At 37.0% G+C, this 62998-nt stretch overlaps 3 protein-coding genes and 1 long non-coding RNA gene across 5 annotated transcripts in view; 2 read left to right on the forward strand and 2 right to left on the reverse strand.

Annotated features, from left to right (window-relative positions):
* LOC145778107 (alpha-aminoadipic semialdehyde synthase, mitochondrial-like) overlaps positions 1-15752 on the reverse strand; it is an 18285-nt gene extending 2533 nt beyond the window's left edge. Inside the window, exons 1-20 of the mRNA XM_082589522.1 lie at positions 15431-15752; positions 14603-14710; positions 13082-13258; positions 12536-12688; positions 10625-10771; positions 10113-10191; positions 9195-9322; positions 8752-8927; positions 8174-8296; positions 6069-6180; positions 5827-5892; positions 5539-5606; positions 4416-4543; positions 3526-3655; positions 3051-3161; positions 2504-2612; positions 2111-2187; positions 847-1081; positions 411-506; positions 153-268 (exon numbers count right to left, since the gene is read on the reverse strand). Of these exons, the coding sequence (XP_082445648.1) occupies positions 153-268; positions 411-506; positions 847-1081; positions 2111-2187; positions 2504-2612; positions 3051-3161; positions 3526-3655; positions 4416-4543; positions 5539-5606; positions 5827-5892; positions 6069-6180; positions 8174-8296; positions 8752-8927; positions 9195-9322; positions 10113-10191; positions 10625-10771; positions 12536-12688; positions 13082-13258; positions 14603-14710; positions 15431-15559 (2468 nt within the window). The 5' untranslated portion in view covers positions 15560-15752. The remainder of the gene's footprint in view (positions 1-152; positions 269-410; positions 507-846; positions 1082-2110; positions 2188-2503; positions 2613-3050; positions 3162-3525; positions 3656-4415; positions 4544-5538; positions 5607-5826; positions 5893-6068; positions 6181-8173; positions 8297-8751; positions 8928-9194; positions 9323-10112; positions 10192-10624; positions 10772-12535; positions 12689-13081; positions 13259-14602; positions 14711-15430) is intronic.
* A 9294-nt stretch (positions 15753-25046) lies between these two features.
* Positions 25047-31510, forward strand: LOC145778650 (DNA replication complex GINS protein SLD5-like). 2 transcript variants are annotated; one of them, XM_082590186.1, is made up of 6 exons: positions 25047-25079; positions 28717-28832; positions 29461-29586; positions 30029-30201; positions 30725-30813; positions 30966-31510. In XM_082590186.1, exons 2-6 carry the CDS (start codon positions 28743-28745, stop codon positions 31151-31153), a joined length of 666 nt encoding a protein of 221 aa, XP_082446312.1. In that variant the 5' UTR covers positions 25047-25079; positions 28717-28742; the 3' UTR covers positions 31154-31510. The 2 variants fall into 2 exon arrangements, with proteins under 2 accessions (XP_082446312.1, XP_082446310.1); XM_082590184.1 differs by lacking the exon at positions 25047-25079 and adding an exon at positions 27712-27823.
* Positions 31511-31819: 309 nt separating this feature from the next.
* On the reverse strand, positions 31820-38484 carry LOC145778651 (golgin subfamily A member 7-like). The gene is made up of 4 exons (XM_082590187.1): positions 38324-38484; positions 35140-35292; positions 33869-33970; positions 31820-33360 (listed from the first exon to the last, which is right to left on the reverse strand). The coding sequence occupies exons 1-4, from the start codon at positions 38435-38437 to the stop codon at positions 33328-33330; spliced, it is 402 nt and encodes a 133-aa protein (XP_082446313.1). The 5' UTR covers positions 38438-38484; the 3' UTR covers positions 31820-33327.
* An 11101-nt stretch (positions 38485-49585) lies between these two features.
* LOC145778007 (uncharacterized) lies at positions 49586-52425 on the forward strand. The gene is made up of 2 exons (XR_014290403.1): positions 49586-49808; positions 52251-52425. It is a non-coding gene; the product is annotated as an uncharacterized LOC145778007 (long non-coding RNA).
* The last annotated feature ends 10573 nt before the right edge of the window (positions 52426-62998 follow it).

The following is a 62998-nucleotide window of genomic DNA, read 5'->3' on the forward strand; positions in this document are numbered from 1 at the left end:
CTGAATCTTGTTTCTGCTTAACATTCAGCAAATGAAATATATTTAGGATAATAATATACCCGCTGCACCTCCCTACGGTTGCAACGACACTAAGTAAAAGCAATTGGCAATTTCGTAGCTTCAAGCACACTAACATTTAACTTAAAAATTACCCCTCAACGGCTTGTAATCTGCTTTCGCTTCGGCCAACTGCTTCGTAGACTAAAGATTTCAATTCTTGATCGGAGACGTTTTCTTCGGCTCCGAGAAGCTTTGAAATGTATTGTCTCTGTCAAACAAGAGGGAATTAAAACTAAGATACTTTATATGATAATGCATTCTAGAGGTATTTTCGATATTTTTAAGCGTTATATACTATATTCCCTTTGTTGACGAAGTGCAGTTGTTTGACAGATATTTAGCACACTCACCCATGTGAAGCTAGTAGCATCATTACTGAGCAAGGAGCTAGGTTCTTGATCGACCAGACCCAGATTTTGAAGGCCAATAATGACGTCAGCATATCCCTGTGAAACGAATTGTTTGAAATGAAAGATGGTCACAAAAAAAGTAGAACCGAAGCTTGATTTATGCTGTAAATATTACTACCAAATGTCTATCCTCTAAAGTCTAAATATTAATTTTCGTTAAGATGACATTTTTTGAATACATGTATTGTACTATTGCGACTTTGGAAAATGTTTGTACGTAAAAAAAGAGCGCTAGCGTTGATTGCACACAAAACAAAATGCCACACGAGCCATAACGTCATAAACAAGATAAATTTTTCTTACATTTTCGTTTGTGTTACGCACGCATGACATTTTATTGCATTATATAAAAGTAGTCAAGTAGGTGGCACTTTACCTTGTAGCGCAGGGTACCGCGCAATATGCTGTGAGCCTTGTCCAAGCCATAGTCTTCCTTGTATACTGACGAATCCCTGTTGGGTACTCCCTCCATGTTGAAACCCGGCATGAAATTAATTGGGAGAAGCCCCTCTCTGTAATTTGCACCCCCTGCTGGATGTTCAACAACTTCGCCATTTAATAAATATTTGGAAGGGGCAAGGGTTACCATTAATACTCCCATTGGGCTCCAGCTGGAAACAAAAAATAAAACACATTGGTATAAGATTTTTCAAGACTGCATAAAGTAAGCAGACATCTAAGCATCGCAAAAAGGACAGATTCTGTGGGTTGGGAAGTTGCTCTGTAAAGATTTTTTTCCAAACACATTTTATGTCTATCACCAGCTTTATGGTTGGTTGGTTTTGAATCTTTATCCTCTGTGGTATTTCCAGACGTTTAATATAAAATAAACAATAATAATTGTAGCGATAGCCAACCAAGTGAGAAAACCATTTACCTCTTGTTACTTACTAATGTTATGATTTTATTTATTGTCGCTCTACAACAGCTAAGGTCTTTTAGCGACAGGGCTCATTTTTAATTTATATCAGGTTTACGATGTTATCACATTATTACCCGACTTATTCTCACTGCGCTATGCAGGATAGAACACAATCGGTACCGTTTTTAAAGTCTTCGGTTTGACCCGACCTGGAATCGATCTCAGATCTACCAGCACCAGAGCCGAAGGCGAAACCACTCGGCCACTGAGCTGGCTAGTTACTTACTGATTCAGTGTATAAAAGCAACGCAATATATAGTAAGAAAGAAACGCGAAACAATCAACTAAGGAACGTGGTACAGAACGCTCAATTGATTACACGCGCAATGCGGTAGTAATCAATTCCAACGTCTGTACCAGAAAACGCTGAACTGTGATTATGTAGTGACGCTGGTCACGAGTTACATATATTCAACGTAAATAAAATGACGACTATAACATCCTCGGACTGAGAAAGTCTTGATTGGTTATTCCTGGTAGTTTCGCATACTTGTAAAGGCTCTTGACGCAGGGAGGGCTACCGAGATTGACAAAGTGAAGTTTTCCGATTGTTGAAGTGTTGTTACCGGGAAATTATTCCATTTATTAGGTGCCGCTGAATAGAGAGCAGTTCTGAAATGCGTTGCTCAAGCGCACACCCCGAGAGTCGAACCAGCGCCTATCATTGCCTCAATCGTTTAAAAAGCATAACAAGTGCTTCAAATTTTTCTAACATTACCTGAATTTATAACGAAGAGGATTGTTTGCAGCTTCCGGCGCCGGCAACCCCCCGCACCAGGATATGAAAGATTTGATCTGAAAGTCAGTACGAATTTAATCGATGCAAAGTCGAATGTTACCTTTCCTTGTTTAGACTCACTACGTTACGTCGAAAACGTCTTGTAATCGCAATAAAAATACACGAAATCAACGTAAGAAGCCAAACAAAACTTTAATACATTCTTTCTGGAAGCAACGCAGCATGAGCGCCTCGAGTGTTCACGAGTGTTCACGACTGATTCTAATAAAAGATTAACGTTATTTTTTAAAGGAGACATTGAAATTTGAATGGAAAATCACTTCAAGCTTTGCTTAAAAACTAAATCAAGGATTAGTGACAGAAAGAAGATACCTCTCCATTCCTGTCGCGTATATCTTGGAAGCACTCCATAGCCAACATGTGGTCAATGCCCGGGTCCACACCACATTCCATCATCACCGTTATGCCAGCATCTAATGCGCTGAAGAACGTTTTTATTGCTTCACAAATGTTATGAAAGAATTAAGTCATGTTTAAATGTAAAGTTATCCAAGCTTTAAACTTAAAATATAACGGTTGCGTTCGGATATCGAGACAACAGTTTTGAGATCTTGAAACAGATATTGTAACGTTTGATTGCTGATTGTCTTTGGCTGCTTTGGCAGAGATAAACAATTAAACATACACCCACTAATCTACAGTTATTAATTTCAAGGGTATTATCTATTTTAGAAATGAATACTTCGGATAAATCAATCATACGACTGCATTGCATTACTCATCGGTTAATTATACTAGCATAGCTGAAAGGATGGAGTCGAGGTTTTTTTAGTTTTTTTTTTAATTGCCAGAAACGTACTGATTGCATTCTGAAGTGAGTGCCACATCATTCTTGAAGGTTTTCACTTGTTCCACTCACCTGTGATGAAACTCCCTCATAGCCGGGGAAACGTAACTGGCTGTGACCAGATTTTTCTTGTTTGCGATGCAAAGTTTTGTGACGTCAGGATGAAGAGTATACGGCAAAAGACTAAACAAGAAACATCCGCTGATATCACACAACTGCCAAATGACGTGAAAAAAATTCAAAGGAAATACTACACCTGCTGTGTTGCACAACATTTTGTGAAAAAAAAAACAATAAGAAGACTGGACTCGGGCAAATTGATACATTATTTAAGTGTTGATTGGGAATTGTTAAATGTTTTAAAGTTGGACTATCTGATGTAAATTTTTTTTTTGTTTTTTCTAAACACATCAGCACCTGAAACGAAAGCCACAAAAAGATTTGGAGACATATGAATAGTTTTTGAATCCTCCAACACAAGAAACAGAACTATGGTTTTTGCAACAACATTATTTTGACGTTGACATGCGTTAAAAATGAGATGCACCTGACAACGAGGTCATGACCTTTGACGAGCTCCTCCAAACGGTCAACTTCACGGATAACATCGAGCACGATTGGACTTGTGTGTTTGTACTTCCCGGTGAGCTTCTCAGCTTCTTCACTCACAGCTGTCACTGAAATGTAATCGAAACCTTCCTTAGCAAGATCTTTCAGTTTGTTATAAGACAAATAAACCTTATGAATGTAATGGTATGATATCTTATGTATGGTTAAAACAGTAACTTGTTTAACAACCTTTTCTAAAGGAAAAGAGGTAAACAAAAACGTAAACTGCTTCATCTCTTGAAGTGGTTAGTGGGTCCGCCTTGGAATCCGGGAGACATGGGTTCGATGCCTTGTCGGGTCATACCAAAGACTTTTTTTAAAAGTTGAGCTTAATCTTGTTTCTGCTTGGCATTCAGCATGAAATATATTTAGGATAATAATGTACCCGGCTGTAACTCTATGCGGCTCATTGTCTGCTTTGTAAAGCGCCGAGGAGCAACATATATCTGCGATGGATACAGCGCTATATAAAGCACAAACACATTAATATTACACAATCGCTCGATGGAGAAGTTTGAAGTTGGCTGCTGCTTTGCAATGAAATGCACACGACAAGATTTGAACCTTTGACGTTTGATCATGCCCTAACTTTGTTCACACAGGCCTGTGGTTCATTGAATGAATCGACAGGTCGGACAAGCTTTTACAGCAACAATGATAGCAATTTTACACTCACTACCCAAACAGCAAAATCCGTTATTTTTACATTAATTCAACTTCTAGAGACGTCGACCACCTCTGGAGACGTTGAAACAATGTAAAAATGACGAATTTTGCTGTCTGGGTACAATATCACCGAGTCAGAACTTCTTCTTCGTCCACACCCACCTACAGACACAGCAGTGTCGTTGTGTTTCGTCATGTAATCGATGACGGGATACGACACAAATCCTGCTCCAAGGACCAGAACCTTGTGATTTTCTGAAGAAGTTTGTGACATAGCGCCCTCTTGCGCTCTGCGAACACAATATGAAAAATCTTCTTGAAGAAAAGTGTCTATTTGACGAAAAGTAAGAGTCGATGTTGATTTATATCGATTGTAATATCTTGCGACAATTTACTGAACACTGCACTCATCAAAATAACATTTACAGTGCGCAGCTTGCACTGCGATCAAACAAAAACAGTTACGCAGGTGTTGCTTACAACATTTTTTTTACAATTTAACTGGTTTTTGGATTGTCTTGTTTTATACGGAATGGTCCGTTTCGGCGAGTTCCCTATTCGGTGAGAGCCCTATTCGGTGATTTTTTTTTTTAATTATTGGGTACCGTAGCCTAATTATCATTGCCGTTATAGGGTTAGGGGTAGGGGGTAGAGGTTAAGGTTAGGGTAGGGGTTAAGGTCTTATTTCAACGTTTAGCGACGTTAAAACGATGTAAAAGCGGCAATGATAATTAGGCTACAATACCCGATAATTTTCAAAAAAAAATTCAAAAAAATCACCGAATAGGGCTCTCACCGAAAAAGGCTCTCACCGAATCGGACTCACCGAATAGCAGCAGACCCTGTTTTATACAGCACGTTCGAGAACGTATTTTAACCCCATAAGGCCCATTGTATCATATATGCAACATGAAGTTTGGGCCCTTGCAGCGCCCCTTTGATACCGCAAAACTTATTTACACTCGAGAACGTATTTTAAAGTTTGACGGACAAAATCGGTTATTTGCATAACGCATAATTTGTTTTATCGCATAAAAATAATCTCAAACCATCAATCATCTTTTGATAATAGACTTCGGTTAAACGCATATCGGTTTATTGTAAAATCCGCTTAAATAAAAAGAAATAAAAGCAATTATTATAAACTTTTCAGCCTCATTCGCGTGATAATGCACACGGCAGGTGTCGATTATTGAAGTATAAAGGTTAACGACTTTAAACAATTGCGAATTTTAACAGCTATTGCTTGAAACCTACCCAATATCAAAAGAAAACGTCAACTTACCGTTTCCTGCGCATCTGTTCAATGTAACGAAAGTTGGGCGTCAATTCTCCACCTGATGTGATGATAGCCTGGCACACAATAAGGACGTCATACGGACATTTTGTTTACCAATATCAATAGCATCTCAGCAAAACAACTGAAAGCTACTTTTGAACGAGACTGGTTACGTTTTTATGGCAGAAATACGTCTTTTTTCAGCTGATACCCAATTAGAAAATCATGTTGTATTGTAACAAGCATTTGCTGTCACAAACAAATCGAGTTATCTTTTAGTTTTCTCAAACTCACGTTTTTCACCACTGGAGATACTGTCGAACTGATCTCTTCAAATGAAGCTGAAGAATCACATTGCGTCTGAAAAATTCACAAGTTTGAGCTTTCCACAAAAACAAAAGCCATTATGGAGTGTCCGTTATCCGAAATTGATACAAAGATAATTATAAAATTCGAGTAGTTTAGAATAACCAGTCATCGTACTGTTAAATATTGGTTCAAATAAAAATTATATAGTTCATGTTCACACGACTTACAATGTCCTTTATGTGAGGCAACAGCTGATCACCGAAAAATTGCGTTGCTTCTCTTGGCAGCTGGGCAGGCAGGTTGTCCACGGAACAGACGAGGATACCGGCGCCTTTCACGCTTCAAAGTGACGAAATCACATCAAAAAGTATTCTACCATAAGGTAAGCAAACACCAGGTAACTTATTGCAAACGTTTTGAATTTAGGATTATTTCAAATAAAGTTGAAGTTTCCGTCCCATAGAGCAGGGGTGTCCAAACTTTTTCCCAGGCTGGCCAGATTTGATAACGCGGAAGTGCCCCTGGGCCAACAACAGGGTCTGGCAACCTTATTTTGCATAAAGAAAGATGTATACATAGCAATATTGTTATTGTTATTATTGTTATTAATATTGTTAGTAAGGGGCAATATTGTTAGATGTATATTGTATATATCATAGCAAAATTAATGTCATCTTTATACAACAAAACAATATGCAGGTTAAAGTAATTTGTTGTATGCATATCACGGGATACGATAAGTTAGGCTAGGAGCGTAGTCAGGGGGGGGGGGGGATTGTCCCCTGAAATATTTTCTATAAACATTTCACTTTCTGTTACAGCATCATTTGACCGAGTTTTACTAATGATTTAAGCTGAAAGTGGTCTTCAAACGCGCAATTTTAAGGTATATTTTCAAAATTTCCTGGAAGAGGTCCCTAGGCCCCCTGTGGGTGATTCGCTTTCGCCAACTCGTTGACGGGCTCATTAACATGTGCAATAATATTTATTTGTCCCTCCCTCCTCAATTTTTTGCTGGCTACGCCCCTGGTTAGGCTGTATAAGTTATCTGCTTTTCCATCAGAAATTAACACATCCAGTAACATTGCAAACACACAGCTTTGTTAATGTGAAGGATGAAACTGACGTCTTAATTTTAATAACCAGGTCGAGTCTCGACCGAGGTTAGTGATAGACCAGTGTAAAATATCACGTAGATGGAAGTCCCTCAGCTTTGATCTCAAGCGGTTCTTGTTCAAGTTTATAACGGAGAAAGTCTGCTCACACAAATATGTCGAGCCGAATAAGCTCAACAATTTCTTTGCAAACTTTCGTATGTATGGAAATTTGTTTTCATCCAGCTGCATGTTAAAAGGCAAGAGTATTATTGCAACGAACTGTTCTCTTCGGTAAAATTAAGAAAGTTCCGATTTTGATGCCAACTGGCTGATGAGGAACCCAAGTTAACGTCAAAGTTATTACCAACAGAATCGTTCGTACGAGATGCTTAACTTGTACGTGATTGCGAGAAGGTGTCAAGCATTTCGAGCGACAATTTAAAAATAAATAAAATTATCGACTTATCGTTATTTACAAACAATCTGGGTGCGTAAAATACAGGCCAGAGGATAAATTTTAAACAATTTGCAAACTATTATTTATCAATTTATATATATACACTTTTTTCGAGTACAGTACACATGAATTTTTCGCCGTTAAAAGCACTAGCTGACGTAAAATTGGAGAGATTGTGAAGTAATTGACAAACTACATCAACCACATTTGCTTACAATAACTATATTCAACGATTGATGAACGACTTCTGGCATGCGATCTGAAGATGTGATAGGTGGTTATCAATTGCCGAGCTATTAATTATGGGAAATATCAGGCGCGACGAATAACGTAAAAATTTAATCTACAAAGTTTATCATTGCACAGTGCACACAGCTTGTCTTCGAAATAACACTAGACTTGGACGATAACTAAAAAACTAAACTTTCATTTTTAGCTTTTCCATTTCGAGTGAAACCATTTCGTGCGAAAAAATTTCATGTGAAATCAGATGCACAAATTTTGCGAAAACGATACATGCTTTTTATAATTTTAAACATAAAAAAACAACATTTGCTTGTTCTTATATACTTTGCCATAAAGAAGCAAATTCTTTACACTTAGACTCGCTGCGATTACAAACAACGCTCTGCCATCAATGCATGCAACAATCAGTCGCTCGGTATTAGCCATACAGCAAAATCTGCCATTTTTAGGTTGATTTAACGTCTGCAGACGTTGAATCACTGCAAAAATGACAGATTTTGCTGTCTGCATTGTTTCAAAATTTTGCACATACCCATGGTTAGTCTCCATTGCAGTCGCATCGTAGACATCAAAAGGTGCGTCTATACTGGTGCAGTCGGTCATAAACTCCAAGGAGCCGCCTGGATCAGCGGACACATCGGATATAGCGATAAGTCTGAAAGAAAGATTTGGTTTAGTAGTTTTTCATCGTATCTGACCTGATCTCCGGTAGTTGAAGATTTAGATTAACTAAGAGGACGGGAAGGCAAAGAAGGCAATCATGGAATCCACCTCCAAGCGTGTCTAAGTGTCTTAGTCTTACCACAGACACATGCTCTCAAGAGTCAGTCATTTATTTTTGTTTGGATGTAAAACAGAACGTACATAAGAAAACGAAAACATACACATGAGACAGTGCAGAAAACCGACGCCTTTCGAACGTCGCAGCTTTGAGGGCAAAAGCGAATAGATCATAAAAGCAACTCTTGATAATTTCATTATCTGCTAAAAGAAGTTGTATTATACATACATATTACAAAAAAAAACTGATAAATCACAAATAAAAATAAAAACTGTTTTAAAAACTTCTGAATTGATTTTATGTTTTTATTGACTTTGACTTTTCATTACCTGTGTGGGAGTCTGGGGCATCCAGGAGAGACGCCACCAGACATTCGCACCAAAGGGGATATTTTGGGTGAATTTGATGATTGCTGAAGGAATTCCATGTCAGAGATGGTGAGCAGCCTTGGGTCATTCGGCCGCCACACTATCCCGTTGATGATGCAAGAAGCATATGGCGCAATCTTTAAAATAAAAAGCAAAGTGAATTTCAAGATGAAAAACTAAAAAAGTTTAATGCAAAGATTGGTCTCTTTTACTCTTGCAATAAAACCATGGGCTGCGTTGCTGATGAGGGTGATATATTGACTCTAAACGTATTCAAAAGCAATACAGATTAATAGTCATTTTTACATTGTACAATGTCTGCGACGTTAATTCAATGTAAAATGACCGATCTTGCTGTCCGGGTAGTTTATATTAGTTGCGAGTGAGTGGTGGATCAAACTAACTTCTTTAGCGAAAACAGATTCGTAGATTTGAGGAAAAGCAAAGTACTCCTGCATGTCGTATCCTCCATCGGATATCCTCCTGAGATGATGATGCAAGTCCACGACGCATCCATACACAACTTTAGGGTCTAATGGAAAAAGAAAACAATGAGATTATTTAAGTAAAGACCATTGGCAAAGAAATTATTCCTTTTAGAAAAATTCGATAAAAATTTCCAAACCCCTGTCCTGCCATATAGACCGGGTCACAGGTTTTGAAAAATATAAAAGTGCATCACAGACACCACGTCCGCGGTTTCAGGCAAGGTGAAGTGACAGGCCGTGGGACTTAATCTGCTTGTAACCACTTGAGTCGAGCTCAATTGACTACAAACAGAAGATACAGAACCATTTCTGTCTCAATATGAGCAAATGGGTTTCTCTTTCTCAACGGCCTGAAAACTGATTCGCGGGGAACAAAGCTACTGATAAATTGATCATACCATCCTCAATCGAACTTTTTCAGTTTATAAGGCACCAAACAGAATGCAGATGTAGCAGTGCAGGACATCGTGATCTGGCTTTGCAACAAATGACCCGACCTTTAAAAAATCAGTCTCACTCTCAAACGAAAAAATAATTACTATTTTTCGGGAAATAATTTTAAAACTTGTAAAATGACGACCTTTCGATTGTTTGTAAGATTTTCAGGCAACTCCACGGAAAGATGAGTTCTATGTTTCAGGTAACCTTAAAAACTCCCCATAAAAATGGATAGGAACTATAATACACAGAGTGGTCTGTGACTACACACTTTTAAAATTTGTTGAATGTTGACATAAGAACGAATCGTAGCGGAGTACATGGCTCGATAACTAGGAAACCAACACTGTAAACAAGCATAGTTAACCTACACAAAAGTTTTCAAGAGAAACTCACCGCCATGTTCGGCAACGTCCTTCAGCTCATGAGGTTCCACATACAAATGGGGAAGCTCTCGAAACACCTCTTGGGCTCCCTGTGATAAGTTACAAACATGTAAAACAAAACTGTTTGGGAGTAAAATGGCTAGAACGCTTGGTCAATGTAATCATAAAATAAAAAACCCAAAATGTAGTTGGTAAGCTCATGTGCAGAAACGTTTCAAAAACTAGACTGTTTTCATCTTCAGTGCTATTGTATAAAAGCAACCCCTGGTGGTCACAGTTTCTGCTCGCGTTCTGTTTATACGTGGAACCAACAGACCAACTGCTCGAAAAGATCCAGCCAGAAAAATCCGTCATTTTTACATTGATTCAACGTCTACAGACGTTGAATCAATGTAAAAGTGACAGATTGACAATTTTTATTTTGTCTGGGCAGAGTACACTGTTGTTGGACAAGATACTGAATGACAAGCTTGAAAGTGAACACCGATACATCATTCAAGATTAAGCATCTATGGTGCTGACCTGGGAAACATTTCCTGTGCCTGTGAAAACAAATGTCAGTGGCCCAATAGACTCCGGCATACGTCCCAACGATATTTCATAACCAGCGTCCCTGACTGCTTGAAATGCTTGGCCCGACGTTCGGTAATTGTGAGCAATTCCTATGTGCTGGAAACAAAAGAAAACTAAGATTATTTGTTGTTTGTTTGATGCAAATAGATCAAAATTATAGTTATCATTACATTAATCCTGCGCTTTTTCAAAAGCTCTTCATTTGTTGAGTGTAGAATAACAAAATACCTTTATTGGCGTTTAAAAGACATGTAAATAATACAATATAGGCATAGCAATTAGTCACTAAAATAAAAGATAGGTTAGCAAACTGGTTTAATACAGGTAGTATAGCTTTAAAAACAAAATTATATTATATACATCAAATATAGTTATTACTATCTGAAGCCTTTACAAATTGTTTCACCTAACGGATCATCAGAAGGTCTGAAAAAACATGCAAACAGTAAAGATCGATAATTCTGAAAAGATATTAAATATTACAACTGTAATATTACAACTGTAACTGTAACTACAACTGTAAAAATATTACAACTGTAATATTTAATATCTTTTCAGAATTATCGATCTTTACTGTTTGCATGTTTTTTCAGACCTTCTGATGATCCGTTAGGTGAAACAATTTGTAAAGGCTTCATATAGTAATAACTATATTTGATTTAATTCGCTCTGCTTTGCCTTTTTGCTTGGCATTGAGCACTTTTTGTAGTATTAATAGTTTTCATTGTTTTTATATTATATACATGTGCTTTGAAATTTCACGCCAAGAGTACAAGGGAAAATTAGCAATTTAATAATAATTGCAGTAGTTAACTACTTGCAATTGGGCAGACATTTTGAATTAGAACTAACAGTGTCTTTGAAATTGGAAAAAATTCAACCAGTTTGCGATGGTTGTTTAGGACGAAGAAGATACAATTTGCCACATGACAGTGACTCCAACATTAGTAAATCCAACTAACACCAAAAATAGCACAAACAAAGAAAAGCTTTACCTAAATTTAAAATATGGTTCCTTTGAACTGTGCCATTGATGTTGTACATACAATGTACATGTGCCGGTTCAACAAATGTACCGGTAAGCTGAAACGTCACAATCAAATCTGGTGTCAAAGGAAGGTACACAGCGCGAGTAATTCAATATTGTAAGTCGATATAACAAACACCCAGCCTTGGTCAACTGACTCAACTGGTAGGCAAGAAAGTCAAAATATTTGTGATGAGCGGGTAAAAACAAAATCATCTATTCTATCCCAAATGATTCTTAGTTGTCACATGAATATAGATAACACATAACTTTTCAACCAAAGTTGCACAAAATTTTCTGGATAGGCTAAAGAATTCCAGAGCACGCCACCTGACAAAACAAAAGATGCCTAACCTGAGCCGCTATTTCATCGAGAAACGAGGCTGTAGCAGACAACGGAAACATACCAAGCAAATTTTCGAAAAATAAAGATCAAACAACCACAAAAATTGCGGGGCACTGCACGACAACAAGAGCGTTGGCAAGAGTTGCAAATCCAGCATCTGGTTATGAAAGGATGCATCGGCTTGTCAGATGCAAAGACTTACAATACGCACGCTATATATTATACACATTGCACGAAGGAAGCATTTGACTACGCATTCGTATTGATAATTTCCAAACCTAGTTTATCATCAATTACCATTCTTTCACTATATTTTAGTGTGATTAGGCTAATTTAAATCTAAATGTATATACCTATCATTCATTTTAACATTTCAAATACAGTCATTGACTGATGATGCAAGGAAGTTAAAACTGAATATTATATACTTTAAACATCTTGCGGAAATTTTAGCAGTTACCAGAAGAGCAATGTTTAGATAACTTACTATGAAAGGGGTATGGTGTCCAATGGCAAGTAACCTCAAACCTATACCATGGAGAATATCGATCATGCCAGCAAAGCCGGCATACTGTCCAAAAGCAACAACTCTCCTATTGTTGGCTTGTTCCATCTTTTCATAATCAATCAAACATATACTCTACAAAGATATGTAAAGTTAAAAATGTGAAGAAAGTTTTACAAAGCAATAAAGCATTTTACAAAGTTGGTCAGTGCAGCAATGTAGTTTTAGTTTCGTTCTATTCACTAAATTATACTATGCACTTGAAGTCCGATACATAAATATTTTACACAATGTTCATTTGTTTGAGCTTCGTTTGTTGCGTTCTGGAGTTGAGGGTAAACAGTGACAAGCACTCAGAACAGAGAAACGAACTTCCAAATTATTATTAACCGAGCAAGTTATTCTGAAATTAAGCAATGGGTTGATGATACTGATAGAGTGTAATTAAATGATGTCGCTACTTAACAATTATGTACCGGTATATGTCATTTATTATTGAAATTTGAAAAATCCTTCTGCTTGAATCACCTTTTTAAGAATTGCATCCAGCATAGGCATGTTTTCAGGCTGAGCTTTAATCGTATGGGAAAAGAAAACGTAAGTTTTATCAGGGATTAAGCTCTCGACGGGAACTTGCTTCACACCAAGAATAATTGAAGCTTCATTCAAATCTTCCTCAATTTCAGCTCCAACAGAGACATATTCCTTAAGCGAAAACAAAAACAGAAACTTGTATAAGGTTTTATAATAACAAATATTATAATACTACAAAAAAGTGCTCAATGCTTAGTGAAACAAGCCAAGCAAAGCAAATTACATCAAATATAAAAATCTAATCTAACACCTCTAAAAGAGGTTTTAGAAAGAATAACTATATTTGAGGTAAGTTTTTATAACAATATTTCAACCTCAGATTTTTAAAGTAATAGCAAAAGCAACACATCCTTACTTCCATTGAGCGAACAACAGTCAAAGTGAGCTACGTTTATCAAGCAATAAATTGCCGGCATAGTGCTTAAAAAGTAGGCTACAATGAGCTACAGCAAAATTGTTGACAAACCAATGCATGTATGCTTTCCAATTGCATTCTCACAAGTCATGGTAAAGTATTGCTACAAACAAGATGTTCAATAGTTCTTGCACAGAAAAGTAGCTTCATATCAGGTCAAAACTATTATTAAAGATTTTATGCAAGTAGAAAAATCATTTAAAGAAAATTCACATTCAAGCATATTATTCTGTCTATTAATTGTCATTCGTCATACAAGACAAGCATTTGAGATACAACTAGTGAATGAACATACCGTATTTATCCGTGTATAAGTTGCAAAATTTTGCACCAAATCTTGCCCAAAAAGGCTGGGGTGCGACTTATACACGAGGGTGCGACTTATACACGAGGGTGCGACTTATACACAAGGTTCTGAACTTCTGACAAACGAATGCTACAGACCGCGCGTTAGCGCTGCTATTAAGCGTTTGTATTTTGCGTGCGAGCATTTCCATCAATCTCGATGGGAGTGAAGATGATTATCTGTGGGATCACCAGGATGATGAAGAGGGTGAAGAAGAAAGTAACGAAAAAGACATCCCACCTTCATGGGATGCAGATGAAGAAATGCCCAAAGAACAATGGGACAAACTATTTGGCATCAGTGAAGATGAAAACGAGTTTGAAGGCTTTTAAAATTTTGATTGTTGTTTTTCAATAAAATTTGCTTAAACAAATTTTGTACCAACATTTGAGCCAAATTTTGGGGTGCGACTTATACGGGTCTGCTACTATTCGGTGAGTCCGATTCGGTGAGTCCGATTCGGTGAGTCTGATTCGGTGAGTTTCTAACTTCTAACCCCTAACCTTAACCCCTAACCCCTAACCCTAAAACGGCAATGATAATTAGACTACGGTACCCAATAATTTAAAAAAAAAATTGAAAAAAAAAAACGTTAAGGGATCGGACTCACCGAATCGGACTAACCGAAACGGGCCATTCCGGACTTATACATGGATAAATACGGTAACTGTGCAGTTATTAAACATCAAGCCACCTGCACAGGAAAGGCTCTTTTATTTGCAGGTTGAACAAGAACTTTAAAACCATCATTGACTAGCTTTCTCACATGGGCAGGAGCAAGAGGTGCTCTTCTTTCCCAAACCTGACAAGAAAAAATAATACTAATAAACTATAAACAAATTTTCTTCTTTCTGTTTTACGTTTCATTTCTTGGATGTCGAAGTAGGATGTGGTCTGGTAAGACACATTCTAAGTTTTCACTCATCACAATCATAAACAACAATAAATTGCGAGTTAATTGAACATACAAACAAAACAGTTGTCAAACCACTCAGCATGTGATTGTGATAATTCAGCAAGTACATTTCAGCTAATGAGATTTGCATGCTCACGTGGGACGTGCTTGGCCATCGCTTGTCAAACTCATCTTGCTGACTTAAAACATGCCATGCTCAGTTTCATCATTTGCCAACTTTAGCCAGTTGCTAAAATGTTGCTAGCTCAGCTGTCACTTGCTCAACTGCCATTTGCTCAGTTCACAACTGCTGATTTGTTGGAGACTCAAACAAAACAACCAAAATATTATAAATGAACACTGAACAGTTAATAAAACATAGCCTACACAACAACTAAAAAGTAAAATAATGTTTCTGATGACTTTAAGATCTACTAACGTTTGTAATTTGCACCAGTAGAACATCTCATATTATTTAATTTAATGCCTGGTGAACAGCCTCATTCAATTTTCAGTATTATTTAGTTTGTAATTGCAGTTGATTTATTAACTAAAGTACAAATTCATGAAGTTAATAAGGTTAACATATGCATAGGCAATTAGAATTACTGATTTCATAAAGCTTACCGCATTATCTTCTCTTCTAATGGCAATCACAGGTTTTGCAGATGAATGTTGTCTTCTCATAGCAAGCCATGGTCTTATATTTTTTAGTTTTGCATTAATTGATATCAAATTATTAATTGAAGAAATCATGTTATGCAAAAAACCTTCTGTAAAATAAACTGAGAAACAGTAATCGTTAGATTGTTTAGACAAGTACGGTAGTTCTTAACCTTTTTGTATTGGCAGACCTCTTTTAGTACCGTACCCTTGAAGCGGTTACGGATCACCTCAAAAGTTTTATCTGAAAGTTTAACAGATCGTGTCTCCTAAAGGAAACAAATTCTTCATAAGTTCTGAAGAGAAACACTTAGAAGAATCTCACAATGCACTTATGACAATTGATGAATATATGTTAGCCAATGATCATTATGTTAGCACACAGAAACAATGTCCTGATTTAAAGTTTTTCTATACGGTAATATTGTTTTTTCTTCCCCCCTTTTTTTTTTTTTATTTGTAATCAATTTTTTGTTGTAATCACAGTGATGGCAAAACTGTGAGATGTGAGTGCTAATAAACTGCTGACTAACATTTGCATTTCAAGCATGGCAATGAGAGTGAAGAGATGTATATATATAAATTAAACACAATCAAAAAAACACTTCAGAAAAAAAAGATTATGTAGATCAAGTTGAATTGTTGCAATTTCCATCTTAAAACTCCTTTACGTCGTTTTTGTACCAGCCTGAAATTTTGAAGAGTATATATACATTTAAATAGTGTACATTTCAAAGTGCCTGTCACATTTTGCTTAAGTGGAGTTAGCCTTGGAAAAAGTGCCTTTGGCAGACATCTAAACGTTGTTGTAAAATTTAAAACAAAAGTGCCAAAATCCACTTCAGAATGTCACAGATTTCATGACACCTAACAATTGTCGTTTTAAAAGTACCAGTATTTAAGTTCTGTTGTAGACATAAGACTTTTGATTTGTAGTCAATATTTGTTTTCCAATGCTTAGATACTGTACCGGTACCTAAAGGCATTTGTGTCACCAAAAGAATAAAATTAGTGCCACTTACACTACAGTACACCAACTCCACAGTAGATTGTCGTTAGGGGTTTGGGTACAAATTATAATTTTGGTATAGTAGCTTTGTGAAATCAAGAACAGAAGAAACAAGCAACAAAAGGGCATTTATCATGATAAAAGCTGACTTTATAATTCAAGTTATCAAAGTTTCATACGTAGTACAGTAGATTTAACTACTTAACTAGATGTGAAAAATTAAAGACTTTGTAGCAGTGGTCATCAACTTAATAACTGTAATTTCAAGGATTTGTTAAAAGTTTAAAATAGAAAAAAAAAAATTGTAGCATTTAACCTACTTTATGGTAACCTAAAATCATAACAGTTTTTACTTTTATCTTGTAAGATAGATTTGATTTTGCACTATAACTGTAACATTAACAACACTTATCGGTCAGTCAGTGGAGACTTGGTACTTTTCAAAGCAATATCACTAAAGAAAAAAGCGATTCACACCTTTGAATCTTTTGACTTTTTCTAAAAATTATAAAGCCTTGGTAGAGAATTTGCATTTTTGAACCATAAACAAGCAAAACAAAGTAACTTTAGCGGGTTTAACATAATGTGGCCCATTACACACAAAACAAAGTATATAATATAATGACTCAAACGTTTTCGATAAGTAGCCTATAGTACCGTGCATGTGTCTTGTGTCCTCATCAGGACTTAAATCAGCAATAGACATACAATGGAAAATCGTTAAGATAAATTAGACTTTGCACTATAACAATACTCTGGACTGAGATTCGTTTGCTCGTTTTTTAAATGACGTATGCATGTGAAACTTTTCACTAACTGCAGACAGTGCACACCGTTTCGGCCTTCCGGCCACCTCAGTGCAGTAGGTACGCTGGTATGGCCATGTAGATACATACCTTCATGTGACATTTTCCCATTTGTGGTACGAAAGCTCCGAAAATGGTACAACTGCCAACCTTGCCAAAGTGCTCAAACTGCAAGCAGTGACTCAGTGAGCTTTGCGCGATGTATCAGCATTTAGCAAGGTGTCTCCAGCAGCAAAGTGCTCAATCGGTAGCCACTTTAACAAGTCGAAATTCTGCCACTGAAATTGATTAGAACGAAACCGCCAACCAATCACAAGCTACGGTTTAAGTGACGTAAAAAATGGCGAAAAGAAGATGATAGAAAGCAAATTAAGTGATGGATTTTCTGTCAGCTGGTTGGCTTAGGGGTTAAGGTTAGGGCTAGAAAGTAGTCATTTCATTGACGCGGGTTCGATTCCCACTACTGCTATTGCTCTTTTTCTTCTGTAATTACCAAATAAAGTTCAAAACAAGCATTAACTCTCTGGATGAGTGCGAGATGGATCACAATTGGACGGTAGCCTCTTATAACATGTTCTGATTGGTTGGCGGTTGCATTCTAATCAATTTCAGTGGCAGAATTTCGACTTGTTAAAGTGGCTTCCTGCTCAATCGGAGTAAGCCAGTGTTGCCAGACTCCAGTTTGCTCACGACACCATTTCAACCACAACTTCAGTTCAGTTGTTTTTATTTCTGACCATCATATCAAAACAATACACGTCAGCATAGCAAAGGTCGAGAAAAGGGTAGAAGCGACAAAACGCGAACGTTAAAACGTGCTTGAGACCGAAGTAAGTTATTGAGTTGAAAGAAATTTGGCACGGTCGCAACACCTTCAGAAAAAGTTAAGATATAATGGGAAAATAAAAAAAGAAAATGTTACAAAACAAAAACAACATATATTTAGGCTATAGCTTTATTAGCCCACATAGCTTTAGCTGATATATTTAAGACTTGTATGGACAGTTGCTATGAAAATCGGCCATGGTGCGTTATCAAGAGTGCTGATGGTCGTAAGGGGAACACGTCTTGATGCGTTTAGCTCATAGCAAAGAAGAGCAAGGCAGGCAAAGAAAACCCCACAAAGAAATCCTACCACGGGCAAAGCCATTTCAAGCGCAACGCACCATAGGCCTTGCACGACTCACAAAATAGATAGGCTATAACTTGACGACATGAAAACAATGACAAAAACAAATAAAACAAACTTGCAAAAACAACATCATCATCTTGCGGAAATGCAATTATACCCAGAGAAGTTATGTCTTGAAGATAGAATTATATAGAATTATACCAACAAACCAAACCAAACCAACCAACCAACCTAGAATTATACCAACGCCCTAAATTTTCTTAGAAATGTTAGAAAAGTATTGGGAAAAACAAAAATTTACATAGCAAAGAACAAAAATCAAACAGTTACATGTAGGCTACAACACGGCCAATAGCCTACAGTATGATAGTTAGGTGGAGAAGCTAAAAGGTTAAAATAGAAATAGTTTTTTAACAAATTAACATTCCATTGTTCTAATAAAAACTGTGCAAGAGCCAACAAGCCATGTCTATGACCTTAACTTTTTGTATAAAGAGTTTTACGATTAATTAATTTGTTGGTTGGTTTTGAGTCTTTATCCTCGATAGGTTAGATAAGTTTGAAAGCCTTATGCCTTGATAGGTTATTCCTGGTAGTTTTGCGTACTTGTAGAGGTTCTTGACACAGTAGCAGATCCAGAGAGTCGAACCAGCGCCACATGATTTTGAAACTTGTTCGTTCAAGCAGTCACACGTTAACCAACTGCTGAGCTATCGGAACGGACTACTCATAGTGTAGCAGTAGCATACACAATTAGCGGATAAACGTAGTTCTTATTAGTTCAGCAATAAACAAACTCTCACAACTCAGCAGACAAGAAAGACTCAAAGCAGCATAGGCGTAGCCAGGGGGGCGAAAGGGGCCATGGCCTTCAATCAATCAATCAATCAATCAATGTTTTATTTGTCAGTAACAGGAACATAGGTACATGTTTGAAATATGCAATATACACAGTACAAAAGTTACACAAGTTCCCATACCGACAGGGAGACAACGAGACGACCATACGGTCTACTAGTCAATTGCCACCCTACGGAAATTACGATTTTGCCATTTAAAATAAGCTTACAAGAGAAAAACAATAATTGAAACGTTCCCGCGCTTCAACAACAGCATACGCACAAAAAAAAAACATATTGATGATAACGTAGGCCAAAACACAAAATTCCATGAAGCAAGCAGAGAATAATAAAGTTTCCGAAGCAACTGACAAGTTGGTTTCCATAACATATCACTTACGATGCACTGTAGCTTTGTAAAATTAACGTTTTGATCTCTTTTTTGAAACAATGAAATGATAAGTTTTTTAGCCTACTTGGAACCTCTGACCAGAGCATTGGTCCCAATACCTGCATGGACTTCTTGCCAAATTCTGTGTTTGATCTGTTTATAAAATAATTGTTGCCTGTTTGATATCTTGTGTTATGCTGATGAATAGATGAAGCATTTGTAAATAAATCACAATACGTAGACGGATACTCATTCATATGAACTTTGTACATATGTTTTTTTATTTCAATGTTATGTATGTCTTTTAGTTTCAAGATGTTCATTTTGAAAAATAAAAAATTAGTGTGAGCATAGTAATTTTGTTTCGTAATTATTCTTATAACCTTTTTTTGTAATTTTATTAATGGATCCAGTGCACTGTCACAGGCCTTTCCCCAGCTTGAAATACAATATTGCAAATGACAGTAAATCAAAGCGTGATACACATCTTTTAAAGTGTCTGTGTTGACATAATTTCTGAGTTTAAGCAACGCCCATGAACCTTTTGCTACTTTTCCGCAAATTTTATCTATGTGATATTTCCATGTTAATTTGTTATCTATGTAAACGCCAAGGTATTTTATTTGATCTTTTTGTTGAATGCTTGTGTTACCAATGTTAATGTTAAAATGTTTTATGTGTTTTTTATTTGTTATTAGCATGTATTCAGTTTTTGAGAAATTTAATGATAATCTATTAAGCTTCAACCAGTTGTAAACTTTTTGCATTTCGGCATTCACATTGTTCTGCAAATTTATTTCACATTTGTCGCTCATCGTAAGATTGGTGTCGTCAGCAAATAGTTTAACATTCATGTTTGTTGAATTTGGTAAGTCATTTATATAGAGCAAGAAAAGAAGGGGTCCCAATGTCGATCCTTGGGGCACACCGCAGGTAACCTGTCTTGAGTTTGAAGAGATTCCATTGACGACCGTGTGCTGTAGACGATTGCTGATATAGCTTTTTAACAATTGTAATGGAAGGCCCCGAAAACCGTATGTTTGCAGTTTCTGTATGAGAATAGTGTGATCAACTGTGTCGAAGGCTTTAGCTAAATCAAGAAATACAGAGCAAGTTGTATCTTTATTATCTAGGTTAGTTAAGATGTTATCACAAACGTTTGACACAGCTAACGAAGTGGAATATTGTGGTCTAAATCCATACTGATGTGGTGTGATCAGGTCTTTTTTTGTTAGATAATTGTACATTTGTTCATACAGGCATTTTTCGAATATTTTGGTGAAGGGGGACAATAGTGATATGGGCCTATAGTTGGAACAATTTTTCCTGGAGCCACTTTTGAAGATTGGGGTAACTTGAGCGACCTTTAGTACATCAGGATATACACCTTTATCGATACACTCATTGAATAAGTTGGTGAGGAAAGGTGCGATTATTGGTGAGGATAGTTTGACAAATCTTATAGGTATTCCATCATGTCCCGTACTTTTAGAGACAGAAAGATTATTAAGATGTTTTAATACTTCTTCTTGATTGACTGGTTTTAGGAAAAAGGAAAATGGGACACTTTGCAATTTCAATAATGAGCCAGGAGACGGTAGAGGGATTTTAGATGCCATAGAAGGACCAATTTCTGTGAAATAATCATTAAAACAGTTACTTATTTGTGCAGGGTCAGATATTTTTTCATTGTCAGTGCTAATTATTTCTTCTGGTATGTGAGCTGTGTGCTTATGTTTGTACTTGATGATGTCATTTATGGTTTTCCATATTTTTCCAGTGTTGTGCTTGCTTTGCGTAATAAGAAAACTGTAATGCATTTTTTTTGCTTGCTCTTTGGTATGAGTAAGTACATTTCTGTACTTTTTGTATGTTGCTTGTGCAGAAGTGTTTGTTGGGTCTTTTATTTTTAAGTGATATAGTCTGTTTTTAGTTTTGATGGAGTTCAAAATTCCTTTTGTTAGCCATGGTTTGGTCTTGAGTTTTCTTTCTCTTCGAGACAACAATCGTAAAGGTGCATGCTTGTTTAAAGTGTCGTTAAAAGTGTCGATGAAATGATTAAATTTGCTATGAACTGAATCATTCCTTTCTGTGTATTGGTTGGTCAAGCTATTTTCCAGATCACAAACGAATTCATCAGCAACAAAGTTTTTCATGTTCCTTACTTTTTGTGTATATTTTTCTTGTTTTGGTTTTACAGAGTTTATCACAACTACAATAGGAAAGTGGTCAGAAACATCGTGAATAAGAACATGGCATTGAATTTTATTTGATTGGTCGTTGCTGTATACATGATCGATTAAAGTTGAACTTGTGGAAGTTACACGGGTTGGGGATTGTACTAATTGATTGCAGCCTAAAGAGAGAAACGCATCACAGTAACTTTTTACAGCAGAATTTTTTGTCTTTGCTAACATATCAATATTAAAATCACCACAAATGTAATATTGTTTTTTGAAATTATTTAACGAATCAATGCACTCACAGAATTTGGTTTGAAACTCAATTAACTTATTTTTGGGATGCCTGTATACTACACCAACTGTGCACTGTCTATTGTTTGATAAAGTAATATCCACCCAGAGATCTTCACATTCCTGTAAGTTTAGACTTAAATTATTAATTTGATTATACTTTATTGAACTGCTTACGTATAGCCCGACACCACCTGCTTGTATTTTAGCATCAGTTTGTTTGTTATTAAAGTGGACAAAATTATAGCCTTGCAAGCTAACAAAATGCAATCGATTTTCATTCAGCCAGGTTTCTGACACAGCAATAAGGTCCGGTGCTTCTTGCATTTCGACAAGCAGTGATTCTAATTTTTCAAAGTTGCCAACTAGGCTTCTCATGTTTACATGTAAAATCGATAGCTGGTTCCTATTAATATTGTTAGTTAAAGAGAAGGAGTTTTTTGAATAAAAATTTTTACAATCCGCAGACATTGCCACAAACAAAGTATGACCAACAGATGAATACAAAACCAATAACGCAGGACACGAAAGATTACAAAATGACTTTACAACAAAACAGATTAAAAGCAAAATCACCAACACCTGCATTTATAACTTGTAGTCAGGATAATCAAAGAATTCACTTATGTGTGACGAAATAGGACGGTGACCAACAAGCACCGAAAAAGAACAAATAACAAGTCTGGTTTAAGTGGTGTAAGAAACACTTTAGAAAATAAACAAAACACTATTATTGCGTTATAAAATATTTAATTTAGCAAGGATTTTGGAAATTGACTAAGTAATAATTTTAATTTGAAACTAAGAACTAAATTAAATTACGGTACTTTAGTTGATGAGAGGTAACTCAGGGCAAAATTCCGTCAAGCAGTGATATAGAATCAAATGAATTGTGTTAAAATGACCTGATTAAAATATGCAGCTTAAAAAGAGAATTAAGACTGGCGAGGATAATGGATATACTTAGTAGGCTACGTAGACGTAGCCTAAGTTAGTCGGTTTATGATATCGATCAATGTCGGAATACGAATTGTAAAATACAGTACGAGAAAAAAAAATACGAGTTTGGAAGGTGAAGATTTCAAAAATATTATTATTACGTCACAAAGGATGAAACTTAGGGGAAAAATATTAGTCAGTCTTGACCTAGCTGAATCTGATTGCTGTACTTCAAAATTGTGTAGAACTACAAATTAATAGAATAACAAACTAAAATTAAACAAAAAATGGAGTGGTAGCGTACAATAAACTGTCCAGATTTGATCTTTTTTTCTTCTGAAATTTGATTTGTTTCCAATAAATTAACCTCTTTGGTGTTGATGGTTGAGCTTGTGCTGAAATTGGTCTTGGTTGGGTTGAAGGTTATTAGTAACGGTTGGGTGAAAAATAATGGCTGGGTTTAGAAAATGTAAGAAAGTCAAAAATGAGTCCTTTTAACTTACTTTGTCTTCTAAACTTGAGGATTTTACTGGCAGCTGTGATTATCTTCGTAAATGCAAAAAAAACAAACAAACAATGACTGCTGACTTCTTAGCTAGCCTAACTGAAGGTCTTTTCAAGTTTAATTATCTCTGCAACTTCCTGGTTGATTTTGATAGTTTTGGTGTTGATATGACTACAATCAAATTTTCTTCTTGCTTTTTCTAGAATTAACTTTTCTCCAGGCCTTAATTATTTTTTTGAGTCCATTTTTTGATTTGGGCCTGGAGAGAGAAATTTTTGCTGCTTGCTTTGAAAAGCGCGGGAACTTTTTTTGCCTTCCCAAATTTTCAAAGTTTGGATTCCGATGTTGAACTCTTTGTTGAAAATATAACAAAATTTGTAGAAATTTATAACGTTTTCCAAGACATCTGGCTATTAACACCCCTAAGGACTTGTTTTAGACACACAGAATGACATCAATAAATTTTGCAACTCGTAAATCGCGCAAAAGTTACGCGATTTACGTTTCTTTTAACTAATTTGTCGAAGCAATTTCAGAATGGCTTACTCTGTTGGGTTTTTGTGTAGTTATTGTGTTTTTGTGTAGCTGAGTTTTTGGTGTTCTCTAATTTTAGCCGCGGTTTTTGTCCGTTCGTGTGTAAGAGCTACCTTTAAGTTAATAGCTGTTTATCTGCTAATAAATTTCATACAAATATTAGCCTACCCAAAAGTGTTTCCAGAAAGCGCTATAATCCATTATTTGAGTTGAGTGTAATTTTGCAAAAATTTTCCAGGGAACCATGCCTCCGGACCCCGTAGAATACGCGTGCCTTTGGCACGCTCTAACTCCCACCACTTTTATTGCTTCCCTTGCTCAACCCACCAGGATACGTCACTGCACACCAGGTGGCGATGGCTTAAATCAAATACTTTGTCGTCCTCTTCAATTCATCAAATATTTGACCCCCCCTCAAATTTTTTTCTGGCTACGCCACTGCAAAGCAGCCGGACAAAAGATCAGCAAAGATAACGGATTAGGATTACGGACATACAGTTTTATAAATGCAACACAACAATAAATATACTTCATTACAACAAAGTAGCAAATATTTTCATAATTACACCAAATCTGTGATGGTGTGGAAGAAAATTTTTTCTTCACCAAGCCGTTTTAAATTACACGTCGGCAGCAGTGGCCGAGTGGTTAGCGCGTTGGGCTCGCAGTCGAGAGCCTGCATGTTCGACTCCAGCCACCCGCACTTGCTGTTGTTTCTCTGGGCAAGAAACTTTACGATAATTGCTTCTACCCATAGTGATCGATTTCGAGTAATGGGTAGTACCAAATTTAAGTCATAAGTAGAGTAGACAACCGGAAATAGACATTTCCGTCGACTGCAACGTGGGTCAGGTGTACGTCGGAAGGTGTACACCACTGCATAGCGCTCAAGTCCGCTTTCCCGCAATGCAGGATAAAGGTATGACAAACAAACACCATTTTTTTCAAAATCGATGTCCTGGAACACCATCTGGCAACGCTGAGGTAAGCCAAGAGCGTCCATAACAGGGTGGCCAGATTGGCTTTTTTAAGGCCAAAGTTCTCGAATTTGGCCCTTTTTAAAGTCTGTTGGCCTTAGAAATTATACGTTTGGCCTTTTTCTAGATTTGGCCTTAAATTTGGCCTTTTTCTAGATTTAGCCTTAAATTTGGCTTTTTTTTAAATTTACTCTTCAAAATGCATTAATAATCAATATTTCTCATATATCGTAACCTTACCAGATGAAACCATATTCACCATTGTTCAATACATGTTCTATGCTTGTTTAATAGTCGTGTTGTGACGCCGGCGCCGAGTCAGACTGCGCTCACCCGCTAAGGCAGCCAGTGGTGCCAGATGTCACCACTGTAGCTGATGAAAACTCATACGCTACAGTCCTTTTATACTTGCTACCTTTTGGGCTAATTTCAGAATTATTTTTGCCACAATTTATTAAAATCTGGTACAATTCATAAAATATCGATAAATATGAATATTATAGATATTATTTTGGAATTATAATGTCAACGTTCAAAAGTAGGCAGCCTAAACAGAAACGTAACGTGTTCACGTTTCGATCGATCGGTAGTCTAACACAGTGGCTCTCAACCGCCGGTCCGCGGACTGGTGCCGGTCCGTGTAATTATTTTGCCGGTCCGCAGAAGATCTTACTTTCTGCAGAGCTTATTTTAATGTGAAGTCATTAGCATATTGTAAAATTGTGATTGCACTGTGAAATATGCACATTGCACAGCTGTAAAACTGACATATCTCCACGTAAAACTGTTTGATAATAAAGGTGAACTTTTTGACGACCTAATTCGGTGCCGTTGATAATGTTTTTGTGACAAATTGCGCGTAGTTTTCAAAAAGTTTTGAAACACAGAAATACATAACCAAATGGGGAATTTTGTCCTTGATTTTGAAAATTTTTAAAGTCGTTGGAGACGAAAATTTGGAATTAGATAAATTTGCAGTTCCGGGATAGTCAGGCCTGCAATGGAAATTTGCCAAAACCGGAGTTTGAGAAAGCAAAGATCTTGTTTTTCAAAGACTATGCGGAAAATTACGCTTCGGAATAGAATGAAGACAAGCCGATTTGCTGTGGAAAATGCTGGTGAAATGGAGTAGTGAAAAAAGTAAAAAGAGGTGCTGAGCATTGTGAGTCAACACTTGAAAGAGTTTGTTAACAATTTTGACGATCATTTTGCGTAACATGAAGATCCTCGACATGGAAACTTTTGGATAAACAATCCATGCATCGATGAATGATGTCAACACATGCGACCTTAGTCTTCATGAAAAAGAAAGTCTGATTGAATTACAATATGTTGTGCTTCTACTTTGCAGTCAAGATTTGAAAAACATCATTGTAACACTTTTGGATAGCTCTTGCAAACGAATTCGTGCCATCGAATTGATGGAAATTGTTTCAACTACGACAATTCTTTTTCATCTCTTGCTTTAATAACAAAGCAAAGAAATCGCCTGGATGCAGAAACAGAGCTACGTGTTTTAGAAACTTCTTTGATATCTCGTCTTCCTCACATAGGCTACTGGCAGCGTAACAGTAGGAAATTTTTCCACTGACATTGATTTTGTATGCAAATGGATTGACATTTTTCTGTTTGAGTTGATTTGATTGCCGTTTTATTCCAATTTTTGTCCTGAATACAAATCATATGCTAAAACCTTGCATTATGGTGCGCAACAACAACTTTAGATAACAAAACGTTTCAAATATTCATTCTATTCACTACGATCTTTGGTTGCCGGTCCGCGAACAGTTTTTTAAAATTTTGTCGGTCCCCCACTGTTAAAAGGTTGAGAACCACTGGTCTAACACAACCGCCGGCTTGCCAGCCGAGTAGGCTACTGTGTAATGTGCAAGCAAGGTGAATATATTGCCAAAGCTAAGCAACATTTCTACACATGAAAAAACCAAAAAACACCTAAATAGAATACCAAACTCCTCTTAAAGTTCTCTCACTAAATTTGTCCATGAAGTCACTGATTCAGAAAAAATAGCAGAAATGGATCTTAGTTTAACCATAGCGTGCTCAATTGATCACATTGGTGATGTGAAGAAGTATCATGGTAACATTTTCACTAGTTACTGCTGTAAAAACAAAGCCTAGAAACAGAACACAAATTCAACTATTGGAAGTTGTCATAAGAATTCGCTCTCACCTGTTGGACGAAAAAATGTGTTGCAAAAACTTCAAGTGCACCCCAAATATGATTGAATTGCACAACAGTGAGAATTTGTATATTTCATCAGAAAATGAATAAACCAACTATTTAAAAGAAATTCTTCAATAATCCAATAAAATATAAGTAAATTTGTTAAATATATGTAATTTTGTATATTTCATTATTTTTAATATAAACAGGCAAATACCGGTATCCATTAGGCCTTTTTATCTAATATTTTCCTTGTTTTGGTCTTTTTTTTTGTATTATTTTGCATTAAGACCTTTTCATAGTCTGAAAACCGTGATTACAATGCTTATTTTATCTTGTTTGAGTTTGGCTTATTTTTGGCCTTTTTTCTACCTATTTGGCCTTAAGTTGGCCTTTTTTCTTGGTGAGTTTGGCCTTTTTTTGCAAATTTCAGTCTGGCAACCCTGGTCCATAACTGCAGACAAAGCAAGACATACTCTTTGAATTTGCAAAGGTTTAATGATTCTATTGTAAAAATTGAATAGCTGAGAATCGGTACAAGTTGGTGAAGTTTAAGTTATCACAAGGTAAAGATAGTACTTCTTTTGGATTTGTAGCCAATTGATTCAGGTAGATGTCTGATCGTGCTTTCCAACAATAGCAAAATTTTAAAAATCCGAGCAGAAATGAGAAAGCTACAGCAAGTTTGGTGGAAGCATTATTCACCGATCACGGCTAACAGGGGGTGGCTTAATACTGAATAATGATCAATTCGCCTTTACAATGCATAAGAAAAAAGTGTGGCTGAACAATTACGTTTGAACAACGATTGGCTGTTTTGTAGATAAGATATAAACGTGAAAGTTTTCAGTTGCATAAAGCTAAACATACTCTTTCCATTTGCATTAGATTGGTATTTTTATTGTAAAAATTAAATTGCTGAAAATCGGTATAAGTTGGTGAAGTTTTAGTCAGTACCAAATGAAGGTAGTGCTTATTTGGTACTTATGGCTAATTTATTATGGTAGATGTACGATCGTGCTTTCGAACGATGGTAAAACTGTTAAAATTCGAGTAAAAATGAGAAAGCTACAGTACATTTAGTGGCAAACGTTTCATAGTTTTTATGTTACACTTTAATTGGGTAAATTTTTAGTTGAATTGATGCAAATTTGAGAAATTTAAGTCATTCTAGGGGCTTATATTGAACACTTGACGTTGGTTTAATGTTTTTATTGTAAAAACATAGTAAAATTGTCAAAATCCATATCCATTCTGCTTTATCACCTCCATTCTGCCGCTTTTTGTTCACCTTCTTTTTTCTTAGTAATAGTTGCAGTCGTTTGATGACGTCATATTGACCAAGGTGGCTAATTCTATAGGAGGGCAGCTCAGGAAATTTTTTAAAGTTGACAAAAGACCAAATTTTTTCTAGTTTGACTTTATGGCCTTGTTATGGTTGATTTCTTTCAATTTTCAGATACTTTGACAGTTTTGTATGCAATTATGGATGATTTATTTGATGAGAGTGGAATATCTCAAGACAGTGAAGAAGAGCATTTAACGTCAGCTCAAGTACTCCTAAAACTTGAAGAGGTACAAGATACATACCGGTAGTCGGAAATTCTGTGATTGCATCAACAATTAATTAACATACTATATATAATACCTATTAAGTGCTTGCAAATATACTGACAAATTGGTTTTCAGTGATTGCTTTTGTATAGGAGTGAATTAAGTTTTTATTTTTAATCAATGGATCAATACTTATCCTACAATAACATTAATATTCCATTTGGGACCAATGGGGAATGGCTTCTTCCTCCTCCTGTGAATGTGGTGCCGAGGAACAGACCGCAGACCACATCATCAATGACTGTACCATCTTCAAGCCACCTAACAGAGTGGAAGGTCTGCGCGTCATGGATGATGAAACTAAAGACTGGCTGCTCTCTAGCAGCCTTCCAGTGTAGTCCGGGAACATCGTGAATCTGGGGTGGTAAAAGGATAGACCCTCGGCCCCAGAAGCTCAGACGACGACGACGACGAATATTTCATTTGATCAGTTCGTAATGTAAAAATAGTTTTAAACATAAGCATTTCAAAAAAATATTAATCATGTCTCCTGCATAACAGGCTCATGAAAGTATTTTATTGCATATGTGCAAACTGCAGTCAAACAATATATACTGTATGTAAAACAATAATGTATTACTTATTCTAGGCATGGATTAATGAAAAGCTTTCTCCAAACTTGATGGAGTGCAAGTCGGAAATTGTTGAGTGCATGATTGAACAGATACAAGAAATGGAAGAAAATATTACAAGGGCAAAAAAAGGTGACATAAAGGTAGGAGGCTTTATCTCTAAATGCTGTTCTGGCATAGTGAGAGCGTCTGGCTACCATTGTGAAGGTTGTTACTTCAACCCTCATCTAAAGCAAGGTGAGCATGTGTTTTGACAACGCACACAGTGTGGCAAAATGCGAGCTGATAACTCAGTGAATGTGAAGTTTTGCTGTGCTGCTTCCATCTGTTGTGTTCCATTTGTTACTGCACATTGTGTTGTGTAGTAACAAGCAACGCTTTACCAAGTGGTACCTTTAATTTTCCAATCATGGTGGCCGAGCTTGCGCCAGTGGTTCAAAGCCTCTACAAGCAGCGAAACTGTGAGGTTAAGCTTCCAAAGAGTCTCCTCAGTCCAAGGGTAAATCTTCCCACAATCAATCATAAAATGCATTGCACCTAATTTTTTTTTAACAACAAATTAAAAAATGTATTATTCCTGAGCAGATCAGTTTACATCGTTTGGAATTGGATCGTATCCGCTACATGCTGAGCAGCTATCTAAGGTGTCGTCTGGAGAAGATAGAGAAGCACGCAGCTGTGCTCCTTGAGAAAGAAAAGACAAGAGGAGAAAACGACGTCTCAAGATTGTCACCAGAAGAGTTTGCATTTGCGAAAGAGTATGTATGAAACGTTTCCATTCATATTTTCTCTTAAACGCGTCATAAGTTTAGTCGCATTTTTTGGAAGTAACCGACTGTAATATACGTTGCACCATACAGTACTTTGCAGCCTATTTGTTTAGTTTTAAAATCGCCATATTTAACCGCCAGTATAGCAATGCTCAATTACCCGACGCTTTTTAATAATTACTTTCAAAAATGCAACAAAACTTACAACTTGACTACCAGAAACTCAACAAACTTATGTTGTTATTGTCGATACAGATCTATTAAACTTTCACGCTTAAGTAAATATTATGGGGCAAACATTTGGAATAGTACACCGGTTCAAATTTTTATTCGCAACTGAAAGAAAATTACAGTAGATACTTTTTAAAGATATTCTGGATTACTAGACATAGGACTTCGTAACTTTGGCTGTTGCAGTGATAGTATCTTACACAGAATTTATTTTAGCTTATTTTTACTGCTGTTAAGTTACCGTACTGTCTCATTCAACTAAATTCCGATATGCTTTTAGATTTTCAAGCAACATTGACACCCATTTAAAGGCATCGGCTTTAAAGCACATGCCAAGAAACTTACAAAACCTGAATTTGCATGAAAGAGGTAATATAATATATTATATATAATACGGTACTGTGATGTAAGAAACTATCACTACATGTTCTGTTTTCACTTTATTAACTAAAACTTGAATACAGAAACCTACGCTACTTTATATCAACATTTTTTATGAATAAGTTTCACTTCTATCACAGTACCTGCACCGAACCTGGATCATTATGTGTTTTTCCGTGTCTACCGCAAAGAAGAAGGTTTGATAGTCGACCCCGAAACAGATGAACATGGTGCTGACCGGGTGGATTTGGAAGTTGGTGCGCAACATCTTATGCGTTACAAGCCCATTGAAGAGTTAGTGGAAAACGGAGCTGTCTCGCTGATGTGACATTGTTCATAAAAATTAAACATCAGCGGGCCTGTAAAGTTGATACCAAGGGATTGTGGTGAAAAAAGTGAGAATAAATTTCAAGGGAGGTTCTCCACAAAAGCAGAGCATGTAGTAACATCTTCTGCACCGCAGTGGACTAATGTACCCTACCTGTGATCCTGACACTCATGCTTGTAATATCTCGATATCATTGGAGCTCATATTCTATTGTGCTGGCATGTTGCAAGTTATCAGTGCTAAATTATACCTTGGTAGATTACTGAAAAATTGACCTACCGGTACTATACAGTATACATCATTAGGATCTTAACCCTTTTGTTAAAGTACTGTATTGCTTGACGCGTTGTTTAATGTGTTGCAAATCATATGAAAGAAAAAGATGCAACAATTCTATTTAGGCCGTGTGAGACGAACGTTCTTATGGATTTAAATTCATCAATGGATTATTTTTTATTGATATTCCTAGAAAATGACCAATCTTTGTTGTATCTGAGCAGCCTATAAATTGTATTAGATGCTTCATTCCAACGAAATTATTATTCAGAATACACCTGTGACTGATAAAAAATAGAACACTATCCACGTACTGCGAGTCTGCATTGTACACACAATTAGGCCTGCATCATTTTCTTTGAACGATTAGTGCAATAGTAATCATGTAAGTTCATTGCACCCCGACAGGTGAGAAACACGTTGTAGTAGCCATTGGGTTTTTTCCTGCTACGTTTGGCCCTCTAAGTTTTCCGGCTTAATATAATCTGATGAGACTCAGTCTCATTTGCCAGAGAAAGTCCATCGCCCATCAAAGACATAGTTGCACAAAAGAGTTATTAAAAGCTGATGCATTGGTACGGTAATTCAAAAAGTCCAAAATACGACGTGTCAGAGTTAACTATCAGCCGATGTCAACATACGTCTTGATCATAAAAGGTTGTGAGAACAAGCGGGGTAGCCTCCAACCGACAGATCTCTGAGAGTTTAAGTTATACTGTTACAAAGCTTTAAACTTAAAATACACATAACCATTCTCCAGTGCAGCAACACAAATGCGTGAGAGTAAACTTAACCAAAAGATGCATGCGGGATTGCGGGGCTTGCATCTAAGATTCACAACACATGCGCAGCAAAAGAACTTTCTGGATTCACCAATCAAAAGTACTTTGTTACCTTGCAGTTCATTGTCACTAATTGATAGCATTCTGTGATGAAACATTTTACTACAAAAAAACAAGGTTAAAATCTCGATGCTGTAAAACACTATTTATTGAAAAGGAGCTGTTCCAGAATCATGTGACGCACTTTAGAACAAGGTAGAAAAGGTCAATATATTTTTACATAGGTTAAAAATCGTCAGTGAAGGGGTCTGCTACTATTCGGTGAGTCCGATTCGGTGAGTTCCTGACCTCTAACCCTAAAACGGCAATGATAATTAGGCTACGGTACTCGATAATTAAAAAAAAAAATTGAAAAAATCACCAAATAGGGATCGGACTCACCGAAACGGGCCATTCCGTCAGTGAAGGGGGAAGGAAACAATAAAATGGTGCCATATGGTATTTGAACAGAACCTGACAGAAGATTAAACGACCTAGCTGACAAAATGCGCATTTTTGCATTGACTCAACGTCTACATGTATTGAATTAATGTACAACGGTCATTTTTTAGGTACAGCGGCTGGAGCGGCACATGCCGATGACGCGGTGCTCGCTGGCGATGCGAATTTTAAATTCACGAAAAATGGGATAAAAGCTTGAGTGGAACAGATAATCTCACAAGACGAAAAATGTGAAGAAGCTTCGTCTGTTCATGTTTCCACAATCAATAAAATGAACACTTTCGACTTCATCATATCAGCAATATTAAAACACATAGTTCTGGCGGTGCGGCCAAGCCTCAATAGTTGTTTTCTTTTTCACGGTTGAGGATGTGCTTAAAATCATTAACATAGCAAAAACTGAAGACGATTTCTTTCATAAAAGTTAAAAGTACCGGCAGCGTGTTTACTACCGCAACAAAAGAGGAATCTTCATCCGGTTTTACTTTGAGAAACATTGTAACTTCGTTATCCCACACGTGTTGGACATGGACAAAAAGAAGGAATGAAAGTAAAAAAGACAAAAATGAAATCTTAATGAATTGACCAATTTGTTAAAATTCTTGACTGTCCTCATCACTCTCCGGTGTCGTATATTATCATTTCGATCTGCAGCAAAAATAAAAGATAGATCAAAACATACAACATTCTCCAGAAGTACATTATCAAACAATCAACAAACTGATACAGTCTGTCTAACCTAGACAAGACTACAACCATCTATGTAAAGACAATTTAACTGGGTGCCCCAGTTAAAATCACCAATAAATAATTGCCAATGAGCCTGAATAATTTACAAACGAACCAACTTGATGTAGCAGAATGATGGGCATCTTGTGACAAAGAAACTGCTCGAACAATGAATTGAAAACAATAATAAACAAGAATGAGGAAGTGAAAGATATCTTGGAGGACCCACCATCAAAATATATATACGTACGACAATTCATCTTCCCAGGAAAAAAAAAAAAGAGAGAGAGAATGAAACAGTTCGAACGACAACACAACAAATCAGTAGACCCAATGAAATTATTATCAGCCGTTTTTTACATTCATTCAACGTCTGCAGACGTGTAAAAAACGGCTTATTTTCTGTCTGGGAAGGACACAAACTTACCGATCTTAAGCCATTCTCGAATGGGTCTTTCATAATAACGCCATGTGGCCAGAATACAGTTTTGTTTTGTTCATGAATATACCTTCCAGCTTTCTCAAATATCTAAAACAAGAAATGGTCAAATGCTTATTCAAGGCAATACAGTTTCTTGGTAAGAAAACATTTAATGGCAATAGCTAACTGTATTGTTGACAAGCGCACTTCAGTGATAATGGTTTGGGTTTGAATCTTTATCCTCGGCTTGATAAGTTATTCCTGGTAGTTTCGCATACTTGTAGAGGCTCTTGACGCAGGGCCAGTTACCGAGGTTGACAGAGTGAAGTTTTCCGATTGTTGAAATGTGGTTGCCGGGGTGTTATTCCATTCACTAGGTGCCGCTGAATGGAGAGCAGTCCTTGGAATGCGTTGCTCAAGCGCACATTCCGAGAGTCAAATCATATTTGATAGTTTTGCATAGCCTACTTGCAAAAGCTTTTGATCTAGGGCCGGTTACTGAGATTGGCAGAGTAAAGTTTCCGCTAGTTGAAGTGTTGCTGAATGGAGAGCAGTCCTTGGAATGCGTTGCTCAAGCGCACACCCTGGGCCTGAGAATCGAACCAGCGTTGCGTGATCTTAAGCCCGGCGCGTAACCACTGAGCTAACGGGACAAGTAAAATGCTTCAGACTCTGCTGAGGTCGAGTGCAACACATGCCGGCCTAAGTCAAGTAAACCCATCTTAATTGACAAGATCTCAGTTGCACCATAATACTTATTAGAAATGGCGGTTACCTCAAAGATCTTATTGGCCACTGTATGAGCGAGCAATGACATTACTGGCCAAGCAAATGTATGTACCACACGTAATTCAAAGTACCTGCAAATTTTGTTTTTCCTTGGACTGAGAAAAATTCTGATTGGGGGGAGCTTTAAACCACTGACACAGGCCCAGTTACCGAAATTGGCAGAGTTCAGTTTCCAATCGTTGAAGTGTTGTTGTCTGTGAAATATTCCATTTCCATCTTCTAGGTGCTTTTAAATGAAAATCTGTCATTGAAATGTCGCTCAAGCGCACACCCCGAGAGCTGACCTAGCGTCGCTTGTGGTTTCTTCGTGCACAAAGATGAGTTATTGGCTTTGAAGGTTGATGATTATGGATCACCATTTTCTTCTACTCTCCTCAGCTAACTGCGTTCTGTGGTTACAATTCAGATAGTACAGGCTTTATAGTCGTTTCTCTTAATTAAATGTACTGTACATTACCGTCTTTGACAAAAACAAAGTAAGTACGTACTTTCTTAGAATGCGTATCCATGCAAAGGTACACAAGATAACCAGTGAGGCATGCCAGACATCCTTCACAGTAAGTTTCGGCACTGACTTTTTCAGCTTGCGCATACATTTGGTTGAGTTGGTCAATCGTGTTCACAAATGCATCATGATCAATCTGGAAAAGAATGTCATGACAATAACGTAACATCTCATTCTCAGGTTTATTTTAATACATATGTTGTAAAATTAAATTGCGAAAAACATATCAACCATCGGGATTTTTGGATATGAACAGACATAGCTCAGTAACATCACGACGTTTAACATTATAACACAAAATTAAAATAAAGCAAACATTTGCTCTATTTCACTTTTGTGTTCTAATCTTAAATGCAGTATTGTTGCTGAGTTATGTATGTAGTGTATATGGTTGAAAAAAAAACCTCTCCATCCAAGTTTTGGATATGAACTAGAAAAAAAGAACCGAGCAAATAAAACTTGTATGTTGTACATATACTAAAGCATCAGTAGCTCTGGGTCCACGTCTATTAGGCGCTGGTCAAATAGGCGCGCACACTGTGGCGTCAGGATATTTAGGTGCGGAGCACTGTGGCGCTATTGAATATGTTGAATTGAAATGTTTGCTCACATAAAATCGACATGTATCCTACGTCACCGTCAGTATGCAAACTTAGAATATATTAGAATCCTCAACTATTACAAAATTCCAAATTCAAGACAATTTTGTATTTTATTCTACAATATCGTCGTTTCTTTTATATAGTGGTTGAAATTATCGAAGCTTCAGATGAGTGGGGTTTAGACCTAACCACTGAGATCTTAAATCATATGTATGACACCGGAAACATCCCTAGTGATATGGTACATTCCATATGATATACATTACTTTACCAAAGAAAACCGGAGCAACAGAATGCTCACTCCACAGAACAATTAGCCTTGTGAATCGTCTAACAAAGATATTACTCCGAATCATAATGATGAGATTGAGACCAAAACTAAAATCGGAAATTTCAACAGCACAGTTTGGATTTGTTCCAGACCAGACAAATTATAACCTCAGAGAGATGTATGCCCGATTCTTCTGTTTATTTAGAAAATTTTGTATTTTATTCCACAATATCGTATCTTTTGCATTCTTGCATTTTATCAAGTGTTTACCTTTGAGTGCCTTCCCAGACGGCAAAATCCGTCATTTTTACATTGATTCAACGTCTGCAGACGTTGAATCAATGTAAAAATGACGAATTAAAAAATAAAAATGACGACAGGCTTAAGAAATACTGGCGTTGTTCTCGACGTGATGAGAAATGCAAGGCTCGCATCCACACTTGTGCGGCAACAAGTGTGGATTGCGAGTTATGATCAGGTAATAATGTGTGTTATGATGACTATATTTTGATCATTTGAGAAAATGTTGTGCCAAGAAATGTCAAGTACTTGAATTGTAATAATCGCAACCATTGTTTACCTGCATTGACGCTGGACCTGGGAATGCACCACGGACTGGCCTACCCTAGTAATTCTAACTGCTTTGATAGTGACGTTGTAGCCGAATAGGGAACTAGCCGAATTGGACTGTAGCCGAATAGGGAACTAGCCGAATAGTAGTAGACCCATGCAGTCCATACATAACGTTTATTTTAAGAATTATATACATTTATTTATAGCTTTATGCGCAATAATTATCTTGAAAAGAAAGGATGACAATGTTAACTAGCCTATGACAAAAAAAATCTTGATTTCTGTTAAAAAACTTAAACAGGTAAAAACAACGCCAAAAATAAGCTACCCACAAACTAAAAAAAAAAAAAAAATTGTAGAAAAACCGAAAGGTTGTCAACTTTGGAAAATTCCACTGCACAAAAAATAACAGAATTATCATCATAAAATCAGGAAGCCATTTTTCTTTTTTTAAAGGGAAGTTTTTCTTAAAAAAATGACTTCAAAAGCGAAAAACAAGTGACATAGTTACCACAAAACGATAAAATTTGCACAAATTGTGAAAACATTATTCTCAAATGCACTGTTCAGTTTTTTTAAAAATCTTTTTCCATCGCAAAGTGTTGGAAATTGCCACCAAAATCGGAAATTTACGCATGGACTATACAATACATATTTCAGAAATAAAATGCAGCAATTGTAAATAAAGTGCAGGATGAAAAAACATTTACAGCAAAAACTGACATGGAAAAGTTCATTATAATTATTATCGAAATTGAGACCTGCGGCAGCACTGCCCTCAAAATCGATACCTATGTATATGCTACATATTATATAAAATATGTATATATGTAATTCATATTTACTTCTATATATATGAATACATCAAATGTAGTTATTACTTTCTAAAACCATTACAGCCTGTTTCACCTTAATAGGGAGATCATCAGAAGGTCCTTAATTTGAATAAGAACCTTCTAATGATCTCCCTTTTAAGGTGACAGTTTTAGAAAGTACAGCAATAACTATATATATTTGATATAATTTGCTCTGCTTAGCTTTTTGGCTTGACATTGAGCAGTGAGCACATCTTGTAGCATTATTGTTTATTTAAATCATAATATATATATTTGTTGCATCTGATGATTTTATCCACCATGAAACCTCAAGAAATGCATGACTTGTCCATGCTAATCTTCACAGTAAATTATTTTAATTAGTTAGTCTATACCAGGGGTGGGGAACCTGCGGCCCGCGGGACTGTTCCATGTGGCCCGCGTCAAAATTTCTTTACCCAAAATATATTGAAACAGCTCAAAAAAAGTAGGCTCTGCATTCTCGGTATATTGCGAATGGCCTTCTATGACTAGGTAATCCATCATAGAAGGCCATTTGTAACAACAATGTGTACGTCACAATGTGACCGTCACAATGTGACCAGTTATTGTTAAATCGGTCAGTTATGGCGGCACCATTTGTGAAAAGTGTTTTGCAGAGTAGCCTACTTCTCAAATTAGCAAAAGTTTACGTTGTATGATGGCTTCTAGAAAGAAAAGAAAGATTGGTGATGAAGGCAAAATGTTCCAGAAAACTTGGACAAAATTTTGAAATTTTTAGTGGCCCGCCTGTGTTATTTCTCATTTTATGTGGCCCGCAATACTAAAAAGGTTCCCCACCCCTGGTCTATACTGTAATATTTTTATATTTATATAATATCTTATAAATATATATATATTACTTACCCGATTGTCTAGTTCAGGAGGAAATCTTGTTTGGAAACGAACTGTCATGCCATGGGAGTAATCTCTTTGTATAAATGTTCGTTTTTTAACAGGCATTGTTTCAGCAGTTTGCATCTTGCAGAGTAATTATATCAATCTAAAATGATAGGATATTCACAAAAACCGACTGAATAAAAGAAACACATCAAAAGTTAAACTGAAAATAAACTTCCTTCAAGTGGAACCAGTCAAGTTGGAAGCAGTAGCTTTTTAACATACAACCACTTTTTTATTTCAATTTCACAAACTGGAATTTAGTACTTTAGACTGAATATTGTCAGAGGTGAGCATGTGCTACTTTAAAAATAGCGTGCACTACCTGCTACCACTACTCGGGCTAAAGTAACGGCACTACTCGATATAAAGTAGCGCACCCTACCTCTACTTCTCCTTTTCTTTCAAAAAGACACAGCACTTTGTGATGTCAAAATTACCTTGGAAACGAATGATATCATTTGTTTACATTGCTATTTCAACATAGTTATAGAAAACACGTTTTAGGGTAAATTTATTGCAATGCATTTTTCAAAAATACAAGCATTTTTAAATTCGAGCCGCTGAGTCCTGCCCGCTGTGGCTTCTGCAAATCTTTTCCAACAAAAAAAAGTTTCTCCACCGCAGCACTGGAAGGAATGGTGGATTGGTGGTATTGCCATTAATGAACAGATGTTTTAAATTGAGTACTGGGAAAGATCAAGGACTTGCTTCTGTCTGATAAAAGGCCTCTATAATTGTTTTTTTTTCATACTAACGTTTCATATGATGACAATAACACACCAAAAAATTCATCCCCGAAGTCGTGACCGGTGTTGGTGTCACTTTTGTCGGTATCAACACGACTTGATTTTTCCTACGATTGTTGAAAGATTTCTGCTTTGATTTTTTTCACTCACTGTTCCTATAAAAATACTTTTTGAAATTTAAATTGGAAAGAAAAGAAATTGTTTATTGTGGGAAATGCAGTAAAGGAAGGAATGAAGTGGAAGGCCATGATGATGAGTTCTGCCATGGCATCGAAACAGTGACAGACTTCTGTTATCTGGGTGATCGGATAAATGGAAGTGGTGGATGTGAAGCAGCGGTGACAACAAGGGCAAGATTGGGCTGGGCAAAGTTCAGGGAATGTGGGGAAATGTTGTATGGCAGAAAATTTTCACTAAGGATGAAAGGAAAAGTATATCGGAGCTGTGTGCGGCCTGCAATGCTATATGGTAGCGAGACATGGGTACTGAGAGAGAGTGAACTGGCAATCCTGAGAAGAACGGAAAGGTCAATGGTGAGAGCAATGTGTGGGGTGAAAACGAGAAGGGAAAAAAGGACTGAAGAATTGTTGGATATGCTAGAGATGAGAGAGACCATAGACCAACTGGCAAAGGCAAATGGAGTAAGATGGTATGGACATGTGATAAGGAGGGAGGAAGGAAGTTTTCTTAGAAAAGCACTAGATCTAAAGGTGGATGGGAAGAGGAAACGCGGTCGTCCAAGAAGAACGTGGAAACAACAAGTGAAGGATGAGTTTAAAAAAGTCGGACTGAAGGAGGAAGATGCAAGGGACAGGGTGAAATGGAGAAAAGGGATTAACACAATTGCTGCGCGGAAACAATCGGCCACCCCCACTAGTGGGGAACAAACCGACGATGGATTATGATGATGAAAGTAGCGGGTACCGTAGCAGAAGTATGTAGTGTCTCTCGTGTGCACGGATGCAATCTATTTTGTCCCCTGAAATCGGGGTACAAAGTGATCTGGGGACGAAATAGGTTGAATCCTTGGCTTAAACATTTCTAATCCTGACGTCTTCATTGCATAGCACAAACAATTGGTGCAAGAATATAATTTCCAGGACATTCTAGCGCGCATCTAGAAAATGTTGATACTGTATCTCTTAGCTTCCATTTAAGCAGAAAAGCTTTGGATTTTTACGTTGCTTCAACGATTGGTGACATTGAATCAGAGTAACAATTTAGGTGAATTCTTCGCTAAAAATGGATGGGAGTACCTACTTCTACACTAATCAGCGCAATTTAGTTCAAGTCTTACGTCACAATGTCTGGCTTTGATCTCCGAGTAATATTGATAAGGTTGGTTACAAAATTAGATTAAAATACAATTACAAATAGGCTAAGTTTTGGTATTACAGTAAGAAAGAAAAGGCCCAGGGAAAATTCTATAAGTGAGAATAAATATGATGAACCTACTTGCTCTTCATCACTTTTGCTCACATGACACGGAAAAACAAGGCAGTGGCTATTTGACCGGCTCCGGTCTTTTAATCTGAAACACTATTTGACCGGTCATGACGTCACTACATACGTATTTTTTTTCTTTTTCTCTTTCAAAGCAAAAGACGAGAAAAAAAAAGTGCCCATATAAGTTCTAAATTCAACAAGTTTATTCAAGTGCATCAGTGGCGAGTACGATAATTTTCTGGCTGGTGCTCCTCAGTTTTTTTTAACTTGCTGGAATTTGAGAATTTCTCTGGGTAATTTTCCGTTTGTCATGAGAGGATGTGACCGTGTTTGCCGAACGACAAATTACATGTTTGCTCTCAACAAGTTAGTTTGGTGGCTGTAAAAAGTTACAATACTTCTTTAAAAAAGATGGTTTCACTTTCAGGGTTCGATCTTAGCAGTGGTCCTCTGGCCAATGTCTAGTGCGAGTTCCCTGCGGACCAGTATGAGTCGTTTCGCACTGGTCCGACTGTCCAGTGCGAAAATATCACCGTATTATGTCGTTTGATCGTTTAGAGTGCGTGGTTCTCGTTTGCGCTTCTCTTCAAACAACAAAACACGTGATCTGTGCATGTTAAGGCAATTGCAACATCACGTGTTACATCGTCAGAAAAAAGCAATAGCAACATCACGTGACAGTGTTAAATCGTAAGAAAAAGGGTAATCGCAACAACAAGTGAGATCTGGTAGCCTAGTACAGTACGGTACTCTCAAGAGATTTGATGCATAAAAATGTTAAGATTGTGCTAGAGAGCATGTGAGTGATGAGGCATCAAATTAACTTAATAAACAGATCTTCTGACCATCCAGCTACAGTCAGCAGAAGTAAAAGATTTCGACCCCAAACTTGCCATACATCTATGGCTGGAAAACGATTCATCTGTGAGGTCAAGAAGGCCCGACGCTGGTTATGTGTTTACAAGGCCAGACAAACACACATCGGATTCCGATTATGACCCGTGATCGTTCCATCATCGGATGCAGAAATTGAAGAAGAGCCTTAAGTAGATTTAAGACTCAACGTAGATTGAATGTCTTGCCTAGATAAACTGTTGTTACTGTTAATCTGTTATTGCTATTGTATATTTCCATGTTATTGCCACCATTCATTATTGTCGTTTTAAGGTTTTCCCTGGGTTGGCCTCGTGCTTCCCACGACAATCTTGTTTTTATTAGTAAACGGGACGGACCAGTGCGATCTCATGCGGACCAGTGCAAATGGTGAGCCACTGGTCCGGTTGGCCAGTGCGAAAAAAAGTTAAGGTCGAACCCTGACTTTTAGGCAGTGTTTTTAGCAGTTTTAGTTTAAAGAAAAGCGCTTCTATGTAGTATCGAGCTCACATCTTTGGGAATACCAGCCAGACAAATATCGCACAAGCCACTGATTCAGTTAAAAAAAAAACTGTTAAAAGTTATACAATACTTCTTTAAAAAAATGTTTTCATCAATGTGAAGTTGAGCGCAGGTCGTTGGTCTGAAGAAAGCCTTTCAGAGTGACTTTGCTGAAATTTTAAAAAGTCTTCTAAATTTATTGTTCAAGATAAAGTAATTAAGCATGACGATTGACATTAAAACTGGTGTGTCCGCCATGAGACTAAACTTGTGCGCTGAGATAGCCTAGCTACTCGGACCAGACACGTTTGTCTGCTCTCAACAAATCGAACTTCGAGGCCTGCAACCAATTTCTTTCCCTGAAAAGATCGAGAGAAATATTGAAATGTTAGTGGCAACTCTGATCAGCAACTTTGGCTCTGTTGTATTTTTTTTTTCGATTTTTTTAGGGTACGAAATAGGGGTACAAAGTGTTTAGGGGACACAATAACTTGCACCCCAATATTTTGATTATGACATCTAAACAAAGATAAAAAAATAAGTTGAGGCATATAGGTTCGTTAAAGCAAATTTACTATAATAAAAATAATGGCGTTGCAAGCACAGCAGTGCTTTTTCACCTTCATAACTTACGTAGCAATAGCAATATTTACTGTAATATTTACAGTAGCAATATTTACAGAATTGACAATATTATTAAATTAGAAACTGCAAAATTTATGAACAAACATGTGCACAAAATGCTGCCCCGGGCCTTTGCTGGCTGCTTTATTTTTGTAAATGAAATTCACCGTCATAAAACCCGTCAGAACTAAAAAAATGATTTATATTTACTTTCTACAACGTCAAACTCTGGTAAGAAGACGCTATGTTTTAATGGAGTGAAACTATGGAATCAAGTACCAAAAGAAATAAAAGAAAAGTCTTATAATGTTTTTAAATTTAAATATAAATGTTTATTAAAGAATTTGTACAATGATCACTCCTGAAACGTATATATCATCCGCTTATTTCTCTACACAATGTTTTTTTTATGTTGCCCTGTGTTATTCCATTGTTAATGTATTTTTAATTCCATTGTTAATTTTTACAAATTAAAGTGCTGGTATTGTGCTATATATTATACCGTATTATATGTGTTAATGTTCTTAATTTTGGGTCTTTTGTTTAAATATTTGGGTGGCAGCTGACTTTGGTGACCTTTTAGTCTTTCGCTGCCATCCTTGTTGTGCGAATTATTTGTGTTTATTGTCTTTTTGCTTTTTGTGTCTTTCTTTTTCGCCAACAAAACAAAAAATAAACTGAACTGAACTGTTCATGCATGATATTCACCGTTTGTAACTTGAGATAAAGCCATGTCTCATATTACGGCGGCTTAAAATCTACAGACCCTCAGTCACAAATATCAATGCATGATACTGTAGGTTTCTTCGCAATTAACAAAACTCCCACACAGCTAGACTAGGTCAATTATATCAAAACATTAACTCCAACAAAGTTGAAGCTAGACTGGAACCTTTCTATTTTTCTAAGCTCTTTTCTTTCGATAAAAGGGTGTTGCCAGCTTCAATTCTACAAACTATGACATATCGTGATCGATTTTTAGTTTCAATTCAATTCAATTTATTTTTCTTTGTCAGAATGCAAAAGAAATGATATTGTGAAAAAGAAATACAGTAACAAAGCCAACAAAAGTGTGGAAGTGACGAGTTTAGCTGACTGGGGTATAAAATTATCGCTTTATCAACGAAACTTTATATCAAAGCACGCTTGACATCTTCAAAACATAACTTCCCTGGGTATAACTGAATTTCAGCAAGATGATGATGTTGTTTTTGCTATTTTGTTTTATTTGTTTTCGTCATTGATTCGCATCGTCAAGTTGTATCTTTTTTGTGAGTCGTGCAAGGCCTGGTGCGTTGCGGTTGAAATGGCTTTGCCCGTGGTAGGATTTCTTTGTGGGGTTTTCTTTGCCTGCCTTGCTCTTCTTTGGTATGAGCTAAACGCATCAAGACGTGTTTCCTTCACGACCATCAGCACTCTTGACAACGCACCATGGCCGATCTTCATAGCAACTGTCCATACAAATCTTAAATATATCAGCTAAAGCTATGTGGGCTAATAAAGCTATAGCCTAAATATATGTTGTTAATAGGCCTATTATTTTTTTTGTAACATTTATTTTTTATTTATATCTTAAATTTTTCTGAAGGTGTTGCGACCGTGTCAAATTTCTCAACTTAATAACTTACTTCGGTCACAAGCACGTTTTAACGTTCGCGTTTTGTCGCTTCTACCTTTTTCTCGACCTTTGCTATGTTGACGTGTATTGTTTTTGATATGATGGTCAGAAATAAAAAAAAAACAACTAAACTGAACTGAACCTTATTGGTTTAAGACGTGCATGATGTTTGTTGTCCAAATCATTCTTGGTCTGCCTTTACTTCTTTTACCGTTTATCTTCCCTTCTATTAATGATCTTTGTATTTCGGTATATGCATCGATAAATAGGCTATAGTTAAGCACGGCCACCAAACCTGATAGGCTACTTTAAAACAAGTAGACGAATTAGTTAAGAATCAGTCGCCTCCTCGTTTCCGAAACAACTGGAGCGCCAATTCTTAAAGCAATGAGAACACAACTGAACCCAACAACATCACAAAAACAAACTAATACTACACACATATTGTAATTACGTAACGGACTATCAAAACAAGGACTATTTACAGATTTTATACAGACATAAAGTGTTCACAGCAACGATATTAAGTAGCCTATTAGATTGCAGAACAAATACACAATATGGCAGCTCATTATCAAGATAAAATAGTTAAAAAAGCTTTGTTTTTTAAATTAATTTCCTGCATAAAGGGAAGATAGGGGACCTATGGACCCAGGGGATCTACGGAACCATTGCAATATTTCGGCATCATATATATATATATATCTCCGTTTTGTTGCGCTATTTATGTTGTGGAACCTAGATGTCTCTCTTTCTTGTCAGCACGTGTTAGTTTGGCTAGCAGCAGCGAAAGTTACCTCTTCATCGTTAAAACGTTTTTTTAAGGCATGAAAGTAAAAAAAGACAGATCATTATTTATTTTGAAGTTTAGCAATCACAACAAGAATTTTCAGAAAGCTTTTGTAGTTATATCGAAAGTTTATTTGAGCTGTTTACAGGTACTAACAAGGTTATAGCTGCTAGCAGAGGTGGGCAGTAGCGCGCTACTGTTGTAGCGGCGCTATTTTTTTCCAAAGTAGCGGAGAAGCGCTACTTTTTTTCAGTCGCACTCCGCTACCCGCTACTTTTTAATTTAAAGTTAAAAAAATACTCGTTTTTTTCGCAACACTGGCGTGGTCAAGCAGTTATATTATAGGCTATAGCCTATAATCCTATATGATCGGTTTGGATGCCAAGTTTCGGTCTTTTGGAAATCAAAAGAATTTTTCTGGTGTGGAGCTGCGATCGAGGTATGAAATCGATAATGTTCATTTTAATTTTAATAATAGCCGAAGTAAAGTTGTATATGGTTTATATAGAATATAGGCTACAGTAGACTACATGCAGTGAGCTTTGCCTCATCAGTCATCACCTATGTTAAGATGTCCAAAAATAAGGTTTTATCGCATTGGTTAAATTAAACTGTTGACAAATGGTTACCGTAGCTAAGATAGCCTACTTGTTGCTGATAAAAATTTCTTACACGATGGTTTTTGTTAAAAGAAATCGTTACAAGGCAATTTTGTGTGATTTGTTTTGCTTACAACTTTGAAGTTAGGCTACAACATAGTTTGTCTTATTTCTAAACAGCTCATTTATTTCTAGCTGACGTCAACTTCTTCGGCGAATATCTGCGTGTGATGAAGCCTATCTGCCAGGCTTTAGACATTTTCCAGGGCGAGTCCAAGGCGTATTACGGAGTCTTGCTTCAAACCATTACAATTTGCGCGAAGAAGTTGACCGAGATCAGTGATCTTGTGTGCTGTGAGAAGTTGAGAATAAAAGTCCTTGAAGGGGTGAAAAAATGATTCAACAAGTGCTTCAACGACGTGAAATGTGTTATGGCATCATGTCTTCATCCCTCCTTCAAGACGTCGTGGCTACAATTTCTGCACTACGTTTCCACGGATGATGCTGACGCACTGCGATAAAAAGTCAAGACAAATGTAATTCGACTGTTGCGGGAGACATCAAGCCAGGTTGATACTGAGAAGAGAGACACCAACACCAGTCACGACTCCGAGGATGAACTTTTTGGTGTGTTGGCGCCATACCGTGAAACGTCGGTGCAGAAGGAAACAGCAATTTTGGACGCCTTTTTTTTCGGACAGGAGCAAGTCCTTGAGCTTTTCGAAGACCGAGTTAAAACATCTGTTCATTAAATACAACACCCCCATTCCTTCCAGTGCTGCGGTGAGAGACTTTTCTCTGTTGGAAAAGATGTGCTTAAGCCAAAGCGGGCAGGACTTAGTGACTCTCATTTTGAAATGCTTGTGTTTTTGAAAGATGCGTAACAATAAATTTTCCTTCGAATGAGTTTTCTATAACGACGTTAAAATGACAGTGTAAACAAATGATAACATTCGTTTTCAAGGTCATTTTTGCGTCACTATAGGGACTTGAAGAGTGTTTCTTAACTTAGTGTCATTTTAGACAAAAGTAGCGGAAGAAGTAGCGGTAGCGCGCGCTACTTTGGTCCGAGTAGCGGATAGCGCGTTACTTTTGTAAATTGGTAGCGGGTAGCGGTAGCGCGCGCTATTTTGGTCCAAGTAGCGGTAGCGAGTAGCGCGCTACTTTAAAAGTAGCGGGTGCCCACCTCTGGCTGCTAGTCTGATCGTTAGTGCTAATCTGAGTGTACAATTGAAAATGGCTGCCTGGGGACCTATGGGGTGGGGACTAGATACCGGGACGCGCAACTCCGTTGTTCCGCCAACATTAGAAGGGTAAATTGCCAATTAGACATTTTTTTCACGCTTTGCTGCTGGCTTGCTTTCAACTAAATAGTTTAAATTACTTCAAAACCAACTTCACTCTTTTTATATAACCCATAAAAAATACATTATTTTGTAAATAAAAAAAAAAATTACCCTTCTAATGTCGCGGATGAACGAAAAAGCGGATGTAGTTACGCATCCCGGTAATCTACTGTCCCTAGGTGGGGACCTATGGGGCAGTGGTCCATACGTCCCTGACTAAGGCAAAGTTGCTTGTTGTTTATTTGTTGACTTTGTTTGTTCAGATATATCAATAAATTGTTGTGCGTGCCCTTATAAATGCTTCTCAACAATGCCAACTTTTAAAAAAAGTAAGAACATGAGAAGACTGTTTACTGACGAGCAACTAAAATTAGCTGTGAAAGATGTTATCGATAAACATCAAACTCTTAAAGGTGCTGTAGCTGTTTATGGTGTGCCCAAAACGACTCTCTCAAGATACATTCGACAAGCAAGAGAGCTTGGTACAAAAGAAATTTCCAAGCAAAGCATGGTAACTAAACAGGTAAATATCACCAAAGCATATTAACGAAACTAGCTAACATCATTGCGGATCTATCATATTTTTAGCATAAAATAAAAGCAAAATTATCACACAGTTGTAATGCTAAAAGACTTTAATAGCGTGAGCTTTCTCCTATATACCATTTTAGCATAAAGAGTTAAAAACCTACTGAATTTTTGAAACCGATATAAGCTGCAGCCTCTGGATGTTTGTGTGTACGGCCCTTTTAAAAAATATTATGGCTCTTTTATCGACTCGTGGTTGAGCAAGCACAGTGGACGCCCAGTTAGGCTACTATTTACGAGACAGACGAACTGTCTGGGCAAGCTTTTGCCAAAGCTTTCTCAATTCAAAACATTTTTTCTTCTTTTAGAGCTACGGGAATATATCCTTTCAATCCAGACATTTTCCCAGATGATTTTTTTTTGCCTTCAGTTGTCACTGGCATTCCACTTGAAGAAGGAACTCCTGCTAATAATTTATCCGATGGCATTTGGGCAACCGATGTTAAAGGCATAGCCTATTCAATGAAATTTTCAAACTGGAATTAAGCATTAAAATGGGTAAACTGAACACTCAAGAATACATTTTTAAAAAAATTACCGAAAAAAAATTGTTTTCAAGGGCGCTGGCAAGGCCCAAAGTCCAATGTTTCATTTATTTTTTATTTTTTTCAAAATGGCCAAAAAGTGGAAACACTGCTAGAGTATACGTCATAAATGCCAGAGCTCCAGCAATATCAACAGTTTTTTCGTGCGCTGGGTTGCAAAGTTCGGGCCTGTTGCGTTCAAAGGAGTTTTGCAGGATAGTTTTACACGTTTTATTAAGTTTCTAGGATATTTCGTTGAGTAATAGTAGCAATGTTACGAGAAAGGTGAGGTACGGTAGTATAATTCTAGTAGCATTGCTAAAAATTAAATATCCATAAAATCAATATTGCATCATTGTTTGACTATTGTAGAAACAATATTGCATCATAGCAAATACTATGCCTGACTTTTGTGTTGTGCTTGGCTGTGACACGACAGCACTGCATAAAGTTAGTATGTTTGGGTTTCCCAAAGACAGTACACAAAAAAAGGAAATGGAATAAATTTGTCAACACCACAACTTGTCATTGGAGTGGACCAAAACCACACCACAGAATTTGTAGTCTGCATTTTCAAGAAGCAGACTTCAAAAATTTTCTTCAATTCCAAATGGGATATGCCAAAAGACTTGACTTGAAACCCGGTGCATGTCCATCAATCTTTCCTTCTCCACCAGAAACTAGTGCAACAGCTGAAAGATCACATTTGACTTCTTCCTGGCGACCAGCTTATAGAAGACGCCAAGTTAATGAAGTAATGTTGATTTTATGGTTTATTGTATTTATTTAGAATTACAGTATTACGGTAGGTTTTGATAACCTGTACGGTACCCCAGGGCCTAATTTACAACAAGGCCATTAACCTAGGACAGGGGTTTCCAACATGTGGGTCGCGACCCCAACTGGGGTCGCCTGACAATTTGCCTGGGGTCACCTGAGGCCTTCTGAAAAGTTTAGAATTTCATTAGTTTAGAAACTTTGCCACAAGAATTCCAAGATACAATGAAAAGCGTTGTAAGTGTCGTGAATTTTGTAAAAGCTAGTGCTTTAAACAGCCGCCTATTTTCAAAAGTTTGCAGTAAATTGGATACATCCAGTAATGTTCTGTTATTTCACACTAGTGTGAGATGGTTGTCCATAGGCAAAGTTTGGAAACGTGTTTTTGATCTTCGTGATGAATTAAAAACATTTTTTAATCAAAAATCTAAACCACAGTTTGAAACACTTTTCGGCGACAAAAACCAACTTCACAAAATTGCTTGGTGTCAAACTCGTATGTTTACTTTGTCATTCTGTACTTGTTTGCGCCAGCAGCAAAAAATAAAATTGAATGAATTGAATTCACATAATACATCACAAAATACATCATTAAAAACAGAGTGAAATGGTTCACCAGGCATTTGATAATTAAAGTAACTTGCGTTCTTCTAGGCTACTAGGTTACCAGAAGAACGCAACCTAGTATGGTAGCCTATAGTCACCAGAAGAACGCAAGTTACTTTAATTATAACATCATTATTGTATGCATGGTTTATATAGTTGTCAATTTTTAGGTGCTTTAGGTTACTATAAATTTTTTGTGTCATATTGAAGAATTTCTACCTCTTGGTTTCCAATACGAAGAGGAAGATAGTACGGTGGTTGAAGTGAAAGTGATGATGAAGAAGAAAGTATGCTAGAACCTGAACCCTATCGTTTTGAGCCTGAGTACACAGAGGCAGAGATCAATCGGCTTTACCTTGCTGATGTGACTGACGTTTCTCAGCAGGAGGATCGAGTGGGGAACACTGATTGGTAAGCAAATTTAGATATTTGACAACATATACTGCATTTGTTTAGCTTTACTTAACATAAAATAATTAAATCACCGACCGTAGCGGGATAAGTGCTCACTGCTCAGCTTTGCATTGTATTTCCCTATGGGTTTGTAAAGCCTTGAACCTACAACACGTTGAAAACAACTTTACAAATGCAACTGAAATTATAAGAAAATGAAATCTTAACGCTCTTAAGTTTACCTTGCCTAATACTAGTTATATTGCAAAGTTGAATTTTCCCGTCCGGTAGCCTATGCAATGAATTATTACTAGGGCAATTATTTTTTGGCCTAAAAATTGAAACTATTGACATTAAAATTTGTTTTGACAAATTTTCATGTATGAAGAACTCAAGTAGTTAAATTAAGCATCATTGTACAAAATGCTGTACAACACAGCTGCCGCAAAACAACATATATCAAAAATTTTACACATTTTGAGGTGTGTTGAGCACCACACCATATTAACCTAATTATTTCACCTAATGGCTTATGATTCACAATAAGTAGACAATGGGCCATTTACACCAGTATATATAAAGTAAGCTAAAAAGGCAAATGTGATCCCATACTTGATTCAACTTCAAGTGTTGGGTACAAGGATGCCAGAGCTTGGTTTTTCCACCTAGATCTGGGTTTTTTTGACCACATCTGGGTTTTGAGTTGTTTTTTTTTCAAATTTAAGTAAATCTAGGTTTTTTTGGTTTTTAACTTTGTACAGAGCTTACACGGTATTAAGGCACTGGGAACCTCGGTAAATGGTCCACACTGCATCACAAAAATGATAAGGTAATGTTTTTTGCATTAGCTGCTGTAGTTAGTCAATGAGGTACAGCTGGTATACAGTAGTCTAGTGAGTTGTTGTGATTGATACATATATTTGTCATCATTTATTACCGTACGCTTCTCAGGGGTATTGGTATTAGGCTGCGTAAGCTATAAGACTCAAATACGACTGTTAGTGTAGGCTAGACCTAATGTTATAAACTTAACTGAACTCTTCTACAGCACCGGTATTCTTATAAAAATGAGTGATGAAAATGAAACACCCAAAAAGAAGTATAAATTGTGGTATGGACTATGGACAATCATTTAAAAAGGACTGTCTAAAAGTACTTGAATTCAAAGATTGGTTGCAAATGAAAGAAGATGCTTCAAATAAAATCAACAGTTATTGTAAATGTTGCAAAGCCATACTGAAAAATGCTTATAAATCAATGTTGTTAGCTCACAGCAAGACTAAAAAGCACAAACAAAACTACAGTGCTGCAAAGTCTCCTTTTTAACACAAAATTTAGCCACGCAGTCAGATCAAATTGCCAAAGCAGAAGCATTGCTTGCTGGTTATTTTTCTGAGCTTTTCATGTACCATTCACTCACATTAATCATCTTGTTGATGTTTGTAGGAATTAGGAAAGCATTTCCTGATAGTGCAATTGCAAAAAAAATAGATATGAAACGCACCAAGCTTTCATACACTATCTAAGATGGTTTAAATAGCTTACCATGAAAAGTTGGCTATTGATGACATATGTCGAAATCAAAAGTTTTCCATAATTATTGATGAAAGCACTGACATTTCTGTTACTCAAGTTTTGGCTATTGTAGTATGATACGATATATACTTTGACCAAAATAAAATGGATGTTGTTGATGCCCTTTATTGATGTTGTTGTAAATGGATGTTGTTGATGTACTGTATAATTATATATACGATTATACGTGTTATTATTTGCAGCTTTCTAAGGCTTCTGTGTAATGATTTAAAGTGGTGCTAAAAGCATATGTAGGTTTTTTTAACTGCTTTACTACATATTTTCTGGACCTGGGTTTTTTTGCCTCATCTGGGTTTTTTTTAGCACACAATCTAGGTTTATTAGAAATTTGTCGCTGGCATCCCTGGTTGGGTATGAGAAGATAGGTGCTCATTGTACTAAGCCTTTGGCACTAAGAAAGTAGGGTGGCCAGTTCCTTTCTCTCAGCCGCCTTTCCTGCAGCAATTATGCCCACCCAATTTATTACACCCTAGCTAGAGGTGAGCGATGTTCTCAACAAACAGCTGAAGCTGGGAGTCGAACCAGGTTTGGTTGGTTTTGAATCTTTATCCTCGGACTAACAAAGCCTTGATAGGTTATTCCTGGTAGTTTCGCATACATGTAGATTGTAGAGGGTCTGCTACAATTCGGTGAGTCCAATTCTTATCCGTTACACCATCCTTCTGCGCCAAAGTAGGCTACAAGGTGTAAAATGAAAAAACTTCACTGACAGTGCAACCTCTACGACACCACAACAATGCAGTTTGTAAACAATTTAAACTTTGTGAACAATTTTTGATCTAACGCTACAATTTTGATAAATTTTTGACTTTTTGACAAGTAAAAAAGTAATCACCCTAATTATTACCAATTTTATATCAACAGGTGTTCATGTTGTCTCTGTGTGGCAATGGTTGAGCAACATCAAGCTTTGTGCTACTGTGAGATAGATACAGCACGGATGAAAGACATGCTAGATGGACAATTGGACATGCATGATTACATTTACTCTGCTTGTTTGTTAATATATGGCGCTGTTGAAACAAAATAAATTGACTTGACTTGCTATCGCCTTATTTGTTTCCAAGTTATCAATTCCGTTCAGTAAAAATAAAGTAAAGAAGAATTTTTTTAGGTTAAATTAAAATGGCCTTAGTAATATGTAAGTCAGCACCGAGTGAAAAATGCACTAAACTATGAAAAGCAATTCAATGTCCTGTTAAATCTACATAAAATCGCTCATTTTGTTGGTCCAAGAAATGTAGCCTATGTGATCAGACGAGCGTGAATTTACACAGTAGCCTATGTAGAGTTGGTTGATTGTGTAAAATTATGTGTATGCCATTTCTTTGAATGCAGTATTTGAACTAGACAAAACATTATTTAATTCTCCAAGTATAAAAACTACCGCTTGTAATCATAGAAGCTCTGGTTAATGAGAGAATACATACAGTTAAATCGCCCGCAGTAAGAAATATTGCTCGATCAGCTTTTATGACGTAGGCTGTACAGTCGCACGCTTCGCTGCTCACGCAAATTCCCGTTTTGACAGCTCTGACAAAACCACGCGCGCAATGGTGGTCAGACCGCAATGGGGCAAAATTTTATTGAAAATCGTTTTATGGTAGCATGTTAAACACAAAGAACATGGAAAGTCGCCAAGTCAGGTTTTTCCTTTACTGCCCCTTTAAAATTGATGATGAAACTCTCCTAACGTCTATTCTGCCTTATCCGAGAGTGTCATCCACAGCAAAGTGAAGTACCAGAACGAAATCAAAAACAGCCATCATCACTGATACTCCAGAGAAAGAAAGGATTTCATCACTGCGAAAGAAAAAAGTACGTAGCCTACCAGTGTCTTCCAATCGAGCCAAAGTGTCAGTGCTTACTAAACGAGCACAACACCTCTCTTCCAGTAGCGACAGTGATCTGGCCATGTCTCTCCATTCCGACACTGAATATGATGAGGAATCATCAAGCGCTGAAGACAGCGATTACCAGGAAAGGCAAACTGCAGAAGATTGTGGCCAAGAGTCGCTTGCAGATCTTGTAAAAGTTGGCGATCACATCATCGTGAAGGTATTCACAAACGGAAAACGACACCAAAATTTTATAGCGGTTATTACAGATGGGCCAGATGATGATAGTGATTTTGATGTCAAATATATGAAGCGCTCTCAGAAGATTACAGGTGATTTTTGGTTTCCAGAGGAAGATGACCTGGCATCAGTAAAAGGTGCTGACATCGTCCGTATTCTGTCTGCGCCAATACCTTGTGCTGCTACAAAACGTCTGTCTGGAATTTTTAAGCTTGAAGGAAATCTTGCACATTATGGATTGTAAATCTGTAGCTGACAAATACTTTTCACTTTTAATTTTATTTTGTGCATTTATTATCCAGTAATTACAACTTATTGTCGCAAAATCTCTGTACGCTCTAATAAACAGAAGAAACAGTGATATTAAAAGTAAAAATCAAGTTAGTTGTACAACACCTTTAACAATATTTTTCTAAAAATGCGTGTCCCATAGGTCCCCGACCATGTCCCATAGGTCCTTATCCGTGGGGACCTATGGAACACTTGAGTCACGTTTTAAATATATAAAAAGATATAACAAATAGTTATTGAAATCTTCTTATTTTTTGCAGTTAGGTAGAGCGTGAACTGCAGTATTAGAAAAACACTGCTTTGGTCAACGTGTGCTGACATGTCACTAAACTTCAAAAAATCTGAATTTGGTTCCATAGGTCTCCTACCTCCCCTATGTAAGAGCATAAGAAGTGTGATGATATAGCAACGTATAGGTTCGTTAATTCATCTTTAATTTTTGCTGCTGGCGCGAACGTACAAGACGGCAAAGTACACATTACATATTTGACACCAACAAAAGGGAAAGATGGCAAAACCCAAAAGTTTAAACTTTAAAGTAGGCTATACATCGACAAAACAGACTTAAACAGTGTTACCACTATTTTAAAATTGTACAGCCTCCACACTTAGAAGAGAAATAGAAAAAATAAAACATTTTTTGTGAAAATACGGTAGTCCTACAAATGTTAAGGTTAAATTTTTGTAAATATGTAAAAATATACTGTTGAAATGCTCAACCCTGTGTTACTGTTGTGTCTTGCCTGTCTTTGGTATAAAAAAGCAAAGTCTCTCCCTACACTAAACTACAATTAAAACTTGCATCAATCAATCAATCGTTGTTTTCATTTTCGCACCAGCAATAAAAAATAAATTGAATTGAAGGTTACTTAAGAAAAAAGTAAAAATTACCAGTAGCCTAAGCCTTTAGTTGGGTTATTATTATTGCGTGAAGTGTATACTGCATATAACGATAAAATGGTGCGTCAAAACTTAACAAAATAAAATCTAAATGAAGGCAAATGTTGCTTGAGGAAAAATAAAGATGGTCACCGGACTCAACATTCGGACTCAATTAATCGTTAACCGGACTCAATTATCGCCGTTCTTTGATCAATCGGATTAGAATTGCTTATAATGACTTATTTCGAATTCTACACAATATGCCTCGCTTTACTAGCGCACGTGAATGTCAAGTTAATGCAAATGTTATAACTTTTGATCAGTGGCGTAGCCAAGGGGGGGGGGTTTTGGGGGTTACAACCCCCCCCCTTTGGCACGCGTGTGACGTCACGATATTGAGAATGATGCTTTCAGTCTAAAAAAAAAATTGCCTAATTTTAAACAAAATTGCATTAAAAGAGCGAGTTTTGCCAATACCAAACATTCCAACATCTTAGCCAGGAATTAGCAACAAGAAAACACAGAGACTTAGCTTTTTTTCCGAAAAATGCCGAAGAAAACATGATCTTATCATTTTGCTATGCTACTGGACAGCACCATTTTACAGGAATATTCATACCCACATTTTTGTTGAAAATGCTCTCAGAATGCACCAAATTCAAAGTAATTTTTCAAAATTTTCTGGGGGAGGCCCCCCAGACCCCCCGCCGTTGGGTGGTCAAAACCCCCTCCTTTCAAAATTCCTGGCTACGCTACTGCTTTTGATGCTTTATTGCGGAAAACAGTTTGTACCTTTCAGCCGTTGTGCAACGTTGTTACAAATCTCCCAATTCTCTTATCATTTTGTTTGTTTGTTTGTTTGTTTATCTTTATCCTGCATTGCGGGAAAGCGGACTTGAGCGCTATGCATCGGTGTACGCCTTCCGACATACACCTGACCCACGCTGCAGCCGACGGCAATGTCTGTTTCCGGTTGTCTACTCTACTTATGACTTAAATTTGGTACTACCCATTACTCGAAATCGATCACTAGGTAGAGGCAATTATCGTTAAGTTTCTTGCCCAGAGAAACAACAGCAAGTGCGGTTGGCTGGAGTTGAACATGCAGGCTCTCGACTGCGAGCCCAACGCGCTAACCACTCGGCCACAGCTGCCGATGCATTAATGTCCTCAGACTCTTTCTATAAAACGACATTTTTTAAGCACTACAATGACATGTTGCACATGTCATCCAAGTGACTCCTTACGTTTTGTCTTTTTGTGTTTTTTGTGTTTTGGTTTTTATATGGACAACCTTGTCTGCTACAAATAAATAAATAAATAATTCGTGTTGCTGCACTTGTCGTTAAAATTATAGTTTTGCTTTGACCAGCAGAGAGCAGCACTGCGCTTTATATGTCATGTTGTCGCCTTTTTTCTCATTGGGTTAGCAGGGTTACCAGTAAACCAGTAGACTCAGGCTCAGCACTCAGCATTGACTGCTCAGAAAGGACTGCGCTCTTTGGGAACAGCTGTGGTATATGGGTAAAACGCATTCGTCAGCTGTTTAGTGAGGAGGCAAAAGCGTAGGAAATTTATCAGCAATTGAATAAAGAAAAGTTTCTACAATCGTGTATGTAACATTTTCCAGTTGATTGTTGCTCTTTCAATTGAAAAAAATGTCATGCGGTCTCAATCACTGGTTTATTTGCCAGAAACATATCAAACTTTCCTCCTGCATGAAGCTCAGTGAAAGGTCTAATGGACAATGTTGAGTTTATTTGTATTTCTAATCATTAGGCTACCGACTACCGTAGGCCTACCGCAAAAAATACATACCGGGGTAGGCTATCATAAAAATTGAATGAGGCTGTTCCCCAAGCAGTTAAATAGTTTAGTTAAATAACATGATATACCTTTTTCTGGTGCAAACGTGGTTTTTTTTTATCGCTGATACTTTTCGATTATTTGTCCGAAATGATTTGAAAAAATTCGGTCATTTTTTATTTATTTCGGTCATTTTTTCTGATGAAAATATTTCCTTTCAAGTAGCTGATACAACCCAAAATTTGCACTTCCTGACTAGCTACAACATTAAGTTTCGCCAAGAATCGTTGTTTTTTTCAGACATTTTAACCGAATTGACTATTTTTTCGGACATTTTGCTAAAAAATCGGTCAATGACCGAAAAAAAAACCCAGGTGCAAACTAAGTTGAACTATCACAAAATGTATATGGTGATAATCTGCTTTTATTTCGTTTCATCAATCAGACAGCGACAGACTTCTTCAGAGGGCTAGGTCAGGTAGTGACTAACTGTCTAGCATGTCATGCATGCCATAACTTCAAATCATAAAATAACATTAAGCAATTCTTAAAATTGAAAGTGATTATCAAAAGCCTCATGTACGGTAACGGATCGTAATAATGGCATCTCTTTCCCTACCATTTATAAAAAGCTATTGTAGTATTATAAGTTCTTGTCTGATGTATAGTATTTAAATTGGTTTCACGCTGAATAAAAGTGTAGGGTGCTGTACACTAGGGTGGTCCCCAAAATCGAATTTTTGAAATTACTATGTCTTACCCTCTGAAAAGTCTCTAAATGACTTAAACCTAAACCTATAAAAAATTGAGACCCATCGGATTACGTTTAGGGGTGCCACAATGAACTTGAAAATCGATCTGAGGGGTCGTGGGGAATTTTTGCTTAAATTTACATAACTCCAGAACCAGATGACACAGAGAACTATGCTTGGTGTCAAAAGATGCAAAGCAACCATATTCCTATCTGTGCTCAAGAGGAAAGTATGCTCTAACTGCTTTAATTTTTGAGAAAATCCAAAAAAACTGAAAATAGGGTTAAAATCAAACTTTTTCGCCCTATGTTGCTTCAGTGAATTATGTATGCTTTACTGCAGGCAGCCTGTATGTGGCCTGTTGCTGTAAGTGTATTCATTTATTTAATTGCACCAATGCACCTATTAAAGAGGTAGTTTCCTATTTACGGGGTTAATCTTCCAATCACAGTATGACACACAACCATGTGGCTTCTATTCCTCAGCTTTCCATGACTTTATTTAGTATCAATACAAGGCATAGCAGTGGCACTTGTTCACTATTTGGCTAAGAAAGTTGGTGTTTTTGTTACCAAGCAGATATGTAAAGAAATGGAAATCATTGCTGAAACAGCCTTTTTAATTTCTACTGCCCATTGTTCACTGGAATGGAAAACTCCTTCCAGATATAACTGGTAACAAAAAAAGTTAAACGGTTACCACTAATTGTCACTGGAATGACTACTAACACATTGCTTGGAGTGCCAAAGTCGCAGTCTTCATCAGGAAGTGCGCAAGCTACTGGACTAATGGTAGGCCTATGTGTTAAAGATTTGGGTGTTGTTGAGTGTTGACAATGTAAGAGCAATGTGTTTTGACACGACATCCAGCAACACTGGTGTTTGGTCTGGTGCCTGTATTTAATTGCAAAAGAATTAAACAAGGACTTGCTCCATTTGGCTTGCTGTCACCATATTCTAGATTCTAGAACTTGTGCTGCAAAGAGCGTTCTCAACATTGGGCCATCATCTGGACAGGATATTCTTGTTTTCAGGTGATTTAAAAGCAAAGTGAGATAGCCTAGTTTTGACAAAGATTGTTATGTCACCTTAGAAAGTGATGACTTCTGCTGTGCTGATGAGATCATTAGTTTTTGCAAAGACCAGTTGGAAAAAACTCTATCAAGAGATGACTAAGAGTTCCTTGAATTATCTATCATAATTCTTAATGGAGCACCACCACATGGCATTCGGTTTCGTTATCCTGGCGCCCTTCATCAGGCAAGATGGATGGCCACTGCTAGTATATATGCATTGAAGATTTGGCTGTTCAGAATGCAGTTTGATTTGACCAATAAGGAGCAATGTGGTTTCAAAAAATTTGTCATTTTTGTGTTAAAAGTATATTTCTTTCTTGTATTGCAATGTGCAGACGCATTGCTTATAACTTCTAATCTTGGTTTACTGCTTCTTTAACAACGTGCGACCCACGGAATGATCTGCAACCTGGGTTTTTTTTTTCGCTGACACTTTTCGGTCATTTGTCCGAAATGACTTGAAAAAATTCGGTCATTTTTTATTTATTTTGGTCATTTTTTCTGATGAAAATATTTTCTTTCAAGTAGCTGATACAAACCAAAATTTGCACTTCTTGACTAGCTACAACATAGGCGCCAACTTTTTATGCTGTATTGATACATAAAACAATAGATGAACTAGCGATCAGCAGCAGGACAACATTTTTTGAATGCAAACCGCAACAGCTTCGCGATAAATAATCACTAGAACGAGTACTAGTAGGATGCTACAATTCCACACCAGACAAAATCTGTCATTTTTACATTGATTTAACGTCTGCAGACGTTGAATCAATGTAAAAATGACTGATTTTGCTGCCTGCGACATAGCAAAAATCTACCATTTTGTGTCGATTCAATGTCATCAGATGTTGAATGCACCCAAAAACAACATGTTTAGCTTTATGCGCTTGCAAACAGACTCGATGTTGCTTTCGAAAGTCGAAACCTCTACAGTGAATTGTCGCGGCAGTGAATCGCTCGCTGTGAAAATGAACTTGAAGTCTCGGCACGACGTAACCACCAACCAACGCAACAAGGGCTGGTACAAACCGCATTGCGCACATGTGCAATAATCAACGCAACAACCTACTCGCGCAAACTGCATGGCGCACGCACGACCTAGAGCTCGACCGATATCACTTTTTCAGGCCGATACCGATATTTATGAAATTTTTAGGCCGATACCGATATATATCAGCGACGAAAAATGTGTTACCAACAAAGTTATTAAGCAACAAACCAGTCCAAGAAAGTTTATGCATTAGTTGCTGCAATGGAAAAATCATTCTCAACACTAATCACAAAAAAACACCAAACAAAAAAGAAACAACCCGGCCTCGAAATTCGTTTTTGCTGACGGCGGACAAACGTGTCCGGTCTGAATTCTTCGCCATTTGAGAGCTATGGCTATGGTTTGGAAGGCTTTTTAAAATTTCAGCAAAGGCTTTCATCAGACCAACGAGGTGCGCTTGGAAAGTCAAAGCGCCGTGTAGCTGCAACACGCCGCATAACTGATTAACTTCCACCGAACGAGGTCGTGTGGGTTTTTGCGTCACAATGCTCTGGGCACGAGTCGGAAAACTTCTACACTACCGCTACTACTTTCTGCTGTGCAAAGTTTCACTGGGCATTTTTCTTTAGGTATATTTTTGCGTGTTATGTTCCGAGCAAAAGTAAATTTTCCATGGGCTTTTTCTTTCTTGCTGCAATACCAAAACTTAACAAAATTTGCTTCATCTTGCTGTAATAGCCTACTCGTATAATCTAATTTTGTAACCAACCTTGCCTTATCAATATTACTCGGAGATCAAAGCCGGACATTGTGACGTAAGACTTGAACTAAGTTGCGCGTGCTCCCATCGATTCTTAGCGAAGAATTCACCTTTGTTACGCTGATTCAATGTCATCAATCGTTGAAGCAACGTAAAACTCGAAAGTTTTCCTGCTTGAATGGAAGCTAAGGGATACAGTATTAACATTTTCTAGATGCGCGCACTAAAATGGGCGGGAAATTATATTCTCGCAACAATTGTTCGTGCTATGCAAGCACATTTGAGCAACTTGTGTTTCTTCTAAAGGCATGTATGGCTGGTTTTGAGTGTGCTTTTGCTGACCGATGTTTATCGGCAAAAAATAGCCGATACAATATATCGGCTACACCTGATATCGGCCGATACATATCGGCTGACCGATATATCGGTCGAGCTCTAATGCGACTGTTGCCATAGAAACCTGATCAAAGGCGGGAATATGCGCATCTTTTGTTTCATCTGCAACACGAAAACAGGTTAGTTATAAAGTTGAAAGCAGGTCAGTCATAAGTTGCGATATTGTAGTGAAAAGGGAGCAATGTCAAGTCGAAAACTTAATCAACCGTCTCTCCGTAACTATTTTTCAAGGGCTGTTTGCGGATGTCACCAACTTTTAAATTTATTCAAGGTGACGTGCTGTTGAATTGATGTAAACATGAATGATTTTACTTTCAACAGATATATATGTTTTCAAGCGTCTAATCAAGTTAGTATTTGCATTCCATTTACAGTGTACCTCTTAGTAAACCTTTTCGTCTCTTGTTTCATGGTAATAAATCTAATTCGTTGCTAAACTTTATGTTGTGCTTAGCTTAAAGAGTCGCAGTCCATCAACCGCTAGCCTACGCAGACGCATGGCATGTGTTTGCTTATCCGAAGAGGTCCAGTTTTGTTTATAATAATTAACGGTAGGTCGAACGTAGCGATAACTCCGAGTGTGGCAATAAAAGCAATCCTAGTGTGACGACATAATTATGTCATCCATCTGCGTGACATTTTTCTGAATTTACGTTGCTGCTGATGAAACACGCTTTCGTCCCCACGGCCAAAAAAATAGTTAGGTGCCTATGAGCTACAACATTAAGTTTTGCTGAGAAACGTTGTCGTGTTTTGTCTGAGAAAACTTTCTTCAACGTTCATCAGCGAAACTCAACTTTGCAACACCCGATTTGACTATATATTTTTCGGACATTTTGACCGAATTGACTATTTTTTTCGGACATTTTACTAAAAAATCGATAAATGACCGAAAAAAAAAACCCAGGACTGCAACCCCAGATAAAAAGACTAAAGGAATATCAGCAAGATGATTCAGCAGTAGCCAAGGAAGCAATGAAAACATTCTCAAGGCACTTATGGTACATAAGTGAGGATGCAACCTAATTCTATATACTGACCCATTTGTACCCTGAACCATTCGTACCCTCATTTTGTATCCTGAAAAAATCGAGAAAAAAATTGAAAAAAGCCAAAATAGCACACGAATTGGATTTTCCGCTTAACCCTAACTTTAAGTGAAGAACTTATTGGCCTTGTATTTTTTGATGAAGGTGTTTCAAGTATTGGAAAAGAAGCTATGGTTTTTGCCTTGACCCATAAAAGTATGAGTAGTCCACCATTGAAGCGTATTTCTTCATTGCCAGATGATGTCTTTTCAAAAGATTTATCAGACTTTGTCACATCCAACACCATGCGATTGTTCCAGATTCTGGATTTGCCATCTGACTTTCTAAAGCTGGAAGTTGTAGCATGGGATTTGGATGAAAGTTATAAGAGAGCAAAAAGCGTTGTTAGTTAGTCTTCATGTGATCAACGATTTTGCTGAAAGAGGTGTTGCATTGATGCAAAATTTTAACAATTTGCTGACAAAAGATGAAAATCAAATGCAGTATATTCTGCGTCATCTTCGAAAGTGCAATAATATGAATATTGAGAACCACTTAAAGTCCACAGACTGAATCATATTTGATATACGAGACCTGTAAATGTGTCCACTCTAGGTGGGTGCGATCTAACTTATAAACATATTCAGCATATCATTACAGTATATTTTATAGCCCACTACAGACTGGAGTAGTTGTTACTGCCAGATTTGGCAAGATTGTTGCCTATTTTTCTTCATTTGTATCTGCACTCTGCAGTGCATTGTATATTGCTGAGGTTTTGTTTTTAAGACATTTATTTAGGCGGTTTACGTATTTTGACAAAATTTTCGTATTTTTGTCATTTTTCACTGGTCATGTGGCACCTCTAAACCTTTATCAAAATACTTCAAACTTTTAGTGAACTGTTTTTTAGTGAAATGGAACCAAATGAGAGGGTAAGAACCAAACTTTTCCAACTTCAAAATTTTACCATACATTTGAAGACCACCCTACTGTACACTAGCATACGCAGGGGGGGCCATTGGGCCATGCCCCCCCCTTAAAAATGTTTTAGTAGTTAACGACGTAGATTAAGGCATTTAATATGTTTTAGATTGCACTGTCAAAGCAATTAACAATGTTGTTTTATAGACTAAGCCAATACGAAATACATGGCCCAATCCACCTACCCCACCCCAGGTATGCCAATGTAGCATAGTGTTCTGTAAGCCTATTATAGTGAGAAAGAAATGGATAAAGTCTTAGAAACTAAAACCATACTGGGATATCATGAAGACGTCTGGGATATCAATGGCCAGTGGCGTAGCCAGGAGGTTTGGGGGTTACAACCCCCCTTTTGGCACGCGTTTGATGTCACGATATTGAGAATGATACTTTTAGTCTCTTTATGCTTGGGAATGATGCTTTCAATCTAAAGAAAACTTGCCTAATTTTAAACAAAACTGCATTAAAAGAGCGAGTTTTGCCAATACCAAACATTCAAACATCTCAGCCAGGAATTAGCAACAAGAAAACAGAGAGACTTAGGTTTATTTTTGAAAAATGCCGAA

This window comes from Aplidium turbinatum, chromosome 10 (assembly GCF_918807975.1).
Source record: "Aplidium turbinatum chromosome 10, kaAplTurb1.1, whole genome shotgun sequence".
Lineage (NCBI taxonomy): Eukaryota > Metazoa > Chordata > Ascidiacea > Aplousobranchia > Polyclinidae > Aplidium > Aplidium turbinatum.

Coding starts and splice junctions, on each gene's coding strand:
- LOC145778651 (XM_082590187.1), bottom strand. CDS start 38,437: ATGCAAACTGCTGAAACAATGCCTGTTAAAAAACGAACATTTATACAA. Junction 35,293..38,323: donor CTCCTGAACTAGACAATCGG/GTAAGTAATATA, acceptor ATTCTTTTCCAG/ATTGATCATGATGCATTTGT. Junction 33,971..35,139: donor TGGATACGCATTCTAAGAAA/GTACGTACTTAC, acceptor TTCTTGTTTTAG/ATATTTGAGAAAGCTGGAAG.
- LOC145778650 (XM_082590186.1), top strand. CDS start 28,743: ATGGATGATTTATTTGATGAGAGTGGAATATCTCAAGACAGTGAAGAA. Junction 30,202..30,724: donor GAGTTTGCATTTGCGAAAGA/GTATGTATGAAA, acceptor ATATGCTTTTAG/ATTTTCAAGCAACATTGACA. Junction 30,814..30,965: donor CCTGAATTTGCATGAAAGAG/GTAATATAATAT, acceptor CTTCTATCACAG/TACCTGCACCGAACCTGGAT.